At 38.0% G+C, this 72,089-nt stretch overlaps 3 protein-coding genes, 2 long non-coding RNA genes and 1 pseudogene across 6 annotated transcripts; 3 read left to right on the top strand and 3 right to left on the bottom strand.

Annotated features, from left to right (window-relative positions):
• Positions 1 to 13,341: 13,341 nt before the first annotated feature.
• Positions 13,342 to 16,010, bottom strand: LOC119986614. Its single transcript, XR_005465299.1, has 5 exons — positions 15,942 to 16,010; positions 15,574 to 15,636; positions 15,425 to 15,490; positions 14,046 to 14,138; positions 13,342 to 13,434 (listed from the first exon to the last, which is right to left on the bottom strand). It is a non-coding gene; the product is annotated as an uncharacterized LOC119986614 (long non-coding RNA).
• Positions 16,011 to 18,493: 2,483 nt separating this feature from the next.
• On the top strand, positions 18,494 to 23,046 carry LOC119987389. 2 transcript variants are annotated; one of them, XM_038832284.1, is made up of 5 exons: positions 18,494 to 18,929; positions 20,028 to 20,245; positions 21,001 to 21,526; positions 21,691 to 21,723; positions 22,228 to 23,046. In XM_038832284.1, exons 1-5 carry the CDS (start codon positions 18,857 to 18,859, stop codon positions 22,650 to 22,652), a joined length of 1,275 nt encoding a protein of 424 aa, XP_038688212.1. In that variant the 5' UTR covers positions 18,494 to 18,856; the 3' UTR covers positions 22,653 to 23,046. The 2 variants fall into 2 exon arrangements, with proteins under 2 accessions (XP_038688212.1, XP_038688211.1); XM_038832283.1 differs by having other exon boundaries at positions 20,028 to 20,350.
• Positions 23,047 to 26,122: 3,076 nt separating this feature from the next.
• On the top strand, positions 26,123 to 27,652 carry LOC119986388. The gene is made up of 5 exons (XR_005465265.1): positions 26,123 to 26,317; positions 26,395 to 26,420; positions 26,582 to 26,655; positions 26,752 to 26,817; positions 27,504 to 27,652. It is a non-coding gene; the product is annotated as an uncharacterized LOC119986388 (long non-coding RNA).
• A 13,355-nt stretch (positions 27,653 to 41,007) lies between these two features.
• On the bottom strand, positions 41,008 to 42,655 carry LOC119986886 (zinc finger BED domain-containing protein RICESLEEPER 2-like). Its single transcript, XM_038831577.1, has 3 exons — positions 42,501 to 42,655; positions 41,131 to 42,364; positions 41,008 to 41,046 (listed from the first exon to the last, which is right to left on the bottom strand). The coding sequence occupies exons 2-3, from the start codon at positions 42,349 to 42,351 to the stop codon at positions 41,008 to 41,010; spliced, it is 1,260 nt and encodes a 419-aa protein (XP_038687505.1). The 5' UTR covers positions 42,352 to 42,364; positions 42,501 to 42,655.
• Positions 42,656 to 51,239: 8,584 nt separating this feature from the next.
• LOC119986718 lies at positions 51,240 to 61,770 on the bottom strand (annotated as a pseudogene).
• On the top strand, positions 56,791 to 58,828 carry LOC119986717. Its single transcript, XM_038831389.1, has 2 exons — positions 56,791 to 57,920; positions 58,032 to 58,828. The coding sequence occupies exons 1-2, from the start codon at positions 57,703 to 57,705 to the stop codon at positions 58,645 to 58,647; spliced, it is 834 nt and encodes a 277-aa protein (XP_038687317.1). The 5' UTR covers positions 56,791 to 57,702; the 3' UTR covers positions 58,648 to 58,828.
• Positions 61,771 to 72,089: the final 10,319 nt, after the last annotated feature.

Raw genomic sequence — 72,089 nt, 5'->3', positions numbered from 1 at the left:
TGAATTGGAGGCTTGGAGCTGTGGTTATCTGATAGCTGATGTTGTCAAGGATAAGAGATTGGGAGTTGGAGGCTTGGAGTGACGAGTATAATGACTTCAGATGCTCGCAGCTCAGTGCCTCAGTGTCTTGACCACGACGAGGATGAACTATAGCCAGGCGGAAGGTGGGACCACTGGACAGTAGAGCCAGAGTGTCGATTCAGAGTCCGTCGTTGCTCTTGTGAACCGTGGGAGTAGTCTGTGGACACTAGGTTGATTTAGGTTTAGGTCTCTAAGTCTCTTTGTCTCTGTGTCTATGTGTGAGAGAGAGAGAGACGATTTGGAACTTTTAACTTTTAAGTACAATTATTAAAATGTAAAATAAGTAATTAGTAATAACTGTATTAGATTAATAGATTTAACAATAATAAAAATTAACAAGTTTTAAGTTTATTTCATAATAATAATTAAGAACTAATATAGTAATATTTGTTACTAACTTTTTTCTTTTCTTTTAAATAGTCGTTTGGCTGATATTATCGGCCAACCGACTTTAAGGTATTTTCAAAACCATCAACCAACCCATTTATAGATGGGTCGGATGATATTAATGTCCCGATTATGTGGGCCGGTTGATGGTTGATTATCGACCGGCTGATAATGAGTCGCTGACTAATAATGAGTCGGTTGGCCGATATTGGCCGATAATGGCCGGTAAAACCTACCCAGTCCTACCTGAGCATGATTTATCTTGGTTCACTTTTGTCCGCAAACAAGTTCCTGACTGGTTGAGTATTAATCCAAGTGACCTTTAATTAGTTGAAGATACTGAGAGCGTCATACCACTGTGAATCAATTTTTTTTATTCTCAAGAGATCTGCCTCATTGCGTTATTATTTCAGCGAATCTCCTCACAACAACAAGTGTGGAGCCAAGTACTACAATGCTACCAAGTATGCTCTACAATTTGGAGTTGTCCAGATGGTTCCCCTGCCTCCGTACCTTCCAAAAAAAAAAATTCTTCTCAGGCAGGGAGTGTGGTTAGCTAAGGTGTTGAGCAACATTTACTCTGTGTCTGCCTTCGCCCTATCCTCTCCCAAGATCTCTTCTTTTACCGAATGTCACGAAGCTATTTTAGATTTCACCTATAGGTGGACATAGTATATAAAACAACAATTTACACGAGACTTGGAGGAAGTACTAACTGTTGTGACTCCTGACCCTAGGGTGAATGGGTCTAATGGATCTAGTAAGCTCTTGAAATATGCCACTCGTTGATCATCTAGTGTAGATACTGATTGCTTCCTTTCTTTTGCAAGGTCTTGTTATGATTCCTCTAAAGACAATGATAGTCATGATGCTGAAGTTGACTTTGTTGTATCAGTGCAGACCCCTGCTACACTTAAAATTTTGATAAGAATGTAGCCATCAATCCTTTGGTTAAGAGAGCATGGGTTGGACAAAGCCACAGATTAGCAAAGAAAACTATGCCTTATAGTGGTCCACCCAAGATCTACACCATTCCTGATTCTCTTGAAAATGTAGCTTGTTTATTTTAAATGAATCAATATGCAGAGACTAGCCTCGAAAGTAATTCTCTAATTGTGGCTTTTGCAGATTGATTATGACTCCTCGTGATCTTAACAACCAAACAAGAAGATGAAAACTTTTCCTCTCCACCTCCACCCCTACCCAAAGTTGTCGATGTTCAGAGTTTCTTGGCAAAGCTGGCCAATAGGACTCCAGTTTCTGCTGTAACAACCTTAGATACATGCACCTCTAGTTCTTACACTCTGGTATGCCTTATTGAGGATCAAGTTAAAGCTATCAAGAAACTTCTGAAGACTCTTTGTGAAGAGGATCCCAAATTTTGGCTTCATCATAACATATACTCCAATTTGACGATAACCATTGAGAATGTGTTACAAGCCCATGATCTTTCTGAGACTACCCGTGAGAAACTCTAAAATTTCCAGCAAGGTCTTCCAATTATGGTTATGGGAGGCAAATTCCTCACTCTGCAACCATCAAAATTGGAACCTTTGTGCACTACAACTAGTTATCTCTGTCAGCATTGAATGGCATTCGTATCTCAATGGAATAAGGGATCCCGTAAGCGGCACGAAATGACTTCCTTTTTTCAACAGTCAAAAAGAAATTCTTGAACTTTCCCATAGCAGAAGGAAAAGCTTGAATAAGAACAAAAAACACAATGTAAGTAAAAATCAAACAGGACAAGGAAGCCTACCAAGGATGAAGATGTGGCACGTCCCCCAATAGAAAGAAAAAAGAGAAAAAAGGAGAGAGGAGCATCTTTTTCTATAACAAGTTTCTGACAATAAGGGTGCTTGTAAAGAAAATCAATTCAGACCTTCAATTTATAAGGAGAACATAAATCCTATAAGGAATAGAGTTTCAGTCTCAGTTATCAAGGGGAGGAGACTCAAGTTCAAATCTCTGTCCAACTAGAAGACCTAAATATTTAACCCTTTGTTTTTAAGAAAGGAAAAAGGCAAGGAAAATAATGGGGGCAATTGTGAATAAATAAAATAGGTTATGCCACATTAGCATGACAGACAACATTGGAAAGAGAAAGCTACGTACATGCTGCTACAGCTTCCAAAAAGTCGTGCTAAGAAAAATCTGAGAGAGGATAAGGATCAAGATATTTGATCATATCATGACGCTCTAGGGATGATAGTATCAACAGCCAAGGCAAGAAATTTTGTTATCTCATCGCCTATCAACCCCTACCACTATATATAGGAGACTGAGGTTGAGCCAAAGTATGCTATACATTTTTCTCTCATTCACTACTTTACTTTAATTTTCTTTGAGGAATACTGACTTGAGTATCAAAGTGTCCCTGAACCACGTAAAGGCGCCTTGTTCTTACAGGATTCATGGAGGCATGCCACTCTGTCAATAGCTGAAGTGTGGATCACCAAACTTTTGCATCCACATCCCTGATTTTCATTAACTACCTCCTGGATCTCAAGTTATTTGTTTTACTTGGGTATCGCATGGGCTAGCTTGTGTTGTCGATCAATACACTTTCTTTACCTGCCATTGTTCAAAACTGTGTAGACCAACTACAATACTACCCATAACCAGATTAATCTTCCATTTAATGACCAAATCAGAATTGGTAATAGCAACCATTGTGATTTGAGAATATCCTTCTAAGACTCTCTATAAACTCCTCTTTAATTGCCTCGACTGCACCTTACCCACCACTACAATACTAGAGTAATATTTCCTGACCATTAGGGTCTTATAGTGGTGTTATTATAGTGTTCTTTGAACATTAGGGTACTGAAATTTAAGTAATCCCTTTTAATAACACTCCCCTTTAGTAACACTCTCTGTGAATAAATAAAATGACACATGACATGTGGTACGGATAAAGAGAAATGTACATCCAGCTTCCAGGAAGCATCGTACTATGGAAGAGGTTGGGAAAGGACCTCTCTCACTCCAGGAATAATATCTCAAGCAAATGTTCACACTCAAAAGAGATAATCGACTGTGGGTGATGGCTGGGCTTTGATTGGGCAGATCTAGAGCTTCATTTCAGTAGTTGGTTCGTCAAAAACGGTGGCCGAATGACCAACTTTTGATATGGTCAGGGGTGGAGCCACGTGGGGACTAGGGGGCTAGGCCCCCTGGATTTTGGAAAAGAAATTAGCAATTATATTTAATTTTTGTACATTACATGTTGAACTTTACTAGTTGGTCTAGTGGTAACCCTTGTCGTCTTTTATATCATAGTGCTGGATTCGATTCTTAACTCTTGCATATCTTTCTTTTTTTCTTTTTAAACCCACTCTTCTCCTTTTACCAACATTTCTCTCTTTTTTTTTAAACCTACCAACATTTCTTTCTTTTTTTAAACTTATTATTCTCCTTTGACCCATATTTCTTTCCTTTTTTTAAACCTCCCAACATTTCTTTATTTTTTGAAATGCTACCATTTTATTGTAAGTGTGGTGGCTTAGACCCACTCTTCTACTTTTACCAGCATTTCTCCTTTTTTTTTAAGCCTATCAACATTTTTTTTCTTTTTTTAAACGCATTCTTCTCCTTTGACCCATATTTCTTTCTTTTTTTAAATCTCCCAACATTTCCTTCTTTTTTTAAATGCTACCGTCTTATTGTAAGTGTCGTGGCTCATATTCGAGTGCGACTTCAAGGGGATTGAGATCCGAGGACTGAGGAGCATATGAAGTCGTGGTCTTTGTAAGTACGTGGTCTCTTTCACTTTAATGTTGTTATATAATCAATGAGAAATTAGATAATTTTTTAGTAAATAACCCTAAAAGAAATTTCAAAACCCTAGCTAACTTTTCGCTCCCCCACGCAAATTCCTGGCTCCGCCCCTGGATATGGTGGAGTAAGGAAGAAGGAGGAAGAAGAAGAAGAAAGAAGGAAGAAGGATGGAAGATATTTTGGTAGATTCTGTCATTTTTTCTAAAGTTTTTTTCATGATGTTCTTGTTGGGATACAACTATAGAAAGCACCCGATACATTACAATAGGCAAAATCATTGTTTATGTTCTTAATGTTTCCCAAATTTATCGATTATGTCCTCTAAGTATAAAATTTGTTGATTATGCCATTGATGTTTCAAAAATGTTCCAAATCTATCCTGATTTTGAATTGTCCTGCTGTTTCTCAACGGAGAATGCTGATGTGGCGCCAGAGATACCCTATACAATTTACATGTCTTTTTTTTTAAGAAAAACCACATCATTATTTAAAAAAAAACTCATTCTCTTTTATTATGAAGTACAAAAAAAAATTGAACAATCGACGAAACCCATTCCCTTTTTGTCAAAAACCCTTCTCGTCGAAGAATGAAACTAGAAATCATTGGAGCTGCAATGATGTGCAACCGTTGATATTTGAAGCTGAATTCATTGATATCCGAAGATCATATACTTGGTAAAGTACTCCATCTTAATATGATAGTTTATCTTGCTCTTGGTTTGCGTCTCTGTTATAGTAGTGGCAATGAGTGGGTCTCCTCTTGAAGAAAACGTTATTAATGATGAGGCTAGCGAGTCTTCAGATGAGAGTGACATTGATTTTGATTTAGTCGATTCCCTGTTGAAGATGATGGTCTTGACGAAGTTGAAGCTGAGACCTTCATTGATGTTGGTGTTGAGGCAAATCTGTAATACCCCGTCCTAATGAAAAGGAAGGAAAAGTATAGAATAACAAAAAAAATAATTAATTAATGAGACTTAGTTATGAACAAAATAAAATGTGTGAGATGAAATTAAAATGTTACAAGGGCTTAAAAAGGAAGCTTGAAACAAGTTTGGGGTCAAAGTAGGAAAAAAAAGAATTTAAAAGATGAAAAATAAAAGGGATTTATTTACTGATTTAGTTATTTAAAAAAAATAATGGAAAAAAAAGAAAGAGAAGATTTGATTTAAAAAAAAAAAAAGTTAAAGTGGGTGAAGGTAGCAGACCTTCACCCGAGCATATTTAAAACAAAAGGGTAGTGGACCCTTTTGCACCTTCTCTCCACCACCTCTGGTCAGTCACTTTCGGTGATATTTTCGACAACTCTCCGGCGAAGCTCCGGCAGACAAGGGTCATTCTTAGGTGGACACACACATGCTTTGATTTTCTACAAGAAAAGAGTTGGATTGAGGTAAAGTTTTGGTTTTAGGGTTTGAGAGTTAAATGGGTTTTGGGGTTTTTGGCTCAATGAGAGTTTCTTTGTTCAATAACTTCAAATTTGGTTATAATTTTGTTATATTTCTAGGTTCAAGTGAGGTTTTTGAACCAATTCAAGAGAATACTTTGTTATCTTGATTTGGTGGAATTACCAAGCTTCAAGGTAAGGGTTCTTGACTCCAATTGTTTTAATTAAGGTTGTGTTAGGACGAAAAATAATATTGTGATATGATTTTAATTGTTTAACCTTAGAGAATTAAGGTAGAATATGAATTTAGTGGAAATAAGGATATTGTAGAGTATGGAATGTGGGATTTGAATGGGTGAATGAATATGGGAACTAAGTGGAGTTTATTTCATTAAATAGGTTAGTGAATTGGCGTGAAGTGTACATTGCTTGTTGGTGAGAGTTTCGAGTCCACTTTGACGTAGGGATTTCTCACCCTTTTATTTCAAAAGTTTTTCAAGCCACCGAATTGCTTAAATGGTAAGTTTTGGTTTCTGTCTCAATTTTCTCCGAGAGGAAACAAGCCTTGAAGGCTTACCATTGTTTCTTTACCTACTTGTCAATGACATATTATGTGATTTATTTTGGTGATTATATAACCTTGAAATGCTTGGTCATAAATCAGGCATTATGTAATCTTCATGCATCATAAATCGGGCATTATGTAACCCCTCCTACGCCAATTGTTCAGTTGTGAGTTTGACTACTTCTACACCTAGTGGCGAGGTGATTGCTCCGACACTCGTAGTAGAAGAGTTTATAGACGTGTTCCCAGAGGATTTGCCAGGTCTGCCTCCGCGAAGGGAATAGAGTTTGTCATTGATTTGCTTCCGGATACGAAGCCAATTTCGATTGCTCCGTATCGGATGGCTCCAATAGAGTTACAGAAGTTGAAGGTACAGTTAGAGGATCTAAAGAAGAAATTTATCAGACCAAGTGTTTCACCGTGGAGAGCATCGGTGTTATTTGTGAAGAAGAAAGATGGCACGTTATGTATGTGCATTGATTATCGATAGTTGAATCAGGTGACTGTAAAGAATAAGTATCCATTGTCGAGAATCAATGACTTGTTTGATCAGTTGAAAGGAGCATGACATTTTTTGAAGATTGATTTGCGATCGGGCTATCATCAGTTGAGGATTCGGGAGGAGAATGTTTCAAAAACAGCATTTAGAACTCGATATGGACATTATGAGTTCTTGGTGATGCCATTTGGGCTCACAAATGCCCCGACAACGTTCATGGACTTGATGCAGTGGGTTCTTCACCTATTTCTAGATCGTTTTGTGATCGTATTCATAGATGACATTTTGATTTATTCGCCTATCGTAGAGGAGCATGAGCAGCATTAAAGAATAGTATTACAGACTTTGAGAGAACATCGGTTATATGCAAAACTGAGCAAGTGTGAATTCTGGGTGACAGAGGTGAAGTTCTTGGGCCATGTGATTACTCAGGAGGGAGTGGCAGTTGATGCATCCAAAGTGGAGGCGATAATGACGTGGGAGCGGCCTAAGAATGTTACGGAGATACGGAGTTTCTTGGGGCTAGCTGGTTATTATAGGAGATTTTTTCAGGATTTCTCCCGTGTTGCTTCATCATTGACTCGCCTTACGCGAAAGGGAGTTCCGTTTGTGTGGTCAGAGGAGTGTGAGGTGGCGTTTCAAGAGTTGAAACGAAAACTCACATCTTCACCGGTGTTGATCGTTCCGGAGAGAGATGTTGGATATCAAGTGTATTGCGATGCGTCCAAAGTTGGACTAGGATGTGTATTGATGCAGCATGGAAGAGTTGTAGAGTATGGTTTGCGATTGTTGAAGACACATGAACATAATGACCCAGTGCATGACCTAGAGTTAGAGCGATAGTATTTGCATTGAAGCAGTGGAGATATTACTTGTATGGAGAGAGATTTGAGGTGTTCTCAGATCATAAGAGCCTCAAGTATCTCTTCACGCAAAAGGAGTTGAATCAAAGGCAATGAAGGTGGATGGAGTACTTGGAGGATTATGATTTCTCATTGAATTATCATCCAGGGAAGGCGAATATAGTTGCGGATGCCTTGAGTAGGAAGAACCGAGTTGCGAGGTTGGTGGTGCGAGAGTGAGAGATGTTGGAGACGGTTGACAATTTTGGGTTTGAGCTACAGGAGTAGGGTAGCCAGATGTACTTGGGAGCATTGTTACTCGTCCTGTATTGATCCAGAGAGTAATAGATGCTCAAATTGGAGATGCTACATTTGATACTTTTGAAGAGGAGAGTGGTTGGATTAGAGGTACGAATGGAGGAGTACGATGTGCAGGTAGATTGATAGTACCCGAGGATGAGGAGCTACGTGAGGAGATTTTGGAGAGGTTGATCATTCGAGATTTGCTATGCATCCGGGGGGTACCAAGATGTATAGAGATTTGTAAAGACAGTTTTGGTGGAGAGGTATGAAGGCCAATGTGGCAAGGTATATTGCGAAGTGCTTACCTGTCAGCAGGTAAAGGTGGAGCATCAGAAACCGGTAGGATTGTTACAGCCACTTTTAGTGGCAGAGTGAAAATGGGAATATATCATGATGGATTCTTTGACAGCATTGCCGAGATCTCCTCGTGGGCATGATGCAATATGGGTGATTGTGGATAGATTGAAGAAATCGACACATTTTCTTCCGGTTAGCAAGATAGACACGTTGGAGTCTTTGAGCTGATTATACATTCAGGAGATTGTGAGGTTGCATGGAGTGCCACTTTCTATAGTATCGGATAGGGATCCGCGATTTACTAGTAGGTTTCGGGAGAGCTTGCAGGAGGCATTGGTAACAAAACTATGTTTCTCTGCTGTGTTTCATCCGGAGAGTGATGGTCAGAGTGAGAGGACTATTCAGATATTGGAGGACATGCTTCGGACATACGTTATGGATTTCAGGGGTAGTTGGGAGGATCATATGCCTTTGGTGGAGTTTGTATACAACAACTCTTACCAAAGTAGCATTGAAATGGCGTCGTATGAAGCTTTGTATGGGAGACCTTGTAGATCACCATTGTGTTGGGCGGAGGTTGGAGAAACAGCATTATCAGGTCCGGATTCGGTGGAAGAGACACAAGAGAAGGTGGAGGGAATACGAAAACGTTTACTTACGGCTCAAAGTAGGCAAAAGTCCTATGCCGACCGAAGAAGAAGACCATTGGAGTTTGTGGTGGGTGATAAGGTATTCTTGAAGGTGAGTCCGCGTAGGGGAATTCAGAGATTTAGCAAGCAAGGGAAGCTAGCTCCGCGGTATATTGGATCGTTTGAAATTTTAGAGCGAATTGGACCGGTGGCATATCGTTAGTTCTTCCACCACGATTGTCCAAGGTTCATAACGTGTTTCATGTGTCGGTGTTGAGGAAATATGAACAGGATCCATCACATGTGTTGGATTGGTCCGCTTTAGAGGTGGAAGAAGATGGGACGTATATTCTACAACCGTTGCGAATCTTGGATAGACGGGAAAAGGTTACGAGATCGAGTGTAATTCCGTTAGTAAAGGTGCTATAGTTGCATCATGGAATGGAGGAAGTGACGTGGTAGTTTGAGTCCAAGATGCTGGAAAGGTATCCCGATTTATTCATATCCACGGGTACGTACGTAAATTTCGAGGGTGAAATTTTTATAAGGGGGGAAGGATGTAATACCCAGTCCTAATGAAAAGGAAGGAAAAGTACAGAATAACAAAAAAAAATTAATTAATGAGACTTAGTTATGAACAAAATAAAGTGTGTGAGATGAAATTAAAATGTTATAAGAGCTTAAAAAGGAAGCTTGAAACAAGTTTGGGGTCAAAGTAGGAAAAAAAAGAATTTAAAAAATGAAAAATAAAAGGGATTTATTTATTAGTTATTTAAAAAAATAATGGAAAAAAAAGAAAGAGAAGATTTGATTTTAAAAAAAAAAAAGAGTTAAAGTGGGTGAAGGTCGCAGACCTTCACCCGAGCATATTTAAAACAAAAGGGTAGTGGACCCTTTTCCACCTTCTCTCCACCACCTCTGGTCAGTCACTTCCGGTGATATTTTCGGCAACTCTCCGGCGAAGCTTCTGCTGTCAAGGGTCATTCTTAGGTGGACACACACATGCTTTTATTTTCTACAAGAAAAGAGTTGGATTGAGGTAAAGTTTTGGTTTTAGGGTTTGAGAGTTAAATGGGTTTTGGGGTTTTTGGCTCAATGAGAGTTTCTTTGTTCAATAACTTCAAATTTGGTTCTAATTTTGTTATATTTCTAGGTTCAAGTGAGGTTTTTGAACCAATTCAAGAGAATCCTTTGTTATCTTGATTTAGGGGAATTACCAAGCTTCAAGGTAAGGGTTCTTGACTCCAATTGTTTTAATTAAGGTTGTGTTAGGATGAAAAATAATATTGTGATATGATTTTAATTGTTTAACCTTAGAGAATTAAGGTAGAATATGAATTTAGTGGAAATGAGGATATTGTGTAGTATGGAATGTGGGATTTGAATGGGTGGATGAATATGGGAACTAAGTGGAGTTTATCTCATTAAATAGGTTAGTGAATTGGCGTGGAGTGTACATTGCTTGTTGGTGAGAGTTTCGAGTCCACTTCGAGGTAGGGATTTCTCACCCTTTTATTTCGAAATATTTTCAAGCCACCGAATTGTTTAAATGGTAAGTTTTGGTTTCCGTCTCAATTTTCTCCGAGAGGAAACAAGCCTTGAGGGCTTACCATTGTTTCGTTACCTACTTGTTAATGACATATTATGTGATTTATTTTGGTGATTATATAACCTTGAAATGCTTGGTCATAAATCAGGCATTATGTAATCTTCATGCATTATGATGAATGGATGTTGTAATTATATTTGTTGCGTGAATGACATGAATTGTAAGAATTACATTAGATGCATGGTGTGTCCCGAGGATGGACCCGGGGCTCACGTTAGGTGTTGGATGATTTGGGTACGTGCGTGGATGATGGCTAGGAGCCTTGTGATGGTCCTAGGCCAGAGGATTCCCGTAGAGGAATTTGTCACTGCACGCTGTCTAGTATGTGATGCTAGGCCAGGCGTGGCAGGCTGAGATATCACTGTGGGGCCAGCAGTGAGTGGTTCCGATCACATGTGTGCCAACCTTCTCTCTAGTGGTTTGAGATTGACGGATATGTGATTGTGGTATTGATTGGATGCTAGAGAGAGAGGTAGTGCGATGGATTCTTGTCGGCTTATCACCGTAAAGCGGGAATCTGATCTGTCGGCTGGGTGTCATTGGAGGCAGATATGGAGGTTCGGTTAGGTTGATTGGGTGTATTTGTTTGCATTGCATTTTGTTGCATTGATTAAACATTGTTTCTTCTCCAACCTTATTATTCTTTACTTGTGCTCTTGTGTTTTGTCCCTATTGAGCCTTCTGCTCACCCTACCTATTTTTCTCCCCACAGGTGAGACAGGATCTAGTGCATAGGCTACGGATTAGTAGGAGGATGCGTGACGGAGGTGGCCTGGACTTTTGTGTTTATTGACACGTGTGTGTGGATATATATATGTATGGTGTGATGTTGACATGTTTTAGTTGTTTAAGTACGTTGATGTACTATGGTTATGGCTGGATTGATGTGTGGTTTTGTTTTGTTGGCCGGGAGTTGTGGCCTGTGACTACTGTGTGTTTGATTTTGATGGTATTAGAAGTGTTTTTCTTTGTGTGTGATCTGTTTACAGGTTGGTTGCCCCAATTTATGTGGAGATGCTGTCGAAATTTTTGGAAAATTTTATGTTGGTTTGGGATGTAACACGTGAGAGGCACGTGGTTGTGTTTGGTATGTGGTTTTTGTGTATTTGTCATTGACCGGACCTCTATTTTGAGGTCCTAATACCATCTAATTAGGGGGTTCTAGTATCTTAAGTAATGTATTTGTGTTTAAATAAGTTAGTTTTACTCTTATGATTGCCTTTCATTGGTTTTGCAAAAAATATGATTAAACCGACAAAGTTGGAAGCTCTTGGGACTGAAGAAAAGTGCATAGAGATGAAGAATTGTCCGGACACCTTCATTGGATGTTCGGATAGTTGAATCCAAGGGCAAAAAGGTCAAAGAATCATGAAGCTACAGCCAAAAATGAAAATTTGCACAAACTATCCAAACACCTTATAATCTGTCTGGACAGTTGGAACCAGAAGGTTTAATCGTCCACAAAGATTTCAACCGTTGGGACAGTTGCCCGATTTCTGCATTTCAAGAATAGTTAATTGAGCTGGTTTTTTGGGTATTTCTCAAACTAGTTTTGAACCCGCGCTTCGCGCGGCATGTAATCCTATGTTTATTAAACCTTCACCTTGGAATAATGCATTGTCAAATCAAGGCTATTGCATTACACGTTTTAAATTAACAAATGATCTGGATAGTAGACGGTGAATTTGCCATATTTGGTCATAAGTTGAGTCTAACTTTCATATTATCGCGCACTTAGTCGTGTTAACGAAACCAAGCATGATCTTTATGTTGTCACAAATGTGGTATGAACATAAAAATTCCAATAGATCGAATAATGACGAAATAAATATAATTATAAAATAAAGCATCACCGAACGCATTTTGTAGGAAATTCTTGGCAACTAAGTTCCCGATCACCACTGCAAAGATATCCAATATGTAAACATTGTCTACTCCACATTCACATAATTTAAAACATCTTCCAACACAGCAATTCCATACATGGAAGAAATACATGAGCAAATCATTTGCCACCCCCTTTAGCACAATTGTAATTTTGTGTTCCAGTGCAACTAAAAGAAGAATGAGTGAAACACCAGTAAACTTAACAGACATATTGAGGAGACACGAACAAATTATAGTATGTCAAATACTAAAGGCTTACATATACAAAGCAAAGTCATATTTTGAGAACCCAAATTTTTTTTTTAAAAAGCAAATGAAATATGGTTGAGAAGTAGTGAACTGCATCCAAGATAATAAATGAAAATTTTAGAGATGCATGTAACAGCCTCCAGCTTGAGAAAAAGAGCCATTGATATAATGTCACGCTTATGGAGATTAATTTTTGTTGATTTTGGTGCAATAGTGTTGAGTCATTGCCTGTGAATGCAGTGTAGTTGTATCAAACATCAAACAAATTTGGAACATTTTAATCTTACATAAAAGAAACCATTAGTTCAAATTTATGGTACACCCAACTAAACCATCAATGATAAATCAGCCACAGTCTAAGACACTGGGTGTATTCCATCAACAAAACCATCAATGATATGAAGCCTTTAAAGGCTCCTCTGAATCATAACATAAAAGGATTTTCCAAGAGGTTTTACCTCTGGGTATCTGTAATATGTTAGTTTGGGAATAGTGACAAAGTACCAGACCCAAGTTCCCTTGAGGTAACCACATGCACTTTAACTATTGTACTAAATTCATTTTATTTGCACTGTTTTTGTCAGACCCCTCAAGCCATTTAAATATAATGCAAAATCTTAACTACGTACAGAATAATTTGGCTGTAAAATATAGTTACTAATTGAATAAGCTAATTAGAATATGTCAAAGAAGTCATATGACCGTAGAGAATGGGATTTGATAAAGTATTGAACAGCAAATAGTGAGAGCCAATAGCACAAATGTCACCTTAGAATTTTGCCTGTGCTAGAAAGAGCCCTTATGCCCGCCTGCAATGTTTCAACTTAGCTTTTGCAGAAGAATAGTGCAGGAATCTTAGAAGCATGTCTTTCTCTATACTTTACAAAACCATATCCAACACTCTGGTCATATTTTTGATCTGCTTGGGGTTAAAAGTACAGTAAGAGACACATAAATAAAACAAACATGAATTTTAAGACTCACCCCTCAGAAAAATAAATTATAGAAGAAAGAGACGGTGATAAAATCACTGTAGAAAATACCAGAGAAGTTGCAAATAAACATAATAAAAGGGGAAAAGGGGTATGTTGTGATCGGTAGAAATTAGCATCTTCCAATACGTCAGCTAAGATGCAAGAAAGCTTGGAAACAAACATAACCTAACAACCTTAATGTAAAATACCCCACTTTCAATTAATTGGCAAACTAAATCTTCAACTCAATCATCAAAACAGCAAATGTAAATCTCCCAAATTGAGCAAGTGCCAAACCTTTACTTGATGATAACATCAAGTACATTGACAATCAAAATAAAAGAGCAAATCAAGACTCAGTTTTACAAAGTTTAATGGTGTTTAGAAACACAACAAAGAAAAGAGAAAACAAAAAGGACAACACAACATAATACCAACAACAAAGGTAAAAAGAAAGTTATATAGACCTTGGGTGATCTAAGGTTCAACCCCATCCCAAGCTCACCCACAATTTTTTTTAACAATATAAAGATGTGTTTAAGAGGTAATTCTGTACCGAATAGAGCTCCTGCAACACGAACACTTCATGTTGTAGAGATCAGCTCTGATCGCCCACCTGTCATCCTGTCACCTTCTTCTCCACATTCACCTAAAATTCACACATTTCAAGTGTGTTAATTAATTTAAATCTAATAGTCTTTTCCTTGCAGTATTTTTTTTTTACAACATTGAGTCTATTTTGCCTCACCAAATTGCTTCATAAATTCTTAAGTAGCATTCTTATTCTGTTCATCAGCTCATGTCTCTTCCATGACCTTTTTTCACTTGTCTGGTTTCCAAATTTGTGGTCCATGTGTTTCCAACAAATATAATCTCAAATTTCTATAAAAAGGCACCTATATTTCACTGGTCCTTAGCTTGGATTCTAAATGACCCACGTTGGTACCATCTATCAATTTGTCATTTACAAAGCAAAAACATGATATGGGATTAGCCTCAATGAATTTAGGTTTCATTCCACTAAAACTCAAATCGCAAACAGATCGTAAAAGTAAAATATAGACAAATAGACGGAATAAAATTAAGAGGGAAAAGGGAATAAAGCAGAGAGAAAGCTCTTTGATCTGCAAAAAATATTCAACACCAGAATCTTCCATCATGTTTTCCCCAATCACAACAATAAACTCAGCAACTACATTCAATGTGTTCAATTGAGTCCAAGAAGGCGCTTGAATTGAACGAAGATTAGAATACAGAGAGGATCATGCTTGACACTGATAAATCATTGAACCAAATAGAACTCAATAATTTAAAAGAGTCCTGCATAGAAAGATATCTATGCATTGGAAAATCAAAGAAAATAGCCCCTCAAATAAATTTGTTTAACCAAAAAACAGAAAATGACCAACACTTTTCAAAGAGTAGTAATAAAGGATATTAAAAAAAGAGAAGTTTACAAAACATCTGGAACTAATTCAGGAAAAACTACAAATGCGTATTGGTGGGGCTAAATAAAATCACTATATGAGCAAAGGCATATGCAATGATTTTATCACGCTTCACGCACGTAAGAATTTCGTTGACCATAGATGTGATGAAATGATGAAAGTATAGTTGCAAATTTTTCGTGAAATTCTGTTTTTTCATATGATTTATTGATTCACCCAATCAGAATATGATGATATGTGCAACCCAATTATATGACAATATGTGTAACCCAAGCCACTGAAACAATCATCCTAATGATGGAGAAGGGCATAAATATTGAATCAAAGACTAACATGATTTAATCAAGCAAAAAAATAAATTTCAAGCGCAATTAAACAACAAAAAGTTCATAATAGCTAAAACCATTTAAGATGTCAACCATAGTCATCATACCAGTAAAAATTTGAATATGAATATAGCATAGGAAAGCATGGAGTCTGAACTTACCCTGAGATTCCCAACACAGATCTTGCTAGGTACCAGGCACCATCAAAAAGCCCAAGAAGTCCCTGCCTGGTGAATTCATGCACAAAAATTATTACCAGAGGAAAAATTGCAAAATAATGCTCCGCACATATTAAAGTTCAGGCCATTACTGCTTCCCTTTGAGGGTACACATCCTCTAATAGCTTGACACATTCTTCCAACTGAAGCAGCTCCTACATAGTTAGCAAAAATATAATAAGCTACTAACACTATAAACCACCAAGCAGATAGAAATCAGTGCATCAAATTAATCCCCAGACCTCAGTAATGGTATCATTGCTTTAACCACATAATTAAAGTATGTCATCAATATCAACTGTTTTATACACTCAGAAAACTAAGATTGGAGCATAAATTTTCACAGCTAAGCTTGTAAATACAGTTTCAAAGTTTTTAAAAATATCCAGATTTTTGTCTGAAGAACCAAATCCTAGACCAAGCCAAACATCCACAGCAAATCGAAGACCACGCGAGATACCTGATGCGAATCGGCTAGCAAAACCCGTAGCTTTGAAACAAAAGGGCCCGTTGCAAAATCAAGCTGCTTTATAAAGGATGGAAGTAAAACAAAGAGGTAAGAGGAAAACGAAAATCAGGAAAATTCGCATTTTAAAATACAACCTCCTGTGGGAATTTGATCGCAAGATGTGAGAATGAGAGAGAAGAGAAACTGAGAGAAGAAATCTAAGGTTCTGTGAACCCAGAGGAAATACACGTAGCTACCGCGTAGAAGAGAAAATTAATGGGCTAATTTTTGGCTTTCCCAGTTCTCCAAGAACAACTGCCGTGAATCGTGAGAGATGCATGAACGGGACATACAAAGAGGCGTGCAAGAGAACATACGATGAATGAGGTGAATATGAGAGAGAAGGCACTGGAGGAGCGCGAGAGATGAGAACGGAAGAGGCAAATCAAAGCAATTAAAGTCCGCAATTACTTTCATTTAATTAAAAGCAAAGCAAATTTCATTTAATCAAAAACAATTTCCAAGTGGCAACAGTATGTTGCTCATAGAAGCTGACGTGGACAGCTCCAAAAACACTTCAGGACTCCGTAATTATATATGTATAGATGTAACGAATGGGAGAAAGCTTTGTAAGGGTAAATAGGTATTTGTACTTGTAAAAAGAGGGGAAAACCCTAAGATTTGGGTTTTCCTTCTCATTCATTCATTCACTCTTAAACATCTAGACACCATAGTTTTTCTCTTTCTTTCTCTCTCTAGGGTTTTGCTTAGTTCTTGTGATCTTGATTGTAAACATTGGTTTTCCTCTATAAAATTGATGTTTATTCTCATTATAATGAGTGGCTAAGTCCCCTTTCTAGTTTCTAGTCCCAAACGGTGGGTGCAAGGTTTCGATTACTAAAGGTATGTTCAAAGGGTCGTAGCTTCGATCCCTCTCTTTTAATTTCGTGATAGTTGTGTGATTGGATATATGAGAATGACATATTTGATTGTATTCTTGGATTGTCTAGTCTAGGGATTGCATCTAATGTGTTCGATTGTGAATTGTTAACCCATTGCATGATTTCCTTAATTAATCGAGTATTTCATTGCATAGCTATTAATTATGTGTATTGATGATGAAGTTTTGGGTTAATTTAGGAATGTACATGGGAGAGATATGGTCAATTGATCTTTGAGTGTGAAACTAAGGTGTTAGCCAAGTCGAGCCTCAAGGGGGAACATTAATCCATAATATTAGGTTCTTATCCCTTTGCGTTCATTGTAGATTAAGAGACCCGAGGGCCTACATGTATGAATTGAAGTCTTATATCCCAATTCTCTTTGCATATGCATGATTAATAGTATCACACAATGCATTGTGTATGGTTGTGTGTGTTTGCAATGATACCTTGAGTATGAGAACCGAGTAGCCACCGGGACGGATTAGAGACTAGATGTTTTTAATTAATTTTTTTAAATCCAATTCTCATTTACTTTGATTACAAAATCGCTCATGCTACCGAGTCATTCGACCATTTTTATTACTTGTCTTTACTTTGATATTCATTGCATTTAGTAGTGTTAGCTAATCATTTGCATATCATTCACCACCAAATTTGCATTGCTTCCTCGTGGATCGATATTGGACTTACCGGTTTATTACTTGCCGATACCCTACACTTGGGGTAAGTACACACACACTTTGGTGTCGGTCAAGTTTTTGCCAATACTGGTTTATTGCTTCCTCCACGGATCGGGGCGTGACAAGATCCATTCATGAATGATGATTTAAGTGATCAATATGGAGATGAGGAGTCATATGATCCCATCATTGAGTCAGTTAGGGGATTGAGTGATGGTGAAGTACATGAAGATGATTTGCACAGTTTACATAGTGAAATTGAGAGTGATGTTAATGATATTGCGGGAGCAAATACTTTTTCTGTATACATTCCTCTTAAAGACATGGGGAATTACAACTGGGAAATTGACATCCTTTTTACAACCTGGTTCACAGATTGATACCCAGATAATTAAAGGAATTGAAGTAGAAAGATAGCCTACAGAGATTGATGCTAGAAAATCAAAAGACTTGACATGGCAACATTGATGGGCATAAAATCAAACCTGGTTCGTGTACCGCAGTTCAGAGAAGAGCCCTAATTGCCGTCAATCAAGTTGCACAGAAGAGGGAGGAACTCAATCGTTGCCCTAATATCATGATGTTGCTATTCTTTTTTAACGTGTAATTGTTTTAAAAAAATAATGACGTGTTTTCCTTTAAAAAAAATGACATGTAAACTGTGTAATGTATTTTCGATGCCGCATAAGCATTCTCCATTGAGAAACGGTCGGACAATTCAAAATCGGGACAGATTTATAATATTTTTGAAACATCAATGACATAATCAATAAATTTTATATTTGAAAGACAGAATCAATAAATTTAGGAAACATCAGGGACATAACCAATGATTTCGATTACAATATTAATTATTAAGGGATTACAATATTAATTATTAGGGGCCTTGTCCTGTTCCATCGTAATAAATAAAGTAAATAAATAAAGTAAACAAACAAAGACAGGCAGGGAAGGGAGAAAAACCCTAGAGTTTGGGGATTCTCCAACCAACACACAGCTCCGAGCCACCACTACCGTTTCTATGTCAAACGCTTCTCAGAGGACCAATAGCCGATCGAATCAATGACTAGGGCGAGAGAAGATACATGTTGATCTCTGTCAAAGTGAATAAGCTTGCTAAAATCCTCCTCTCGGCTTTGGATCCGTATGTCTTCCGCCAGCGGCACCCGATCAAGTAAAGAAAGTCCGAGCTCCAATATTAAGTTTAGCCGATTTTAATCATGTTGGGATGAAATGGGAGTCTCAATTCGGAGTGTTCAGGTTCTGATTAAGGGGAAGGGAAAATGAAGGGCAAATAGAGAAAATGAAGGGTGAATCGAAGAGTATGCGAAAGAGAGGAAGATGCTTGGCTTGGTTCAGCGTTTTAGAGAAAGAAGGTGATGGGTTGGGTCTAATTTGTCTTTTGATTAGGATTGAGCTAGCTCTTGTAATTTTTGGGTTTGGTTGCTTAATAATGGATTCTGATAGCCATTTTGTTTGATTTATATGTTTGCTAGAATGGGATTCATTGCTTGATTATTGGGTTCTAATTTGTCAATTTATTGTACTTCATTGTCAATCTTGCTATGTTTAATTACTTGAGTAATGTATTTAATTTCTGAATTATTTGGAGTTTCTATTGCTTTTGTTTTGCTTGGGCTTAGTTATCATTATTGGTCTCTGGGTATATATTTCATGTGTTTCGAAATGATTGAAGCATGGGCACACCTAATATTTCACGCATGCTACCATGGCTCATCATGAATTGCATTTGAATAATTATGTTCTGATATATATTTGTGCTTGTTATGGCTTGTTTCAGTGATAATTCGCTTTTCTTTTCTTCCACATTAAATTGGTATGCTCAATGTGGCCGAGTAAAAACATTTTTTTGATTTCGTTCAATTGCAAGTTAGCAACTGATGAGATGATTGAGGTTGATGTCATACATCTACTTGCCATTTTCTTTGTAATAAATTTAATCCGCATGGTCAGATTACACGATGCAGTGGTCAATACTTGTTGCTAATTTATTGCTTTGGATAAAGTCATCACTTAGCGTAGCTTAAGAAAAAACCTTTATGATGGTATGCCATAAATGGATTGTGTTGATAATTCTCCGTGGTGAGGACTCCCACTTTTTCTTCCTCGTGATCCCAGTTTCGACCATACTATTGATTCAAAAGAAGAAGCAGACTACAAAGAACTGCTTCATTATAGTTGTCAGGTTTGGGTGGGCAACGCCTCTGCCCTTTTAATATGATTTTACCTTTTTGGACAAAAAACATTGTCAGGTATGGGGCTTAGTTCCCAAGTTATGTCACCACTTGTGACGTCGCTGACTCTTCTGGTCTTTCTTGTTCAAGATTTTGGTTTTTGCATATAGTTAAAACTACCTGTGTAATACTTACTTTCCAGAGGAAATTTTCTTTCTGAGCCTATGTATTCCTTTTTCTAGCATGAAGTCACTTATATTCTTTTTGATGTTATTTCAGGAGTATATGGTCTGAAAACAGATATTCAGGATATCACAGAGCCAATAGATGATTTATCTCTAAACACACTCCTTGATGGAAGCTGCACGTATCCCAGATTAGGAAAAGACAAGGGGAAGAAAGCAGCAATACACACTGATAATATTATGCATTCTATTGGAAGAGCTTGCTCGATTCTTCAACTCTCAGGGTCGCACCAGTCCCAAGATTTTGCTGAGGTTGATAGCTTTTCTAATAAGAAAAATTCCCCATTCCTATCGAGCTCTGTAACAAATGGTGCTAATGTTGATTCTTGCATGGCAGATGTATCTTTGACTGACAAGGTTAGTAGTCGTGACACACGAACTGAGATAGGTAAAGACTTTAGAGAATGTCCAGAGTCCGTGTAAAATTGTGCATGGTTTGATCAATTTGCTTGATTTTATATAAATGAATGGAAAATGGAAAATGTAAATTACAACTAATTTCTCTTATGGATTCATTTAGCTGACTCCAAATTATGGGGGATTATAGTTTTGACGATGATGGTAACTAATTTATTAAGATAATAAATTTGGCTTTGATGATTATGATGATCATACTTACTAAAATAAGAAAAATGGCTACAATGATGATGATGATTATAATAGGAAATTTAATGCTCTTTAGAATTGTTGGAGATTGCCCATTCTCTAGGTTTGACAATATGATGGGCCCTTTTGAAAGATATGCTTGATCAGATGGAAATCTTAACATATACCTGAATGAGATCTTGACACCAAAATAAATTGTCTGTGGGATCATATTTGAGCAGGTATTTTGCCTGACTAAAATGGATTAATAGGCAGTAGTGGTGCACCTTTATTTTTGGCACTGAGGATTCCTCTAAAGTGCATCTCTCTGGACTTGTTTTATTCATGAACAATATTTTTCCCTGGTAAATCAATTCAATTCTAATGATGACTAATGATATGCTTTGCTGTGCTTTTCAAAGGTCGAGGACCGTTGTAACTTAGCTGAAGCTTCTATTAAGCTGCTTGATATTCCATTATGTAAACCTAAAGATGTTTTGAAACGTCTGGTGCTTCCTCCACCCAAGGATTTGGAGTCTTTGCTTCTGGATGCAACTAAGCCTGCTGTATCTTCTAGAAACACTCCAGATATGCGTTCACGCAAGCAAATGTCTCGTAGAGCTAGCTTGCCGCCATTTCCTTGGTCACATACTTTTAATGGTCATTGTAGAATCAATTCTGATGCTGCTAAATTATTAACAAGTAAGAGTACGTGCCAAGGAAGATGGGTAAGGATACAGAATTCTGCTAATTCTCTCAAGACTGGCACCAGTTGCCTTGCAAAGTTGGATTCATTAGTTTATGATGAAACTCTAGTTCCTTCAGAAGAGCAGAGGTTAGGTGTTAAAGAAAATAGCATGTCTCGATCTGTATCTCTGAGACTTTCTTGGGCCAAAATGGGATCATCATCACCTGCCACCTGTTCTAGATCTTCCTGTGCTTCTCGAGGTAGAAATTTTGTCGAACTTTTATTTTTGGAAAAATCAACTTATCTAATTTGTTTCCTGTATTGTTGGTGATGGAGGTGTTTTGGTGCTTGAATCTTTCTGATAGATTCACGGGTTTTTCAATATATCGCATTTAACAAGAGATTTATGATCTCAAATTTGCAGATTCTGGAGGTGAACTGAAGTATCAAGCAAATGGTAAGCTTTGCAGTTACTGGTACCTCTTATTTCAATTTAATTTGAATGACAGCCATCTGCTTTTTTATTTTTTATGTGTTATTTTGCAATGGCTCCATGCCCAAGACTCAGATGTTTGTAGAGGGGTGTCTTTCTCGCTTTTTTTTTTAAAAATTTTTTCCCGCTTGTGCTTTATGTGTTATGATGTGGGGATTGTTGGCTTAAGGATTCTGGATAAACAGGCTTGCCAAGCAAAGCCTTTGATTCTGTGGTCAAGTGGCATCTTTCATGCAGAAGGTCTTGGTTTCAGATCCAATGCATTTGATTTTGGTGTTCTAGCATCTTCTGCCGTTGAGCAAAGACCTTGGGTATGACTAAGATATAAAATTTAAAACAGAGCTTAGGGATTTTAGAATATTTGACTTATATTATGTCTTCTTATATCAGTGTTTCTTTGTGTTTTTTATTTTAGAATATTTCACTTATTTGTCTTCTTATATCAGTGTTTCTTTTTGTTTTTGACAGTTGAGCACTGTCCAGCTGTATTGGCTGCAGCTGAAACCTTGTATGAAATGGCAGCTAACACCTTGAGGCGAAACCAAGAAGGAATAGTTAGATGGATAAAGAAGCCTTCACAGAAGGTCGTGAAAGGTTGCAAGTCAAAATTGAGTGAGAAGGCTGAAGAAATATTTTCAGCAAGGATTGCGGTAATGAAATCTGATGATTTAGCTTCCTCAAAAAATGGTGCGGTTCAGATGATGCCTTCAAAAAGGACTAAGCTTGTGCACTCTGCAGTTGAGAATAAAAGTGAAATTGGATCGACCAAATATGCTAGAAAAAGACCAGCAAACTGGTTGACTCTCAGATCCAATAGATCATCACCCAACAAGTCAGTTAGGCATTTGATTGCAGAAACAAGCCATCCTGGTGCTGTCATTGTGAAGCAATGATGTGTGTTTCAATCAGCAGCAAAGATTTTGGACAAGGTCTGCAACAGTCGAAAGAAGTTTCGTAATATTTATGCAAATGAACAGGAAGGAGGAAGCAACAAGCACGAGTTATCAATGATGCTCGACACAAAGTCAAGAAAAACACACTAACATTTGTTGTTACTTGTTGATGTCACTGATGGCTTACCAACAAATGGTTGGTTTGTAAATATCTTGTTGTAGGGAAAGCAACGATGTTGTCAGTGAAAGTTTATGCTGTAAGGAGATTCATCTGGAAATGGAAAAACAGCATTTCCTTCTTGTAACTTTGAAGACAGTTACAGATTACAGCAGGAATTCTTCGCCTTGTGTAGAGTATTTTCAGAAGGCAATACAAATTTCAATTTGTTCCAACTGTGTCGATTCTTTTCGCTTCTTGGCTTACTCTCAAACTTGTTCTTACTGTGTTTGTTTCCTTTTTTTAACTTGAAATTGTTGAACTTGCCATGATCTCTGATTGAGGGACGAGTGAACAAAATGAGATGGGGTTTGCAAGTTTTGGTTTTTATCCTTCAAAGATAACAAAACAAAGATCTGCATCAGCTACTCAGCTTTGTAATCAATTCTATCGTTCATTTGTGGTGGTTTTTAGAAACCAAGGAATAGGTCTAGTAAAATATCATGCTCCGTGTAAGACTGGCAGTGTTTTAGTCTGCTTATGTACACATGTATATCTGTGCATACATGGGGAAAATCCTCTTCAAAGAAAATAAAAAGTCAGTTCAGATGCCTTCCATATGAACATGGATAAGACACATCATCTCTGTAGGTTTATATTTTATACTCTTTTTGTTTTTTAATTTACGAATGTCTATGAACAAGTTAGTAAGACACATTCTCTCGTTTCTTTTTCTTACGCCAATTACCATTAAAGGGCACAATTAAAAAAAAAAAGTTCCAATAAAGATAACTTAAAAATTTTTATTAATAGAGACACAATTCATTAAATTATTTATGTGACTTTTTTTATTTTATAAAATTTTAATGAATAGTGTTTTCATTTTAAAAAAAAAGTTCCAATAAAGATAACTTAAAAATTTTTATTAATGAAGACACAATTCATTAAATTATTTATGTGACTTTTTTTATTTTATAAAATTTTAATCAATAGTCTTTTCATTTTAGTTCTCCCACATTTTCTCAATGCATGACATCATCAATTTTGACTTTTTTTCTTTTATTAAATAAAACTTCAAAATGATTTATTTCTAAAAATACATGATGGATTTTGAAAAAAATTATATATTCTAAATCAACATGAAAATTTCTTTCAAATAAGATTCATCATCAATATATTCTAGGGTTGTCAATCGGTCGGTGTGGTCGGTTATTTGGTATATTCTTCCCTAGATCGAAAGTTCGGTTTTTTCATTAGTGAAAACCAATGACCGATCAGTTTTTGTAACAATGAAGTTATAACCGACCATTCCACTTTGGTCGGTTTTTCAGTTAATACCTCAATTTAGAAAGAAATTTAGAATAAGTAGATTCATAAAAAAATTTGCAATCAATACTTGAATAAGACTATTGAAATCGCAACATTCTATTCAATATCTCATTCCCGTATTAATATCAAATAATTAATGGTACAAATTGTAGAGTTATATATTTAATTATATATATATATAATATTAATATATACTTATTATCTAAATATATTAATATAAATCTCAAAGTTCGTGTCTATTAAGTCATAAGTAGTAAAGTAAATACTAATGACTAATCATTATATACTATATATTGTATATATATATTAAAAACTAATGACTAATCATTATATACTATAATATTTATTATGACGGCCAATCAGTTTTAACCGATCAGTTTTATAAAAATATTCAAAACCGACCAATTATTTCTGCTTTTTATTTAAAAAACCAATCGATCAGTTTTCGAAAAAGAAAAATAGTTAAACCGACCAAACGGTCGGCTTGGTTTGTCGGGTTTTTTTGACAACCCCTAATATATTCTGAGATGAAAAATCTTGCATATAAATTTATCTACAATGTATATATATATGTGATAATGTCAAATCAGTACCTATTAGTGTAATTTTCGACATCTAGGTCCAAAAAAAAATACATGGACATAGAAGTACCCATAGAATGATCATTTACCTTTCTACTTCCTATCCTTCTATCTTCCACAAACATTTTTCTTCTATTTCTTCTTCTTTTCTTCTTCGTCTCTTTCTTCTTCTTCTTCTTCTTCTTTCTCTCTTCCTTCTCATCTCTCTCTAGATATATTTTTCACAATTTAAAGCTTAAAAAGCTATAGATGTGTTGTTTCTATTATTCCTTACTTTCATTTAGGGATATATATATATATATATGTTGGGTACAAGATTTTCGTTTAGAATTTTCTTGAGTTTATAAGTATGGGATCTGAAAAAATCCGTCAAGTTCTACTAAATCATTCAAATATGTTTAACAAAATCCTATAAAATACTATTTATACTAGCTGTCCCAAATTGCAAATCTACGATTGTTGTCTGGACAGCACCTTGGAATGTCCGGACAACAAACACTCTGTCTTAATTTTAGACTCAACCTGTCCGGACAGCACCTAAGCTTGTTCGGACAGGAAGCACTCTACTAAGATCTTTCAATTACATAGAATGAACGTTGTTCGGACAACATCTAGGCCTATCTGGATAGTGTATATCAGTTAGTGAGCTGTAGGTGCAGAATATGAGTCAAAATACCACATTTATAAACCATATGGTCAAAGGTGGATCAGTTTTGTATCCAGCCCTCAATAAAATTTTGCAAAACACATTGTATATACCGGACAAAATGTATCAGACCCCCACTAAAATGTGACAGACCCTTAATAAAAAATGTAGAAGTCCTCAATAAAAAATGTATTAGGGCCCATAAAAAATGTACCAGGCCAACAAAAATTAAAAATATAGCAGGCCCCGAAAGAAAATGTACCAGGAGAAGAATTTGTGAAAGAGTATATTGTATTACATTCATTCGTATTGTGATGCTATACAATTTATATTACAAGGCAATCAATTAATCAAAGGAAACTTAATCAACCAAATCAATCAAGCAACCTAATTAAAAGAAACTCAATCAAAGGGAATAATTTAGACAACTAGACCTAAATATACTCTGAATTCCAACACTCCGCTTTAGGTGATGCGAAGAGATTGACGAGATCCAGATTGACAAGAGATGACTGAAGTAAAGAAGGGCCCCTATAGACTTAGTAAATGTAATACCCCGACTCGGAAATATCTAAGGTTGACTAAATTCTAAAATATATATATATATATATAAAATAAATAAATAAAATTGTAAAAGAAATGGTTAGCTCAAGCATAAGGACAAAACTGTAATTCTGAAAATTTAGAGGACAAATTAGTCATTTATAAAAAACAAAAAAAAACAAAAGGGGGGAGAGAATCGGCCCCTCCCCTCACCTTCTCCTTTTCTTTCTTCTTTTCTTCTGCCTTCTTTCTTTTTTTTGGTTGCTCTCACTCCTTTCCACCCTCCACAAACCAGCAGCTTCCACCTTCCACCAAACACTTTTTCGGCCAGTTCTAGTCGCCGGCCAGCCACCATTTCCGGCTAACATTCATTCAAGCCTTTAGTTCACCCATTTGGCTCTAAATCAAGGTATTTAAGTCAAACTTTTTCTACTTTCCTTAGCTGTTGGAAATTAGGTTTTGACACATCAAAATCTTGTTATTTAGGTGAAATTGAAGGAGTCTACACTTGGGTAAGATCTCTACAACCTTGTATTTGAATTTTGAGGTTAGATTTGGGGAAGATTAATCTTAGGGTTTTATGGGTTTTGTGGATTTGGGGAAAAATCGTTAAATTAGATGAAATTAGTGATTTAATAGGTTGATTTAGACTTGTTTATGATTGCATTTCTAGATTCTATTGTTGATTGGAGTAGCAAGCTTGAGTAGGTGAAGTTCAAGAACTTGGAAAGTTTCGGGTAAGAGAAGGTAATGGTTTCTTGATTTATTGGGTTAATTTGTGTTAGATATGTGAAATTAAAGTCGTTTATATATTGATTGGAGGATGGGCTTACCGAATAATAGGTTGATTGAGGCCGGAGAATTCAAGGTTGAGTATTGGTTTACATAGCTAACTTTTGGGAGTGCAAGGTAGGCAAATTCCACCCTTTGCTATTCTCTTTGAATATGCCTTCCTATTGAGAACATTTATCCTTGCCCATTGTTCATTATGATGCGTTCTCGCCTTAATTGTGCCTAAGAGAGAACAATCCCACTTTGTGTTTTCTTTGTTGTATGATTTGAGTTATATTGCATACCCTACTTGTTCAATCTTCCATTGAGCATGAATTATTGTTGAACATGCATCATGTAGTATATATATATATATATATATATATATATAGGTTGTATGTATACCCTATTGCATAACCATGTTAGACATGCATTGTAATTGCATAGTCGATGTCGGGTATGGACCCGTATATCTCCTAGTTGTGTTAAATGTGAAATGTGGAATGCCGTTGGGCCGTTCAGGGTTCCTATAAGTACAGGAATGCCGGTGGGCCGAGTCAGGAATCCATATGGGCTCGAAACACCATATGATGATGCCATTGGTCGGTTCAAGGTCCCGATATGTATAGGGATGCCGGTGGACCAAGTTAGGATCTCGTATGGTGTTATTATTTACTTGTGTTTGGTGTACATGATGTTAGCTATCATATTGTTGCATTTGTGTCTTTCTTTAATATTTCAACTTTATGTTATTCACTTACTCTTTATTATTCCCTACTGGGCCTTTCAATCACCCTTTTCTTTCTCCTATTCCTTCCTCGCAGGTGACTCTAGTTCCGCTATCAGGGTCACGGATCAGGAGGAGGGTGCGTGACATGGATGGACCCCTGGAGAGTGATAGGACTAGATAGTGCTAAACTTTGATTATGTTATTACTATTTTGTCGTATCTATATTTCTTAGTTGAGAAATTATGTGATATCCCTATTCGATGGTGGGATGGACGGTAGGGAGGGTACTCCGTGTGATTGGGACTCCCGAACCGGGTTTGTCGACTTTGTGTCCTGACGATTTCTTATGTTTGCTGGATTGCTATTTGCGCTGGATGTTGATTATATATGTTGTTGTGTGGAGAAATTATGTGTGACTGTTAGGTGGCCTGAGGCCTTGCTTAAATTTGAGAATTGATTGATTGTATGATTTGTTAGGTGGCCTGAGGCCCTGCTTAGAATCAAGAATTTAACTGTGATATGAATTGTTAGATGGCCGGAGGCCCTGCCTAGGTTGTGAAAATATTTGTGATTTTGCTGCTTGTTTACTCCAGGTTAGCATCCTCCGTATTATGGGGAGGTGTTGTCGAAATTTTTGGTGACTTAATGATTGAATTAATTAGGAGATTGATTAAGAGGATACCAAAAGTAACGCATTCCGGATCGGGGCATTACATTTTGGTATCGGAGCCAGGTTACGAAATATAGGATCTGTGTATGGGTCCAGGGAAGTTTGTATAGTATGTTAGTGAGTCTCCAGGCCATGTCACGACCTCCACTGATTCGGTATGTATTCTTTCTCCAGAGAGGCCGAGTTAAGGGCCGAGGTGGTAGGATGACACGTACTACTAGACGTACTTCCAGTACACAGGAGTCGGTACCTGATTCTGATATAGGGACACGGGAGGAAGGGATCGTACAGGACGAGCCAAATACAGGGAGTGACCAACATGCAAGGACCACGGTTGTTCGACCAGGGCAGATGCGGGAGACCCCAAGTGTGCAGGTGACCCTTCCTACTATTGAGGAGTCACCAACATCAATGAGAGATATTGTGGAGATAGTGAGGTCACTAGCTCAGGTGGTACAGACTCAGATGGGTAGGGCACCAGTGGACCGCAGTGAAGGGCAGATTTCAGGAGCTGATATTGAGGATAGAGCTTTGTCGAAGCCTGGACGAGAGTTATATGATATGGAGCAGCTGCATAAGACAAATCCCCCGGAGTTTTCTGGAGAGGGGGAGGGTTTTGAGGTTGGGGGGTGGTTGCGCTAGATGAGCAGGCGATTGGAGACCTTGGCTATACCGGACAATAGGAGGATGATATTGATCTCATATTATTTGAGGGGGACAGCTTTTGAGTGATGGGATTCCTTGGATCAGAGGAAGAATGATTTGACTTAGGTGTCCTTTGAGTTACTATTAATACAACGGTTCGTGCCACGGTCTTTCTAGGTGGATAAGGCCAAACAGTATCTTGATTTGGTGCAAACACCCGAGATGACAGTGTCACAGTATACCAAGAAGTATGAGGAGTTGTACAAGTATGGGAAGAACTATGCTCCAGATGATGAAAGCAAAGCTGAGAAATACTGAGATGGTCTACTTCCGAGCATTGGTAGGATGGTGATTGCTTCTAGGGTGAGGACTTATGATGAGACAATGGATATGGCACTAGAGTTAGAGCGAGAAGAGCGCAACTCCCGCCAGTATTGGGATGTGCAGAAAGGTCGCAAAGCTTCAACAATTAGTGGTAGTGGAGGAGGTAGCCAGAAAAAATTGAGGACTGAGTTTCAGGGCTTGAGGGGCCAGAAAGGTTGATCAAGGCAAAGGTTCGGGGCCAAGAGATGGCAAGATTATGTGTTTCAAGTGCACCATCATGGGAGTCAAGTGTTATGGGTGTGGTATGGTCGGTCATAGAAAGCATGAGTGTCCAAGGGGTGGCAGAGCTTCAGAGCAGTCATAGGTACCGAGTTTACCACCACTAGCTCTTCCTTCTACTATTCCGTCAGGAGGGAGGGGGCGAGGTGGGGCTAAGCAGCAGACAACATTGACTCATGGGAGAGCATTTGCATTAGGACACCATAAGGCATTTGAGCATTCTAACTTCATTGGAGGTACCTTTCTCATTTCAAATTGTTGGGCAAAGGTGTTATTTGATTCAGGAGCTACGACATCATTCATTTCTACATCCCTTGCACATGCATTGAGTTTGAAAATCTCTCCAATGAGATGAATGTTTACGGTAGACACTCCTTTTGGGCATTTCACCTCATTGGAGGGTGTAGTTCTTGATTGTGTGTGCCGGTTTGGTAGTATAGCCCTAAAGGCTAATTTGTATGTCTTAGACTTCAAGGATTTTGATGTAATCCTTGGAGTAGATTGGTTAACAAAGCATCATGCGTTGATGGACTTTTGGGAGAGGAAGGTCACTCTTAATGTACCGGAAGGAGGGGTGATACAGTTACACGGGTCGAAGGGCGTCCCATGTCCTCGCTTCATGGACAACCCTTCATATCAAAATTGTAGGATCATGAGTTTCATTACATCGGCACCTAGGGGTGATGTAGCTACTCCGACACATATGGTAGAGGAGAACATTGATGTATTTTTGGATGAGTTACCTGGATTACCACCGAAGAGGGAGATTGACTTTACCATTGAGTTGCATCCGAATGTTAAGCCAATTTTGATTCCACCATATCGGACGGCTCCGACAGAATTAAAGGAATTGATGACTCAGTTGGAAAAGTTACAAGACTTGGTGTTTATTAGACCGAGTGTGTCCCCGTGGGGAGCACCGGTATTGTTTGTAAAGAAGAAAGATGGCTCGTTGAGGATGTGTACAGACTATCGATAATTAAACAAGGTTACGGTAAAGAGCAAGTATTGGTTGCCACGGATAAATGATTTGTTTGATCAGTTGAGAGGTGCTAGGCATTTCTCTAAGATTGACTTACGTTCGGGGTACCACCAATTGAGGATTAGGAATGAGGATATTTCAAAGACGGCATTTCGACACGATATGGGCACTATGAGATTTTAGTGATGCCATTTGGGTTGACAAATGCTCCGGCGGTGTCTATGGATTTGATGCAAAGGGTCCTTCGCCCATTCTTAGATAGATTTGTGGTTGTGTTTATTGATGATATTTTGATTTATTCTCCGATGGTAGAGGAGCATGAGGAACACTTGAGGTTAGTGTTGCAAATATTGAGGGAGAATCAATTATATGCTAAGTTGAGTAAATGTGAGTTTTGGGCTACGGAGGTGAAATTCTTAGGCCATGTAATTAAGTAAGAGGGCATTGCGGTAGATAACTCGAAGGTTGAATCCATGTTGAATTGGGAGAGACCTAAGAATGTTTCAGAGATTAAGAGTTTTTTGGGATTAGCGGGGTATTATAGGAGGTTTATCCAAGACTTTTCGCGTGTTGCCGCGCCTATGATGCAACTCAAGCGGAAAGGTACACCATTTGTGTGGTCGGATGAGTGTGAGAAAGATTTTAAGGATTTGAAGGGTAGGTTGACATCTCCACAAGTATTAGTGGTTCCGGAGAGGAGTGTAGGATACAAAGTGTATTGTGATGCTTCCGGAGTGGGGTTGGGTTGTGTGTTGATGCAAAGAGATAGAATAGTGGAGTATGGTTCTAGTTGTTGATGATACATGAGAAAAACTATCCGGTTCATGATTTGGAGTTGGCGGCAATTGTATTTGCCTTGAAGCAATGGAGGTATTATCTTTATGGAGAGAAATTTGATGTCTTTTCGGATCATAAGAGTCTTAAGTATCTATTCACCCAAAGAGAGTTGAATTTGCGACAAAGGAGGTGGATGGAGTATTTAGAGGACTATGACTTTAGTTTACAATATCACCCGGGTAAGGCAAATGTGATTGCGGATGCATTGAGTAGAAAGCATAGAGTTGCTAGTTTATTTATACATGAGTAGGGAATTGTAGAGACAATAAGTCAATTTGGTTTGGAGTTGCAAAGTGTAGAGGAAAAGGTGTATTTAGGTAGTATCACTTCTAGACCAATGTTGATTCAAAAGGTGATGGATGCACAAAATGGGGACCCAATTTTTGATACATTTGAGGAGGACTCCGGATGGGTTCGGGGTGATGATGGAGGTGTGAGGTTTGCGAGGAGATTGATAGTACCCGATGACAAGGAGCTACAAGAGGAGATCTTGAAAGAAGCACACCATTCTCAATTTGCTATGCACCCTGGAGGCACGAAGATGTACCGAGACTTGAGAAGAAACTTTTGGTGGAGAGGCATGAAGGCCGATGTAGCTAGATTTGTGGCAAGATGCTTGACATGCCAACAAGTGAAGGCGGAACACCAAAGGCCGGCGGGCTTACTACAATCCCTACCGGTGGCACAATGAAAATGGGAGATGATCACTATGAACTTTGTGACAGCATTGCCGATGACACCTAAGCGAAATGATAGCGTTTGGGTGATAGTTGATAGATTGATCAAATCAGCTCACTTCCTACCAGTGAACAAGATGGACACCTTAGAGTCATTGAGCACACATTGTACGTGCAGGAGATAGTGCGACTCCACGGAGTGCCACTATCCATTGTGTCGGTCAAGACCCGTGATTCACTGGTAGATTTTGGGCTAGTTTGCAGGAGGCCTTAGGGACACAGCTGAATTTCACTATTCCATATCACCCGTAGAGTGATGGACAGAGTGAGAGGACTATCCACATTTTAGAGGATATGTTACGGGCTTGTGTGGTAGATTTTGGGTGATTTAATAGGTTGATTTAGATTTGTTTATGATTGCATTTCTAGATTCTATTGTTGATTGGAGTAGCAAGCTTGAGTAGGTGAAGTTCAAGAACTTGGAAAGTTTCGGGTAAGAGAAGGTAATGATTTCTTGATTTATTGGGTTAATTTGTGTTAGATATGTGAAATTAAAGTTGTTTATATATTGATTGGAGGATGGACTTACCGAAAAATAGGTTGATTGAGGCCAGAGAATTCAAGGTTGAGTATTGGTTTACATTGCTAATTTTTGGGAGTGCGAGGTAGGGAAATTCCACCCTTTGCTATTCTCTTTGAATATGCCTTCCTATTGAGAACATTTATCCTTCCCCATTGTTCATTATGATGCGTTCTCGCCTTAATTGTGCCTAAGGGAGAACAACCCCACTTTGTGTTTTCTTCGTTGTATGATTTGAGTTATATTGCATACCCTACTTGTTCAATCTTCCATTGAGCATGAATTATTCTTGAACGTGCATCATGTAGTATATATATATATATATATATAGGTTGTATGTATACCCTATTGCATAACCATGTTAGACATGCATTATAATTGCATAGTCGATGTCGGGTATGGACCCATATATCTCCTAGTTGTGTTAAATGTGAAATGTGGAATGTCGTTGGGCCGTTCAGGGTTCCTATGAGTACAGGAATGCTGGTGGGTCGAGTCAGGATTCCATATGGGTTCGAAACACCATATGATGATGTCGTTGGGCTGTTCAGTGTCTCGATATGTATAGGGATGCCGGTGGGCCAAGTTAGGATCTCGTATGGTGTGATTATTTACTTTTGTTTGGTGTACATGATGTTAGCTATCATATTGTTGCATTTGTGCCTTTCTTTAATATTTCAGCTTTATGTTATTCACTTACTCTTTACTATTCCCTACTGGGTCTTTCGCTCACCCTTTTCTTTCTCCTATTCCTTCCTCGCAGGTGAGTCTAGTTCCGGTACCAAGGTCGCTGATCAGAAGGAGGGTGCGTGACATGGATGGACCCCTGGAGAGTGATAGGACTAGATAGTTCTAAACTTTGATTATGTTATTACTATTTTGTCGTATCTATATTTCTTAGTTGAGACATTGTGTGATATCCTTATTCGATGGTGGGATGGACGGTAGGGAGGGTACTCTGTGTGATCGGGACTCCCGAACCGGGTTTGTAGACTTTGTGTCCTGACGATTTCTTATGTTTGTTGGATTGCTATTTGCGCTGGATGTTGATTATATATGTTGTTGTGTGGAGAAATTATGTGTGACTGTTAGATGGTCTGAGGCTTTGCTTAGATTTGAGAATTCATTGATTGTATGATTTGTTAGGTGGCCTAAGGCCCTGCTTAGAATCGAGAATTTAACTATGATATGAATTGTTAGATGGCCGGAGGCCCTGCCTAGGTTGTGAATATATTTCTGATTTTGCTGCGTGTTTACTCCAGGTTGGCATCCTCCGTATTATGGGGTGGTGCTGTCGAAATTTTTGGTGACTTAATGATTGATTTAATTAGGAGATTGATTAAGAGGATACCAAAAGTAACGCATTCCTAATCGGGGCATTATAGTAAACATGTCCATAGTCTGAGTCGATGAAAGAACAAAGCTAAGAGTGATAATGCTGGACCGAACTTTTTTCCACATGAAATGGATGTCAACTTCTATATACTTAGTTCTTTCGTGAAGAACTAAGTCAAACAATAGCATGATGGCAGACTTGTTATCACAATATAAAAAGGATGAGTCTGTCACAAAAATATCAGACTAAGTGAGGAGAGAACAGAGCCATATGAGTTTGCTTATACCATGAGCCATGGCAAGATATTTAGCCTTGGTTGAGGACTGAGAAACATCTAGTTGCTTCTTACTTTTCCACGATATAAGATGATCACCCCGGAAAGTAGAACGATTGTCACTCATGGAGCCAGCATAATCAGCATTAGTATAGCATGAGAGACTAGACGGTGTACCTGACAGCTCCCCAGAACCATAGAATAACCCAAGTCTAGGACATGACTGACAACACTAACAGCAAATAAGATATTCGGTCTCGTGTTTGTTAGGTAAATAAGGCGCCCCACAAGATACTGATAAATAGAAGAATCTGGTAAACAATCTCTTGAGTTTGCTGACAAGTTGAGATTAGGAACCATATGAGTAGAGGCAAGTTTACAACCAAGCATACCAGTTTCCTAAAAAAGATCAAGGACATATTTTTGTTGAGATAGAGATATACCATGGCGAGAACGAGCAATCTCAATACCAAGAAAATATTGGAGAGGACCTAAATCCTTAATGTCAAAGGATTTTTGGAGATCCTCTTTTATCTGAACCACACTTGGGGAGTCATCGCCAGTAATAAGGATGTCATCAACATAAACTAAGATAATATTGCATTGGCCCTAAGACTCACGACGAATAAAATATGTATGGTTTGAGTGCCGCCGAACAAACCTCATAGCGAGCACAAGATCACTAAAGGCAATAGAGAGATTACTTATCCGGGGAGATTACTTAAGGCCATAGAGAGATTTTTGGAGATCAAAAACTTTGCCCAAATACTCAGCGTGGCCATAAGACCCGATGGGGGTCCATATAGATAGTCTCAGAAAGGTCCCCAATGAGGAATGTATTTTTGACATCGAGTTTATGCAAAGGCCAAGAGTATGTAGCAACAAGAGAAATGAGAAGTCGAGTTGTAATAAGTTTAGCAACTGGAGAAAAGTAGCTCCAAACTCTTTTCCTGGAATCTGGGTGAAGCCCTTGGCCATAAGACATGCCTTATAACAATCAACAATACCATCAACCAAATACTTGATACTGAAACCCACTTACGACCAATGGTCTTCTCACCAGAAGGTAGATCAACAAGGTCCCAAGAATGATTATGTTGTAGGGCATCCATCTCCATTTGCATGGCAGAGATCCACTTTGGATTCTGGAGGACGGATTGGGCATCCATCAAATCGAAGTCTAGCTGGCCAAGAAAAGTCTTATAAGAATCTAAAAAGTAATGGTAAGACAAATACTTAGTAATAGGACTATCAGTACTTCTCATAAAACCAAAACATGAAGGGGGAGATAATCACATGTAGGATAACGAGGAGTAGAAGTATGAGAAAGAGAGGTACCTAATTCAGGAGAAGACGACAACGGAGGGACATGAGCAGACGATCGTCGAGCGTAGAACTGATCATAGGGAACAAGTGGTGGGGCACCACTAGAAGAGGTCAGGTGGATTGGAAGGAGAGGAAGACTCAGGGATAAGGAACAATTATGAAGGCAAGGAATGATTTGGCAGAGTTAGAGAAGGTTCCGAGGCTGGTCCTGACATGGGAGGATTACCTGTGAAAAAAAGGAACACTTTGTAAGAAAGTAACATCCAATGATGATAAACTGATGAGTGGGGGATCATAACACTGGTAACCTTTTGACATAATGAATACCCAACAAAAACATGGTGAATGGCCTTATCATCCAGTTACGTGTTGGAGCGACTCCAATTTTGAATAAAGCAAGTGCACCCAAATACACTAGGAAGGAGAGAAAAAGGTTAGTACATGGCTGAAGGACATGAAGGGGTGTCGGGCCCTTGAGTACCTGACTTGTAGTACAGTTGATATGGTATGTGGCAGTAAGAACAACTAAGTGTGAGAAGTTTTTAGGGAAATTCATACCTCAAAGAAGACTACAAAAGAGAGGCCTAAGGTTGCTTGAGAGGCAAGATATGAGAGACATATCTTGATGAAGCTCAAATATCCGAGAACCACACTGGGCATGAGCATACATTTTATTCAGCGTAGTCTACAACCATAAATAGTGTCATTATACATGACCATATGGTAAATCTGATCTTCCATAGAATTGAACATCCATTTGAGAATGATGCAGTTGTTAGCCTCCCACTCATCAAAAGTAGGATCAGAGGCAGTCGATCTAGGCCTATTTTAAAGTAGTCACTTCGACTTCCATTTCCCATCGAGATAAAGTTGAAGGGACTTAGCCCAAACATGAATTTTTTTTACCTTTTAGAAGAACACTAGTGACCTATTGAATGGGATGTAATTGGTTGAAAGATAGATCAGGACAAAATGGAGGAGGGGGTGTCACCTCATTTTCCTTATCTGAGACTACCATTCAGAAAGATCACAATTGTATAAGAAAGAAAAAATAAGACTTCAAAGACTATACCGGTATGCTCAAACTCTCCACCAAGTTGAGAAACCAAGTATCAATAGAGACACGAGCAGACTATCCAGATGAAGTGCGAAGACATTGACTAAGGTAGACAGAGACTCGTTGAACAAAGCTTGTTCAGATGCAGCACAAAGAGATATTGATAGAGACATGGTCGATACAGACGTGCTGAAGAGAACGCGCAAAGCAGAGACACGCTCGAGACACCAAGGAAAAAGGGAAACCATCTACCATAAAAGGGAAACCGACGAGGGTTTTTGACGAACTATTCACCTAACTAGAGATCAAACACCACCGAAAGGTATTCGCTAAGATACCAAGAAGAATTTATAAAAGAGTATATTGTTATTATATTCATTCGTATTGTGATGCTATACAATTAGTATTACAAGGCAATCCTCAATGAAAAGAAACTAAATAAACCAAATCAATCAAAGAATCTAATTCAAGAAAACTCAATCAAAGGGAATAATTTAGTCAACTAGACCTAAATATACTCCTAATTACAACACCAGGCCCCTTGCAACCTCTCTTTTTTGTGTCTCTCCCTCTTAGCTCTGTGTCTTTCTCTATCTAGGATTTTCTCCATATTAATATTTTGATTCCGATTCTTGCCTATTAAGCAAGCTCTTATGATAACAATTGCAATAAATAAAGATGTAGTATTTTATTGTTTGAAATTATTAATAGCAATTATCTTCGTATCATATAAATAATCCCAAATATGTTTTCATAGGTACTACCCCTATACCCCACTACTTAATTATGCCCTTAGTGAGTTTGAATCCTAAATCCACCACTAAACTCGATTGGCTCTCACTATACACAATTGGATCTCATCTAACCGATGTGAGATACTTTGTATTTCTAACACTAGTTGAGCATAGCAAAACTTTGCTCGTATACTGGCATATAATAGTAAAACTCTGGGATCGTAATATATTAATTTTTTAATAACTAAAAGTGTTAAAAGATGCACTATTGCGTTTTCTTTGCCTTTTTCCCCTTTCCCTTTTATTTTTTCATGTTTTTTACTATAAAGGTTACTAGGATTTTGCCCATGCGTTGCAACGGAACTGTTTATGAGAGGTTATAAAAAATTATCAATAGCAAATCCTTGAATTGTCTTAAAGTATAATCACAAAAAATAAATATGATCGTGGAAATTCAACCTCGATCAATTTCGAGGGGTGGCCTTGGGCCTGGGCGACCTGGGCCCTCAATTTTTAAAACTTTTTAGTTAGGATAACTTATTTTAAAACCAACCTCAGCCTATTCTAAAGCTCATGAATATTACTTATAAAGTCCATAAAGAAAAGGAATTGAGAGTTAAAACCATAGTTTTTAAACCCGACCCGCGCATAAAACCTTTAAGACTGAAGGTTCAAGAGTTTCGAGGTTCAACCGTTATGATAGAGGTTCAATCGCAGGTTTTTAAAATAATAAAATAATAAATATTTAGCTATATAGTATATAATAATTAGTAATTTAGTATATACTATATATACTGAATCGCACATATTTTTTAAAATAATTCAATTTATTTATAAATAATAATAATAGTATAGTAAACAACTGATTATTTATTTTAAGATCAACTTTTTCCTTTAGTCAATATAGAAGATAATATATATATATATATAGATAGATAGATGGGACAGGTGATGATATGGTACTAGACAGTTGTTTGTTGAGAAATCAAAATTAAAAGTGGGCCTACCATTAATGTCACTCACGTATAGAGACGAAGGTGCAAGCACTTGAAAAGAATGAAACTGCCACCGTCCCACATCGAAAAGAAGAAAACATTGACATGATAAGTTGTTTTATAAAATAAGCAAAGGGAAAGAGCTTCGTTATTAATGTAATTTTCGAATCAGCGGGTTGAAAGAAAGTTGTCCAGTTCATGGTTTTACGGGTTGATTTAACGGTTGACGTCGGTTTGATGTTTAAATGGTCTATTTTAAGCAACAACTCGTATAAGCTTTTGGTTCATGGGTTTTACGGTTCAACCGATGGTTAGTCCAGATTTAAAAACTATTGTTAAAACAAATAAATAAAAGTGAGAGGCCCAACTCAATTAGAAAGTAAGAAATTAAGAAAGAAAAAAATCAAAAGCTATTCTCCATCGTATCTCATCCTTCTCCTCTCCCACCTTCTCTGATCTCTACAGGCTGCAACGACTCTGTCCTCTAAATCTAAATCTCTTATATATGCTTTCTCTTTATCTCTTCTTGTGTTTGTTGACTTCGTTTTGCTGTTTCGGGAATTGACGAGAGAAGGCTTAAGGGTTGCAGGTATTGTTTCAATTTTCTAGGGTTTTTTTTTGTTTGCTTATCTTCTTTTCTCAATTTTTATAATAGCTAATCTTTTACAGATTATTATTAAAATCTAAATATTACTTGAATACTTGGTGTTGGTGTATTGGTGAGTGGTGCCGTGTTGCAACTTGCAGAAGATCAGCTTCAAGGCACTGTCTTCTGCTTGACCTTGATCAAGTTCCTGCACTTTAATCACTTTCAGAATACAAGAAAGTTTCCAGCTTGTAGCTCACACATGCAATTCTTGAATAGAAAGTCACAATAACACAAAACAAGTAGAATCTTTGTATTCTCACAGAGAAAGAACAACTTCTTTAGTCACACGTACAAGTTCTTACCTACAAAGAGATAAAGCCAAGGTTAAGACAACAACTTAGTTCTTAGACTAGACTAGCTTACCTGGCAGCAACATTACACATAAACAAAGATAAGTAAAAAACAAGTCTTAGTTGAACATTGACAAGTTCAACATAAGTAAAATAAGAAACATGGCTGACTTAAGTCCCAAAAACCAACACCTAATGCTTGCAAAAAACCAAGGTAAACTATTTCTTCAATTTTGTCAACTTATGGAAATCCATGAGCAGTGCTAATAAAAAGAGAGACAACAATACAGACATTGCCAACCCAAAAAAGAAAAGGAAATACCTCTTGTCATAGGAAAGTGATGAGGAGAGAGATTAGAGTTAAGAAATATGACCGATTTTTCAATGAAATCATAATGATCCGTTCACAGCTAATAACAACACAATTTCAAGGGCAAACCCCAAGATTAAGAAAGTCCCTTGAACCGTGTATTGAAGGAATGCTTGTATAGATTTGGACTGCAGAGACATGGGGGACATCATTATGTGTATTAGGGGACATCCTCCCTCCATATGGTAAGCATAAAATTAAATAATCTTCACCAACTGCACACATGACAAAGCAGTTAATGGTTTCCAAGCTCAAAAGCTCATCTGTAAATACGTTGTAACTTCAATAGGTACCGAATGCCCCCAGCTCCGCCACCCTATCCAAACCATCCACCTGCACCACCAGGCACCAGTTATGCTGCAATTAGAGTAAGAAATGACCTTAGAAATTGTTGGAAAAACAATGAACACTAGATGATTAGCCCGAGGCGTGCAAGCACTGTCCTCAAGAATAATTTCGGCATAACCAGCTATTCCCCAGGATTCAACGAGTTTTTCCTACTTTTGCAGTGTAACAGGAATCAGTAGAATTCTAACTTTGTTTAGACCAAACTAAAGTAAGATGTAAAGAGAATGCTAAAGAGAAAGTCTAAAAAAGCGTATAGCTTCTTGTCTCATATATGAAAAATATCAAACATATCTCTTATATATTGAGTAAAAGGGAGGTTTTAATATTGTTATTAAATCAATTTAATAAGAACATAAATGACACTTTTAAAACAAATGTAACCATTGAGACATTCAATAACCATGAAGAACTATTTGAATATTGGTTGTAACATCTCTTTTTGAAACTCCCTGTTAGAATATATTAGTAGTGGGCCCAGCCCATTTGATGTAATACCATTAGGGTTTGTCTCTGATGCTATAAATAAACAACTCTCACGGTTGTGAAAGTAAGACCTTCTATTCACAATTACAACATGGTATCGGAGCCTTAGGGTTTTCTTTATCTTGTGCCACCGCCACTATTCACGTCACTAAACTTTGGTTTTCCAGCAGTTTTCTCCCAATTATTTTGAGGCAGTTTTTTGGGGCTATTTTTAGAGGGTTTCCTAGTTTTTCCAGGCAGTAGTATGGCCTTCTTCCGGCCATGATTTGATTAGGCTTTGTAAATCACATGTCTGATTTTTCTTGTGGCTCTGTAGAGCATTGGTATTTCAGGTATCTCTGAAAGAAGTCTGGTGGCTGTTCTATAATACCAGTGAGGAGGTATGGCAGGTTCTGATAGGGGTGTAAACGGGCCGGGCCGAGCCGGGCTTTGCCATGCTCAGGCCCTGCCCGTTACTTTTATGAGAAGCCCGAGCTCGGCCCTAGCCCGTTAGGGCCTGTAAAACATCAACTCGAGCCCGACCCTATGAAAAGCTCGCGGGCCCGAGCTCAGCTCGCGGGCTGCCCTTTGATAAACTTATTCAAATATAAAATCAAGTTTAAACATAATCATTAATAGTTTTACAAACCAGAGTTCACCAAATTAATCATTCATACATGATACATTCATAAAAATAAAAATAAAAAGTCCAAAAAAACACCAATTGACCATCAAATGCAAAATGAAACTTTTCATTCCTCCATCAAATAGGCAACACAACCTCTTGAGGCATGTCTTCAGTCTACAAAGACAAAACAAAAACAATATTAATTTTGATATTTGTAGCCAAACTAAACACTTAGAGAATTTGACAAACATTACGAACCATATCCCAATCTTCAAAACTTGGCAGATATTTGTATTGGGGTTCCCTTTCTTTGAAAAGAGGGAATGCATCCTTGAATTTCAATGCAATAGATAACATCTCAAATGTGGAGTTCCAACGTGTGGGACAATCCAAAATCAGCTTTCTATAAGGCAACTGCAATTGTTTAACAATCTCACTAAACTTGAGAAGCCGAGAATCAGATTGTTTCACAAATTTAACACTCTCCCTAACATTATGGATGATATCTTCTACAACCCTAAGGCCATCTTGCACAAGAAGATTTAATATATGTGCACAACAACGAACATGGAACAACCGACCTCCAAGCAACAACTTCTGAGTTCTAGATAATGTAGTTTTCAAAGTTCTAATAGCAACATCATTATAAGAAGCATTATCAACCGACCTCCACTCATTCATGCATTTAAACAGAGCATCAGCAATATCAACACCTCCACGTGGAGGAGGCACATTCACAAAACTAAGAACCCGCTTCTGTAATTTCCAATCGACATCAACAAAATGCCCAGTAACCACCATATACTCTATTTGTTGATTTGATCTCCAAAGATCAGTAGTCAAGCTAATTTTGTTCACATTCTTCAACGTTGCCTTCAACTTAATTTTCATCATCTCATACACAGCCATACAATCATTTTTAGCAGTAGCACGACTAATGCCCTGAAAATGTGGGGTGCTAGTTTTCATCATTAAATTAAAACCCTCTTGCCCCACAATTGTGAAAGGATGCTCATGCATGAGAATAAAATGTGCAATTGATTCTCTCATTTTTCCTTGATCATATTGAAAATTAGAAACAATACCTACTTCCTTGTTCACTGGAGATGGAATCAAGTTCAGCATCTTCTGTGATTTCAAATTTACTTTCCTTCTTGTACATCCATCTAGATGCCTCTTGAAATGAGTGGTAGTGCCTCCACTAATAACCAGCCTTGCCTTGCAATGAATGCACTCTGCTCTCTTCACTCCATCTTTCCCCATTACATCCTTGAACCCCAACCAAACTGCAGATGTTTTTTTCCTTTTCTTCGTCTCAAACAGGCCACCTTCTGCAGTCTCTTGTTGATCATCATCAATAGCAATAGGATTACTCGGATTGCTCTGTGTAGCACCAGATATTGAAATTGCAGTAGGAGAGCTTGAAACAGATTGTTGATGGGAAGACCCCAATGTTGGCATGTTCTCTAGATTTGTCATGTTCTCAGTTCTCCTATCCTATGAAGAAGAATAAGTCACTTTAATTGCAGTATAATGAAGAAGAAAATGTAATCAGACCTAAGACTGAAGAAACATAACCGAGAATGAATAAAAGGATTAAAAATAGAGAATGAAGAAACAGAACTCACTTTAACCCAACGCGGTGGAGGCGTGGAACACTGGAGCTGTGACTGTGAAAGGCGCGGCGAAGGCTGGAGACTGGAGAGAAGAAAAGACAACTCAAATGAACAAACCCTAATACCCTATACAGTTTCGCCTTTTCGGCCTTCGCGTGATGATTGACGAGTGACGACAACTCAAATGAATAAGTAAAATTAATATTTGATAATAATATAAGTAAAGTGAAGTGTGAAGATAAGATAATATAAGTAAAGTGGAGAAGGTATGCCCCTTTTGCGCATAAACAAAAGATAAGATAATATAAAGTAAAGTCAAGATAAGTCATAACAAATAACCAATAAGTGATAACAATTAACAAATAACCAATAAAGAAAATTACAATGATGACCGATGTTGGTGTGTATATATATATATATATATAATATAAAAGCCCTAGGGCTTACGGATCGAGCTTTACCATGCTCAAGCCCGGCCCTTTTATAGAAAGAGCCTTAAAATGGGGCCCTAGCCCGGCTCTTTTATTTTGCGAGCCGGGCTTGAGCGGGCTTTTATCGGGCCGCTCTCAAATAGCTCGCGGGCAGCCCTGTTCGCTTACACCCCTAGGTTCTGAGTCTAAGACGGTGATTTCTGATATTGTTTCCTCATCTACCAAGTTTACTAAACACGTTTGGATGGCAAGAATTTTCAACATTGGCGAAAACTTGTTTTATTCGCTATTCGCGGACTTGACAAAGAGGATCATCTCACTAAAGATCCTCCAGAGTCTATTGCAGCTCTAATAGATAAGAAGAATTGGGCCCGCGATGATGCTCGTCTCTATACTCAGATAATTAATTCTATGGAACTACAGGTTCAGACTATAGTGTTTCATTGTAACACAGTTAAAGAACTCTGGGATTATTTATCTGTGTTGTATTCTGGCCGTGATGATATGCACCACCTCTATGATGTATCACTTGCATTTTTTCGCCTGACCAGAAGGATCAGACAGTGGCAGATTACTTTGCTGCATTTAAACGGGTGTTTGAGGAGTGGAATATGCTCCTCCCTATTAGTACTGATGTGGAGTAGATGCGCCAACAACGAGAACAATTAGCTATTCTTTCTTTTATGAGTGGTCACCGTCCGAAATTTGAGTCCGCTCGTTCTCAGATCCTTGCAAGCAAAGAGACCTCCTTGATTGAGGCATATGCTAGAACTAATCGTTCTGTTCGTCCAAGTCCTCATACGGGAACTGTATGAGATAATTCAGCGCTTGCAACCTCAGGAGGAGGTCGTGGCTCAAGTGGTCGAGAGTTTGGCCGTGGCAGTGGTCGTGGTAATGGCAGGGGCCGACACCTGAGGGCCGAGTTATCTGTTTTTATTGCAATGGTGTTGGTCATACTAAAGAAAAATGCTGGAAATTGCATGGGAGGCCACCAGCTGCGGGGTCGACTAATATTATGACCAGTGAGAGTGCATCTATCCATTCTGTCAATGAGGGACGTGTGAGTCTCTCAGCTGAAGAGTATTCTCGTCTACTAGCTAATCAGGGAATGTCTTCTGCCACTGTTACACAATCTGAGTCTTCCGCTGCATATTTGACTGCTTCTTCGATAGCTTGGATAATTGACTCAGGAGCATCTGACCATATGACTGGAGCTACTGGTATGCTTTCTGATTATTCATCGACTTCTAGCCACCCAGTTGTAAGGGTTGCTGATGGGTCGTATATCCCTGTGTGTGGTATTGGAAAAGCGTCTCCAACTTCTATTATCAGTTTATCATCAATTTTACATTTACCAGCTTTGCCTTATAATTTATTGTCGGTTAGTGCACTTACAAGGAACTTGAAATGTTCTGTGACGTTGTATGACTCATTTTGTGAATTTCAGGATCTTTCGAAGAAGCGGATGATTGGTAGGGGGCGTGCCACTCCAGGAGGGCTCTATGTGTAATACCCCGAACTTCTTTTCTTTTAGAAATTAGGTAGGACCAACACGTGTTGAGTATGTATTTATATATATAATCATTAGAAATTAATACCAAGTGATTTGGGGGGTGTACGAGTGGTTTTAAAACTGAAATTTTTTACTACAGAGGTAATCGTTCTGACAGTTTTTAAAAGCCGTCCGGACAGTTATAGAAGAAACTGAAACAGAGTGATTTTTAGGCATAGGTGTCCGGACACCTCCCTAAATCTGCACCCCGAGATTTGTTTAAAACACCTATTTTCGTGATTTTTTTCAAAATACCCGACCTAAACAAACCCTAAACCTCATTTTCTCTCAAATTTCCTCCCTCCCATCAATCTAAGATCATCAACCAAGGTAAGATTACCCTCTTTCAAGTTATTTCAAGTTGGATTCCTAACTTCTCTCTCTAGTTTACATATTCTTAAATTCCTCTCTTTATTCTAATCTTTCAAGGTTTGAACCCAAACTCAAATCCATGAGTTCCTACATCATTTGAGGCCTAAAGGAAGCTTGAATCCCTTCCTTCTACTTGTTTTTACAACCTTGGTAAGTTTCTTAAACCTAAAAGCTAGTATTTAGAGATTGGGTGATTTGGGATTCTAGGGTTTTATGGGTTTTGTAGATTTGGGGGAAAATCTTTAAATTTGATGAAATTAGTGATCTAATAGGTTGATTGAGACTTGTTTATGGTTGTATTGCTAGATTCTATTGTTGATTGGAGTAGCAAGCTTGAGTAGGTGAAGTTCAAGAACTTGGGAAGTTTTGGGTACGAGAAGGTAATGAGTTACTGATTTATTGGATTAATTTGTGCTAGATATGTGAAATTGAAGTTGTTTGTATATTGATTGGAGGATGGGTTTACCGAATAATAGGTTGGTTGAGGCCGGGAAAAGTCAAGGTTGAGTATTGATTTACATAGCTAATTTTTGGAGTGCGAGGTAAGGAAATTCCACCTTTGTTATTCTCTTGAATATGTTATCCTATTACGAATGTTTCTCTTTCCCAATGTTCATTAAAATTGGTTCTCACCTTAATTGCACCTAAGGGAGAACAACCCCACTTTGTGATATCCCTATTGTATGATTTGAATTATATTGCATACCCTATTTGTTCAATCTTCCATTGAGCATGAATTACTCTTGAACATGCATCTTGTAGTAGTATATATATATATATATATATAATTAGGTTGTATGTATACCCTATTGCATAACCATGTTGGACATGCATTGTAATTGCATGGAAGATGTCATGTATGGACCCGTATATCTCCTACTTGTGATTGATGTGAAATGTGGAATGCCGTTGGGCCGTTCAGGGTTCCCATGACTACGGGAATGTCGGTGGGCCGGATCAGGATTTCATATGTGCTCGAAACACCATGCGATGATGCCGTTGGGCTGTTCAGGGTCCCGATATGTGTAGGGATGCCGGTGGGCCAAGTTAGGATCTCGTATGGTGTGGTTATCTACTTGTGTTTGGTGTACATGATGTTAGCTATCATATTGTTGCATTTGTGTCTTTCTTTAATATTTCAGCCTTATGTTATTCACTTACTCTTTATTATTCCCTACTGGGCCTTTCGCTCACCCTTTTCTTTCTCCTATTCCCTCCTCGCAGGTGAGTCTAGTTCCGGTACCAGGGTCGCGGATCAGGAGGAGCGAGCGTGACATGGATGGGACTCCTGGAGAGTGATAGGACTAGATAGTTCTAAACTTGATTTATGTTATTACTATTTTGGTCGTATCTATATTTCTTAGTTGAGACGTTGTGTGATATCCCTATTCTTGACTGGGGAATGGACGGTAGGGAGGGCACTCCGTGTGATCGGGACTCCCGAACCGGGTTTGTGGACTTTGTGTCCTGACGATTTATTTGTTTGCTGGATTGCTATTTGTGTTGGATGCTGATTATATATGTTGTTGTGTGGAGAAATTATGTGGGACTGTTAGGTGGCCTGAGGCCCTGCTTAGATGTGAGAATTTGATTGATTGTATGATTTGTTAGGTGACCTGAGACCCTGCTTAGAATTGAGAATTAAACTGTGATATGAATTGTTAGATGGCCGGAGGCCCTGCCTATGTTGTGATTATATTAGTGATTTTGCTGCGTGTTTACACCAAGTTGGCATCCTCCATATTATGGGGAGGTGCTGTCGAAATTTTCGGTGTTGTGATGATTGAATTTATTATGATTTGATTTAGATGGTACCAAAAGTAACGCATTTTGGGTCAGGGCGTTACACTATGTACTTAATCCAGATTCTTCCTTGTTGTCCTGTTCCGTTGTTCCCTCACTGCCTTTGCAAGTCCATTGCGGTCTGGGTCATCCTAATATGTCTAATCTAAAGCGTTTGTGTCCTTCACTTCAGTCTGTTTCTGATTTATTTTTCGAGCCGTGTCAGTTTGCTAAACACCATCGTGTGTCTTACTTACCTAGAGTCAATAAATGAGCTACTGGTCCATTTGATGTAGTCCATTCGGACATTTGGGGGCCTTGCCCAATTTTATCGAAATCTGGTTTTCATTATTTTGTTACTTTTGTTGATGATTTTTCTTGTGTCACATGGTTATTTCTTATGCGTGATCACTCTGAGATTTTCAAAATATTTTGTGACTATTTTGCTGAGATTCGTACTCAATTCTCTGTTCCTATTCGTGTATTACGAACTGACAATGCACGTGAATATTTCTCGTCCAAATTTCAATCATTCTTTGCTACCCATGGTCTTATTCATCAATCGTCATGTCCAGATACGCTACAGCAGAATGGTGTTGCTGAGCGAAAAAATAGACACTTAATGGAGGTTGCACGTGACTTATGTTTCATATGAGAGTGCCCAAAGTTTTTTGGGGTGATGCTGTTTTAACTGCAACTTATTTGATTAATCGCATGCCTTCTTCTATTCTTTAGGGAGAGATTCGATTTCAGGTATTGTCACCACATCTGGTTCTTCATTCTCTCCCCTTTCGGGTTTTTGGTTGTACTAGTTACGTTCGAGATATTCGTCCTCATGTGACAAAATTAGATCCAAAGAGTCTCCATTGTATTTTCCTAGGATATTCATGTACCCAATGTGGTTATCGGTGTTATTCAACTGAGTTGGGAAGGTATCTCGTGTCCGCTGATGTGTCCTTCAACGAGTCATCTCCTTTCTCTTTTGCTTCCCCATCCTCCAGTGTCTCTGAGTCTTCTATTAATGATATCTTGAAGTATGATCTTATTCTTGTGACCACTACTATTACTCCTTCTGCTCCATTTCAGACTTATCACCGTGGCCCTCGTCGTGTTTTTGGATCAAGTACCCCTACTGGTCCTGTGCCGCCACCTCTTATATTTGATGCATCGACGTCTGATCCTCCATCTGACGCTGATTTACCTATTGCCCTACACAAGGGACGAAGAAGTTGTGGTAAATACCCTCTCTCTGCACATATTTCCTATGCTGGTATTTCTTCATCTGTGCAGACATTTATATCTGCTTTAGACTCGATGTCTGTCCCTCGAAATCTTTCAGAGGCCCTATCTTCTTCTGGTTGGTGGCAGGCTATGCAAGAGGAGATGTTTGCCTTAGAACTTAATCAGACGTGGGATCTCGTTCCCTTAGCACCAAGGAAGAAGGCTATTGGTTGTAAATGGGTATATGTTGTTAAAATGAAACCCGATGGATCCGCGGATCGGTTGAAAGCTCGGTTAGTTGCGAAAGGGTATGCTCAAATTTATGGTATTGATTACATTGATACTTTTTCTCCGGCTACGAAATTAGCTTCTGTCTGGGTTTTAATTTCCCTTGCAGCTTCCTTGGATTGGCCGTTTTATCAACTAGATGTGAAGAATGCATTTCTGCATGGTGACTTGCAGGAGGAGGTGTATTTGGAGCAACCTCCTGGGTTTGTTGCTCAAGGGGAGTCTGGGAGTGTATGTAGGTTAAAGAAATCATTATATGGCATGAAGCAATCTCCTCGAGCGTGGTTTGGGAAGTTTAGTTCAGTGGTTTTAGAGTTTGGTCTTCGCCGATCCGTGAAGGATCATTCGGTATTTTATCGAAGATCTGGTGCATGGCATATTCTTCTGGTTGTATATGTTGATAATATTATAATTACTGACAGTGATAATGCAGGGATTGCCTCCTTGAAAGTTTTTCTTCAGAGTAGGTTTCAAACTAAAGATCTTGGTCCTCTTCGGTATTTTCTGGGGGTTGAAGTTGTGCGTGGTAAGCGTGGAATTTTCTTATCTCAACGTAAGTATGCACTTGATCTACTACGGGATTGTGGTATGAGTGACACAAAACCAAGTGATACCCCCTATGCTCCCGGCGGTGAAATTAATGCGTGATGAAGGTGAAATCTATTCGGATCCTGATCGTTATAGACGGTTGGTGGGTAAGTTGAATTACCTAGCGGTCACTTGACTAGATATTGCATTTTCTATGAGTGTTGTAAGTCAATTTCTATCTAGCCCTCGAGTACCTCATTGGGAGGCTGTGTCCCATATCTTGAGATATATTAAAGCTCATCCGAGTAGGGGTTTGGTTTATAGTAATCATGGATATAAGCAAGGTGAAAAATTATCCAATGATGGTTTTTCTGTTGAGGGGTTTGATGGATTTTCTATAGAGGGATTTTCGGATGCAGATTGGGCTGGATCTCCTTATGATAGGAAGTCCACTACAGTTTACTGTGTATTTGTTGGTGGAAATTTGGTGTCTTGGAAGAGTAAAAAGCAACATGTTGTTGCACGTTCTAGCGCTGAGTCAGAATATCGGGCGCTTGCTCATGTCACGAGTGATGTGACTTATTTACGGTAGTTTCTCGAGGAGGTGGGATTTTCAATTTCTGGACCTGCTAAATTATGATGCGATAGTCAGTCAGCTATGCATATTGCGGCTAATCCAGTGTTTCATGAACGTACGAAACACATCGAAGTTGACTGTCACTTTGTTAGAGAAAAACTCGAATCAGGTAATATCTTTCTGAAGCATGTAAGCACAAAGGATCAACTGGGTGATATCTTTACTAAGGCTTTAGCTGGGAGTCGAGTTGAGTACATTTGTAACAAGCTGGGCATGATAAATATATATGCTCTAGCTTGAGGGGGAGTGTTAGAATATATTAGTACTGGGCGCAGCCCACTTGATGTAATACCATTAGGGTTTGTCTCTGATGCTATAAATAAACAACTCTCACGGTTGTGAGAGTAAGATCTTCTATTCACAATTACAACACTCCCAATTCAATGGCCATAAAAACAACTTTTAAATATCTTTTTGAAATAATATTTACAACAGAAATTACCGTCAATTTGTAGCGGAGAAAATGTTAAAAAAAGAAAAAGAAAAAAAAGGTGAGCACTTCTTGGAAAAATCCTCAACCCTCATTGATGTTGCAGATGGCAGTTGTTTGATTTCCACTGGTGCATGTGTACTGATGTCCGCTTCAGCAGATTTCACCTTTGTTTGAAAAACCTGTAAAAGACATGAACATGCAAATAGAATATTAATATTATTCTACAGTTTCAATTATAAATGGAGTTCTGATGGGTAGGTCATCAGTTACAGACTTACAAGTTCATTGCTTGTCAAGAAACAAGAGAATTCCTATAAGGAAAAGTTCCAGCCAACAAAATCTGTCCCAAACTTTCCCATGGCTATTACTACTTGTCATCTCCATAACAAAATTCTCTTTCTAAAAAAAAAATTTTCACAAAAAAATTTCTACACCTTCCCAATTTTATGTGAACGATTAACTTACCTGCTGGGCTTTATCAGTTTTCTTATCTTCTGTTGCCTCTGCAGCATTGACATCTTTGTGCTCAACTTCTTTTAATTGTGCAAAGCCGGTAAATAGGAGAGGGAATGATGAGCTTTCATTCACGCCCCCACCTAACCAAAATCACACCCACAAAGAAACAACATAAACCACAACCAATACCCAGCAGGAACAACGAATTGCGGTCGCAATAGAAAGAAAGAATTTAGAAATCTAGATTGGAGTAGGATGGAAGCAAGTATCTGGGAGCTCAGCAGAACCTAATAGTTGGTCAACCAGGGTACTTATACATAGAAGCAAATTAGCTAACAGTTTCAGATAAAACCAGCTAAATAGCTCTCTTTTGGTTTGCTTTGCTGCCCCAGGAGTATTCAAAACCTTACTCTGCTTAGCCATCTTAGTGTTGGTATTTTTTCAGTTCTTCCTGCATCAAATACTGAAAAGAACGAAAATCTGTAGGTTGAATAGTGTGTTGGCTCAAGTTGAGCATTGGTCGTTGGCGTCATTATTACTTACTTGTTGGCGTTCTTGGTGGTTGTTATAAGTTGTTCTGACTTGGTGGAGTGTCGTGTAGTGGGTGAAAATGTTTACTTGGCTTGAAACTCGCCAAGGTGGAGATTTGTGGAATTAATTGGCTCGTCTCTACAATTTTTTGATGAACCGTCCGGACACCTCTTGTGCCATCCGGATGGTTTTACCAGTTTCGGAGTTAGAGAGCTAGAGTTTTTTGAGGTGTTCGGACAAGGTGGAGATTTGTGGAATTAATTGGCTCGTCTCTACAATTTTTTGATGAACCGTCCGGACACCTCTTGTGCCATTCGGATGGTTTGGCCAGTTATGGAGTCAGGGAATTGGAGTTTTTTGAGGTGTCCGGACAGCTCCCTGAGCCATTTGGACATCGGACGGGATGCTGCAGATTTTTGACGGCTTATATAAATATATAATTTGCAGGATTTTGACCCAACTTGTTTTAACATTGTCTAGAGAGAAAACAAAAAAACACAGAGAGAGCACTTACAAAAGGGAAACACTTGAGAGAGAGTGGAGAGATCCAAGAGAGTGGCTTTTGGGATTCCGATTGCCTTGTGCGTAAGCAGGTTTCTTGTCTTTGTTGTTTTCTCCACTGGTTTTCTTGTTGGGAGAGCTCATAGGAACGAGATAGCACATAGGGTAGGCTTGTACTACTTGTATTGGGCAGTCTCTCTTGCACGTGTAACTGGGACTACTATGCTCGAAGTTAAGTATCTTCCATAGACTACATATTATTCTTGTATTGGAATTGATTTAATGAAACTAATCAACTAATAAAGTTTCTATTTATCAATATATTATTCTCTTTAGCAGCATATATATATATATATTCACCGAGAATAAAACTATGCAAGTTTGCCCTTTGAACATCTAATAAAGACCTAAACTCGGGCAATTAAGCTTGCGCGCATAGAAGTTTTCCACTAGACCACAGGGCAAGTGGGCCAAAGACCAACACGTGTCCACAAGGATGTCCCCCAAGTAGTTATATATTCTTCTCCTACACATATATATCTAACTACACTGAGAAGTGAGAATCAAGCATTCAAACCATCTGTACATATAATGACGTGGCTGGTTTAAGTCGGTTAATCACATATAAATACTTGTATTAGCCATGTAACAAAGGCAGTATGAAATGATACGAAATGAAGATGTTTCTTCACAATTGTTCTCTCTGTGTATTCTTGTTCTTCTCTGTAAATTCTTATACTTCCTTACATAACCTCCATTCCTAGGTCAGCGTTTGAAAGGAGTGCATCCTGAAGAGATTGGAAGATTCACTTACTTATTAGCTGTGCTTAATACGAACAATATAACGCATACGGATCTGATCAACGTTGTAGACTATGTACTCATTTTGCCAGCAATCAACCTGAAAGGAACGTTGAGAGTCAGTTATATTGTTAATGAGGTTAACCCAAGAATACCAGTCAGAGTTAGCGCTTGAGGACTATCTGCCCAGCTTATAGAACACTAAAAAATGACCACTAACCTTGTCTCCCTGCATTCTACAGCCTGAACAATCTTATGTAGGAATATATAAGTAGTCCTATACACTGCAGTTTCTTTGAGCAGTTGCAACTAGCATCAAGCATCTTAACTTGTTATGTGTCATCAAAGCATGCAAATGTGAGCATGAAATAAAGATTTGCATACTTCTGGAAATCTAATTTACCACTATTGGAAGGGAACCTTTTCCAGTGGAGTTGGTCTAGAGTTGATTTGAGAAGCAACAAATGTTCAATGGTAATCTAAGACACTTCCAGCATTCAAATCTCATTTCTCCCTCAGTCCTGCGCTGAATTTCTTTCATTCTATGGCACTGTCATTCTTCGTTTAGAATTAACAGATGGCAATTTGTTTAGGTTTTAATGCATTTACAAGCAACCCCAGAAGTGTCTAAAGCAGGCCTCAGTTGCAAGTTATACCCTTTAACTTCCCCATAGTTCTCTAACACCTATCCTCCAAATTGTATCACCAGTTTCCTCTGAGAAATATTGGATGTTTAAAACTTGAGGTTTCGAGAAATTAATCCCTCAAAAAATCAGATAAAAGCTTTTATGAAATATACCTTTGGTTCCCTCGTCTCAACTGCCTTTCCTAGTGGAACAACAACACCATCTTCAAGAATCAGAGCTTCAGATGGGTCGGGTACAATTCTACCAACTCCTTTCGTGCTGCAATAAAAATATGATTCAATTTAAAATTTTAAAATAGCATCTCTCATACGAATGTAAAGTTCCTCGTTTTTAGTCCATGTACAAGAGTTCAAGAGTGGGCAAGGACTGATGATGGAGGAGAGGGAAAGGTTGGTAAATGAAGAGCTGTTCTACCTCCTTCCTTTGCTACAAAATCATGTTTCTCAATGTATCTGTTATCCACAGATTTGCTAGTGCATGATATTTATTAAAAATGTTATTTATTTTTCCCTTAATCAGTCTTTGACCTTGTACAGAGTGTTAAAAACTTTAGTTGGTGGGTGTGTGTGTATCATACAAATGTTCACACTGTCAAATGTTCTACATCATAAATTACTTCAAACTGCACTTTCCAACTCAATGTCGTACTGAAAAAACACAAGCTGGAGAAAATTGTCGAAGAAGATAGAAAGTCACCTGAGCTTGCCCTTTGGCAACTTGTCAGCGTAGCAGTCGCAGGTTAGAAGCTCATTCATGTCTCCCAGTGCAACCTGGAGAGAGAAGAAGAAAATATGCTCAAGGACATTGTTTTTAGGTTCCTATTTAAAACTCTCTTTGGAAGAAGAAAACCAGGACGAAACTGACGGAGAAAACAAACCTCGGATAAAACCAACACAGATTCAGGGGATAAGTTAAAAACATAAGGCCAACTTTGGGAGAACATATCAGCAAAGTAAACTCCCTTCCCAAAACTACAGCCTGAAACTGGTGCTTCTGGAGGAGCAATGCGTAAGCCTGTTCAGTCATTGCACCCAGGAAGCAGTCGGAGAAATTAGTTCTCTTCCAAGTTCATTTGAAAACATTCTTTCATACTATAGATAAAGGAGGAGCTTATTTTCAGTGCATCAGGAGACTACTAAATGATGTCATCACTAAATTGCATCATGAAGAGCATAACCAAATTGCATGAATTACATTAGCAATCCAGTTGTCCTGGAAAGTGGAACTGGTGTGTTTTTTTACTATTAGTAAGCGTCTTTGAGTAAGATATTAAGAGTCAGATGCAAAGTGGACAGAAATAATAATATAAACTGCATTTCGGATAACCTTTCGATAAAATTCCAGTCCAATTTGTCAGTCGAGACCCATGCCACAACAGCATTCTATTATTTGTGCTGTTGAACTGTATAAAGAGTCAATATGTATACCAGACAGAAGATGTTGTTAAAAAAGCAATGACAGAATGAGATTCTCAAGCCAATAATTATTAATCAGTGTGAATTGTCACCTTTTTGAATTGCTCATTTTCACCTTCCCTAGAAACCCTAAACATTTGAACAATCTCAATGTTATAACGTAAATCTCTTCCAGTGTTATGTATGTATCTTTCAATCTGCAAGAACAGAAACTTTGTTGCAATTTTCTTCAATAGGAAGTACATCACCTAACAAAAAATTATGCAATCTAAACATTTTCATAGAGTTACCATAGGGAATTCCTCAGAATCAACTTCAAGTGGTATCAGCTCACAGCAGAGGCAATGGTAATGAGAGTACAATGTATCTTCCTAAAAGGTCGAGTCAGAAAAGAGTATCAGATAACTGTTAGCAGCACAAGGAGGGCAGATTATAAAGAGAATAAGACGACACTCACTAACATCCATATATATACTACATAAGGGCAGATTCAAAAGGTTCAAATGAAAAATCTAACAAAAAATGTTGTTAACCATCAAGTACAAATTGTTACTCAGTTAAGAAGATAGTGACTAGGGCTATGATTAACAAGTTAAGTAATTAAAGAACATATAGTAAACAGGGCTTACTATAGAGTCAAAATGCATAAAACATATTCAGGTTTCAGGTCAAATCTTGAATGAATTTTCATGTCATTCGAAGATTTACCAACTAATATCTACTATTTGAAGTTCCAATCAGAAGTTAAATTTGTAAAACAACAATGCAACCAATTGCGAAGCGAAATAACATCCAAGGATTCTGAGTCTGAGTTCAGTGAGATAAAATTTTGTTCAAATATAGGAACTGGATGAGTCATGGGAACATAACATTAGAGAAGAAACAAAAAATTTTCTCAAGAAGACCCTGAAAGAATTTACAAATGAACCCAATGAAACGAAATCATAAGCAATCAAATGACATTATGAGAAACCTTCATCTCTTTAGTCTTATTGTCAGCATCCTGTTTATGTAAATTCTCAAATTAATGTGAAGTCTTTTCAGTATTTCGATCTATCTATTCCTCTTTAAAAAAATGAAATAAAAAAGATGTTTTTTATTGGATATTTCTTAGCCCATCATTCTCCTCATGATCATGACCATTAGGGGAATTTTCAATCTTCTGATTCAAAATGATATATCTAATTCAACCTAAAATGTCAGTGTGTCACGGACTCACAAATTGTCAATGCTGATCAGCTGCAATCAGAAGGATATACCTGCTTGTAGATACTATCCTCCAACAATGATGTAGCCACTTCAATTTGACCGAGAGCCTCTAACTGAAATTACATGCAACCTAGAAAGCATGGATACGTCTATCATGTTGCAGTATATGTATCCGACACATATAGGATATGGATACGTCAAAATACGATAAAAATACGTCTGTAAGACGTATTTTTTTATTCACAATTTAAAAAAAAAAATAAAATTCAGATAAGCACACGATACCTGGTGGAGACGTCTTTAGCGACGTTTCAGAGCATGCGACATCATTTGGAGCCTTAACCTTTAGGTTTTAAAGACTTCCTTCGACATCGACTACCTTCGCCAACGTCTGCGACTTCGACCTGGACTTCCTGCTGCGCCTGCTACTTCCTACTGCGACTGCTCCTTCCTGCTGCGCCTCCGACTTCGATTTCCTGCTGCGCCTCTGACTTCGACTTCCTGCTGCGCCTCCGACTTCGATTTCCTGCTGCGCCTCCTACTTCGACTTCCTGCTGCGCCTCCGACTTCGACTTCCTGCTACTACTGCGACTTCGACATCCTCTGGTAAGTCCTTGATTTGAGTCATTTGTTGCGACTTCGATTTGCTTCAGTTGATGTCTTGATGATTTCGACTTCGATTTACTTGTGTTTGCTTCGATTTGAGTCTCTTCCTTCTTTCGACTTCAATTTGCTTCTGTTGTTGATTTGGATTTGCTTCTGTTGTTTACTTAGATTTGCTTCTGTAGCTCAATCTTGCTTGTCTTTGCTAAATTTGTTGATTTGAGTCTCTTGTATTTGCTGATTTGAGAAATTTGCTTCTTTCGACTTCAATTTGCTGCTGCGGTTGATTTCTATTTGCTTCTGTTGTTGACTTTAGATTTGCTTTTGTAGCTCAATCTTGCTTGTCTTTGCTAAATTTGCTGATTTGAGTCTCTTGCTGCTTGTCTTTGATGATTTGTCTTATATTGCTGCCTGGTTAGGCTATGTTAGGTGCTGGCTCTCTCAACACCAGTGGTTCAGCTACTGATTCAGCTTCTACTCCATCTATCTCGAGTGATGGTGTTGAGGATTCGGGCAAACCTCTATGGAGATATGTGAAAAGACAAGAAAAGGATGGTGATGGTGGTGGTGGAGGAAATGTCTCATGGCACTGTAATTTTTGCCACATGCAAAAAACTACTTCTTACACTAGGGTGAGAGCACATTTGTTGAAAGTGCCTAGGTTAGGGATTTCCGGTTGTAAAAATGTTACTAGCAAAGATATTGCGGAGATGCAAAGATTGGAGGAGGAAGCTAAGAACAGAGAAATGGCAAGTGCACCAAAGAAAGTACCACTACCACCTTCTTCTATGTTTTTGGGTGGAATGTATGCAACTGGTTTTGAATCAAAGAAAAGAAAGGAGGCTGGAAGTTCTAATCCGCCTTCTCCTCTTGGGAAGTCTTTTAATTTGCAAGCTGGAAATCAATTACATGCTCTGATTGCAAGATTTTTCTATGCATCAGGCTTGCCATTTCACTTGGCAAGGAGTCCATACTATGTGAGTATGTTCTTATTTGCATGTAGCCATAATTTGGCAGGTTATTTGCCTCCAGGGTATAATTTGTTGAGAACAACTTTGCTCCAACAAGAAAAGGCAAATGTGGAGCGATTGTTGCAGCCAATCAAAAGCACATGGCGAGAGAAAGGAGTAAGCATTGTGAGTGATGGATGGAGTGACTCACAAAGAAGGCCTTTGATCAATTTTATGGCGGTGTCTGAAAGTGGGCCTATGTTTCTGAAGGCAGGTGATTGTTCTGGTGAGACCAAAGACAAATTCTTTATCTTTAACTTGATGAAAGAAGTGATTGAAGAAGTTGGTCCTCAGAATGTGGTTCAAGTGATTACAGATAATGCAAAGAATTGTGCAGGTGCAGGACTTCTTGTTGAAGGATTGTATCCTAACATTGTTTGGACACCATGTGTGGTTCACACACTCAATCTTGCTTTGCAGAATATTTGTGCGGCGAAGAATTTGGAAAACAATCAAGTAGTATATGATGAGTGTTCTTGGATTACAATTGTTTTAGGTGATGTTACTATCATCAAGAATTTTATCATGAACCATTCCATGAGGTTAGCCATTTTCAATGAGTTTGTGCCTTTGAAGTTGCTATCGATTGCTACTACTCGATTTGCTTCTGTACTTGTGATGTTGAAGCGATTCATGCTTATAATGAGAAGTCTAATGAGTATGGTGATTAGTGAGCAGTGGAATTCTTATCGAGAGGATGATGCGGGGAAGGCTAAATTGTGAAGGAGAAGGTGTTAGATGATGTTTGGTGGGACTCCATCGATTATATACTCAAATTCACAGCTCCTATATATGATATGCTTAGGGCTTGTGATACGGACAAGCCTTGTCTTCACTTAGTCTATGACATGTGGGATTCTATGATTGAAAAAGTGAGACTTGCAATATATAGGAAAGAAGGAAAGCGAGTTGAGGCGTCTTCAAAGTTTTACGATGTGGTGCATGGAATTCTAGTTAGTCGTTGGAACAAGAACAATACTCCCCTACATTGCTTAGCTCATTCACTCAATCCAAGGTAACAATCAATATTTTATCTTTCAAATCCTAATCTTTAAACTTGATTTTTTTTCCTCTGTAACTTTTAAAATCTAAATGTTTGCTCCTATTTTTTTTCCTCCTATTTAAGGTATTATAGTGATAAATGGCTTAATGAAGATCCTACTCGGGTTCCTCCACACAAAGATGTTGAAGTTGCTAGGGAGAGAATGAAATGCTTGAAGAAGTATTTCTCTAACTCCGAAGAGAGGATGATGGTAACAATGGAGTTTGTAAACTTTTCTAGCATGTCGGGAGATTTTGCAGATTCTGATTCTATTCACCATCGTAATGATATGGATCCTAAGAGTTGGTGGGTTACATTTGGTGCAAGTGCACCTTTGTTGCAAAATCTAGCTTTGAAGATACTTGTGCAATCTTCGTCTTCATCATGTGCTGAGAGGAATTGGAGCACTTACTCGTTTGTGCATTCAGTGAGGAGAAATCAGATGGCACCAAAACGTGTTGAAGACTTGGTTTTCATTCACAGCAACCTTCGTCTCTTATCAAGAAGACAACCAGATTATGGTAAAGGAGAGAGCAAGATGTGGGACATTGCAGGTGACAAGTTTGGCACATTTGAGGATGTTGGGGAACTAGAGGTTGCACAGCTCTCTCTTGATGAGCCGGACTTAGAGTGTGTAGTCTTTGCTGATGATTGTGATGAGGGTATATTGGGTGAAAGTCATGAAACAATGGAAGTTTGAGCAACTAAAAAAAAACAAACGTAACTGCCTGAGGCTTGAGAGTGTTAATTTGTCATTGTAATTGCATTTCTTTTGTTACATGGAAGTTTGAGCAATTAAAAAAAATCAAACGTATCCTAAACGTTTCCGTATCCTATTTTTTTGAAAAATGGCGTATCCCCGTATCCGTATCGTATCGTATCCGTATTCCGTATCTGTATCGGTGCTTCTTAGCATGCAACTAAGGTCATCACAAATCTGCCAATGTTACACTTGAAACTTGAAAGGAGATGAAAGCTTACTCTCTGTAATTCATAACTCTATCAAAGAATGCTGTTGGTGCCAAGGAAGGTAGAGCCACATATTTTACATTCTTCACTTACTATTATTTTAGGGGGGGAGTGGCAGAGATGGTAGCTATATAGTAAGCTCTATATAGCAATATAGTAAACTTGTGCGATCGATAATAACTGAAATGACAATTACAAAAGAAAAAGAAAGCTCTTTCTAGATTACTTACGTAAGTTCAAAAGTAATTCAAGTTTCAAAGGAGGAAAAGAATCACTAGTATGGTATAACAGCAGAAGGGTTACCATTTCCAGCTTGGATTTCAGTGTGTAAGGGTTGTCAATAATGAATTCACCTGCAATTTTAATTGCTCCACATCACTAAATGGCAATGTGTTCTGATATCATTCATTACTGTTGTTTTTCTTTTCCGAGGTCAGTAAAGTGGTGCACTTCCAATCTTATTTAGCAGTAAAGTACAGTAAAATAATGAGAGAGGGAGAGAAGAAGCTCTTACACATTTTTCTAAAACCAAAATCGTGAGGAATTATTGTGTAAAATTCCCTGCAAGTTTACAAAATCACCTAATATTCAGAAAAAGGCATCCCCTTATAGCAAAGTGTACAAAAAGCTCTTAAGATAGCTTCATTTCGAGAGAATGAACATTATCTGTAAGCGTAAGAAACAAGGTCCTTACCCACTTAATTACTCAAGTTTTCCCTTATCAGGTTGATCAATGAAATCAGCAATCCTCCTCAGGACATCATACCCCTATATATCTTGAAATTGTAGATATTAGAAATGTAGGAAACAATATGTACGATGTTGCAAGGAATCTGCTCTTTGCATATAAGTCACTATCACCAAATACAAACATTACTCATACCAAATTGATAAACCTGAGTGTGTGAAGTCAAATCATCTACCTTAATTATTGTAGATTTGCTCAGCTTACCAAGTGGCAACTTCTTGGCATTGTACCCTGCATTTTGACATAATGAGCAGAGAAAATTGATGATAAAAGTAAAACTACCCACCTTCTAGCATAAATTCATCATATAAATCCTTATATCAACTACATTTCACATTCTGTTATTTTAAAATTGCACAACTTAAGGATTTGTTGTGATTGAATAATGCAATCACACAATCCAATGGGTCTAATGAGAACACAAATCCAACTTCAATGATAGCACATATCAAACATCAATTCATGAAAACCTTTAACAAAGAAAAGTCACAGACCTAATCCCATCATTTGCTGCTCCATCATGCCAATATTGGCAATAAGAGAGATAAAATCCGCAATTCTTGGATCAAGTTTTGTTGACTGAAGCTGAATTTCCATTATGCTGTTGGGCTCTTTCTGATCCTGATAATAGTGATTCAATTCAAATATTGGGAGGTAACCATTCTACTGATAATTGGGCTTCTAAAATATTTCTCAGGCATTGATTGTTACTTACCTCCAACCCTTTATCCACGTCATAGTCCATTTCCAGCCAAGTATAGCACTTTGGGTGACAAACGAACTCTTTTCCGTTGGGCCATTGGTTCCTTGTCTTTGCAAAAAACTTTTCTTTGAACTCCTTAATATCGTCATCCTTAGATATGTAGGGTCCTTGTAACTTGTCTTGACCTTTTATTCCCACCCTACCCCACCTATTGTATATCGTGAATTTGGTGCCATCATTAGATTCTGCAGTCATTTTCAAAATATCATGAGAAATCACTAAAGCAAAATAAGAGCAATCAATCAAATAGACATAAGATCACATATGTGAAGCTCATTGAACCCAAAACCACAATGGCTCGTCCAAGTAAGTGTCAGCAGAATCACAAGTCATCAACTATAGCATATTCAAGGCATAATTTTTGCTAAATTGTAGGATTACAATGGAAATGATTACAAACCAGTGCTTGAATTGCATAAAACTTGTTATTATTGTCCCCTCTATTTGTCTGGTTGAGCGTGGCATCATAAATATCACCCTGCTGCATGAAAAGAAAAGAACAAAGTTTTGAATAAAAAACACTATTTGATTTCCAAAAAATCCTTTGCATAATTGATTCTCATGAAAAAGACTAAATACAATGGTACCTAAGCAATGAAACATAAGCAATACGTTCTTACATGCTTTAAAACATGATACTCTGCCTCTATGTGAACAGGCAAATACTGATCCAATGCTGCTGTGCCCTTATCTGATTTAGAAACTAGCGTATTCTCGACTGCGTCATTTTCTTCAGTTTCTTCTTTATCTGGCAGCAGCGTTCAATCAACAAATTATCAATTCAATGTTGAAAGAGAAAGAACTTTTTCGCCATCTATGAGAGTCATATAATTTGAATGACGTACCTTCAAATTCATCCTTCAAACCTTTCTGCAGCACATAACCTGCTGGACGAAATGCCTAGAGGAGCAGCTGAATCACGTAGATCCTCCACGGCCTTGATTTTCTGACGCCTATTTGAATCGTCCAATTTGGAGTCTCTCTGCCTCTTCTCACCAGCGGAATCATCATTATCATCCTTCAATGGCTTGTTTTCCTCTTTAAGAGCTGATTCGAGTCTTTGAACCTGCAATAACATTCTCATTAATCGGAATTTTTTGAAAGATAGCTTATAAAAAAGAGATTAGAAAGACGAAGAGTACTAAATTGGGCTTGGTTCCAGCGGCGGAAAGACCACATTTAGAGAGTTCGCGTCGAAGTTCCTCAACTCTGAGCTTGTTAGCCATTTGAGCACTAGTGAGGGACAACAGTGAGAAAGCTCGAGCGGGGGTGTGTTCTGGACTTGTAATGGAGGTGACGGTGGGTTTAAGTAGGCGAACATTTTTGAGTTCCTCGATGGCTTCTAAGCGAAGCTAATCAGAGCAAATAAAAAAATTGTCCGAGTCCTGTAGACAGAGACGACGGTTCGTTACTTTTCCCGGGTGAAGTCGTTATTTGGTGCAGATGGGTGCTTGTCCAATCATATAATGCCACGTGTACAACTGCATGTATGTTTTGACTAGGGGAGTAGCCAATCAGGATGCATCTGATAAATCCACGGTGCTTCCACCAGAGGATAAGCATTCGGCTTGCGCAGGACGAGAAGAAAGATGCTGTCAGTGCCATGCTTGACTTGGACCAGACATAGTTTGGATGTTTGGATTCTATAAGATAAAGCCCACCAGTTCAAGTGTAAGAAATAGAATTGGGTGCATGGGCTTAGACTTTTCCATATGGGTCTAAGGTAAAAAAACCCAATTTAGCAAAGGGTAGCTTTAGTCACACCCTGATTTTTTCTAAAGACATCCTGTCAATTGATTTTTATAAGGTGAGGTATGGGTATCCCCGAATCTCCTTAAGGTGATAGTTCCTGCCTATCGAGTGCTTTGTAGATTATGAGCTTCACCTCCCAAGATACAACACCTTAACGTGAACTCGATAGCACTACGTGGAACGGGTCTCTGTCAAATTGTCATGAACCGACAACAGTCAAGAACGAAAACGGATGAAAAACAAAATTTGAGAGAGTATTTTCAGTGTATTTTGGAAGTCGTCCACCAAGGGGTATTATAGCAGAGTAAATCCCAAAGTCTGAAAAGAATTAGAACTCTTTTACGAGCACAAGTTTGACACGAAATTGAATTCCATCTCTCCATAAGAGATAAGAGATAAGGATTTAATCTGACAATAAACTCTCTCGTGAAGAGATAAGAATTTAATCATATAAGAAAATTCATCTCATTAATGTTTAATCACCCAACCAATTGTAATTGAATTAAGAATCTAGTCAAACTTTGACCAAAAAAATATAATAATATTTTTTATTATCACATATCCGGACTCGTGCCTGAGCCCGGCTCACTTGATTGGATGGATGGTGGCAGCACGAGCGTGTGTAGTTGTTTGACCCAATGGTTCATGGTGTGGAGAGTCTCTACACCACAAAATCTTGGTTGCTCTTGGGCCCAAATGAGAAGTTCAATACTAGCATTCCTAGTGCTAAGTTTCCAATGTGGTATTTTTGTACCACAAAACACAAACACACACACGTCTTTGGGAGCCATTCACACATGGTAATTTCCAACAATCCCCCACATGAATGGATCAACAAAGCATTTTTTTAACTCAGGAAGTTTGAGTGTGCCTGAGAAGAAACAATGCATAAAGATAGGTAGCTTTCACTTTGAACCTTCTCTAGTGAAAGTCTATCAGACCTACATAACTAGTTGATGGACTAAAGTCTTGAATCGCCAGTTGTTTGTGTAAGCCCAGTCAATAAACCTCATACCTCTCTTTAGATCAAGATAGGTTCTCGATTGTGTTCATTCTTTCAGCCCTGAACTCCTTGGGTTTCATGCGTGCTTTAAGTCTATCCTTAAAGACTTTCATAGGGACAGCCAACCCTTCACGCATATAGGTGATCTCCTATTTTTAATATCCTACAATACCCTACTTGAATATTCAAGATATAGAAATCATTAAACGCATAGCGTACCTTAAAAAATGTTGTAGGATTCACTTGTGTATCTAAGGAGTGGGAAGAGATTAACTCCAGATTGCTTACTTCTGAGTATCTCAAAATTTACGTTATCCTATTGAACCTAGTCCATGAGATCTCCATTCGCTAGGTTATGTTTCCATCAAGAGAACTCTTTTATTCAAAGAAGGCTTTTAGCCCCATTCCCCTCAAAGCACAGTTGACTTGGCCTCTCATTAGCCCTTTTATAAACGAATCTGCTATGTTTTCTTCGGACTTCACAAAGTCTATGAAAATTATTTCATTAGAGAGCAACTACCTAACGATATTATGTCTATGATGAATATGCCTAGACTTACCACCATAAATCACGTTTTGTGCCCTTGCAAGTGCCGCTTGATTATCACAATGTATGCAAATCGCAGACACAGGTTTGGGCCACAATGGACCGTCCTCTAAGAAGTGACAAAGCCACTCGACTTCTTCACTAACTTTATCTAGGGCGTTGAACTCAGATTCCATCGTCGAGCATGCTAACAATGTTTGCTTGAATATTTCCATGACACTACAGCACCTCCTAAAGGATCCAGCATCTTTATCAGTTAGTTTACGGAGCTAGCTTATCACGTTTGAGCTCCTTGTGTAAACTATAAATATTACAATCAATGAATAAACAAGTGTGGCCTTTAATTCTATCTTCTCTATCACTCTCTCACATTCTCCTTATGGTATCGGAGCTTTTAAGCCACCATCATGACCACAATCAACAACACCACTCAAAATCCGGTTGTTACTAACACTAATGAAGCCAACACCACCCTCATATCTATAAATACTACAGCCTAAGCACCACTCAAACTAACCACCAGCAATTGCATCTCCTGAAAACTACAATTTCAAACCCTATTTGTTGGCTATGATCTCCTAGGATACATAGATGGCTCAAAACCATGCCCACCTGCCAATGTTACCCAAGGCACTATGACAGTTTCAAATCCTGCACATACAATATGGGTTCGACAAGATTAGTTAATATTCAATGCAATTGTTGGATCACTCTCTGCCAGCATTATTCGATTTATTGCCCAAGCAAAAACCTCTTAGGAAACATAGAAAATTCTGAAAGACATGTATGCCAAGCCCTCCCTTGGGCTCATCAAGTAGGTTAAAAGCCAAATTAAAAACCTGACCAAAGGTACTCAACTTGTTACCTACTTTCTTCAAACAATCAAAGCTTGTGCTAATTAGCTAGATATTCTTGGAGCACCAATGGACGATGAAAATCTCACGGAAAAAGTTCTTGATGGCCTTGAAGATGAATAGAAGGAATTGGTGTGTGCCATTCAAGCTCATGACACTACCATCACCTTTGATGAATTACATGAGAAACTTTTGAACTTTGAAGCAACTCTTGCTAAAGCAAAATCTGAACATGGTCACATTCTAGCATCAGCCAATCCTGCCAATCAAACCAATTATGGCTGGAGTCCTTCAAATAACCTGGGTAACAATAGTAATACCTGACGTCCTTCCCCACACTTTGGTAACAATAAACCTGGCTCGAATCCATTGCCCAACTCTTCCAATGCAAGGCCTAATTCCAGTCGCAATAATCGACCACCTCCACATCCCTACCTTGGGCATTGTCAAATTTGTGGGATTCAGGGACATTCAGCCAAGAAATGTCCATCTTTTTGGCTTGTTCCTATACAGCCATTTGCCACTGCAAGAGCTGCACCATGGCAACCTATTGATGATGGCACGAGTCTTCCCATCAGACGAAGGATGGGGTGTATGAGTGGCCCACAACTCCCTCAACAAATTCACCTTTGCTAGCATTTTCCAGCATCAAGACTATCTCTTCTGCGTGGCATCATAGACTAGGACATCCAACATTTCCTATTTTACAACATATTGTTTCTCGTTTTCATTTAGATTTATCATCCTCTATGTCGTCTAATTTTTTATGCAATGCTTGTCACTGTAATAAAAGCCACAAACTCCCTTTTTCCACTTCCTCTCTTGTTTCTTCCAAACCTCTTGAAATAATTTTTTCCAATGTGTGGACTTCACCAGTTTTATCACATGATAGCTTTAAATATTATGTCATCATTGTCGATCACTTTACCAAATATACATGGGTTTATCCTCTTAAGCACAAATCTGAGATCAAAGATGTTTTCATGAGATTTAAAACTATTGTTGAAAAACACTTTGTCCTTCAAATTCTCACACTTTATTAAGACAATGGTGGGGAATATATGGCTCTAGCCAATTTCCTTGCTACCAATGGCATCTCTCATCTCACTACTCTACCACACACTCACCGAACACAATGACTACTTTGAAAGGGGACACAGACACATTAGACACATTGTTAAAATAGGTCTCTTGCTTCTATCTCATGCCTCTATGCCTTTACCTTTTTGGCCTCAATTCTTTGCTACTATTGTCTACCTTATTAACCGTATGCCTACACCAACACTCAATCCATCCTCACCGTTCGAAATTTTTTTTGGCACACATCCAAACTATTCCAAATTGAGAATTTTTGGTTGCTTGGCTTCGGCCTTGTTCTACTCACAAATTTGATGCTCGCTCTAAACCATGTGTTTTCCTCGGTTACTCTTTTACTCAGAGTGCCTACCTATGCTTTCATCCATCCACTGTAAAAACTTATGTCTCTAGGCATGTCAAGTTCGTTGAGTTTGTATTTCCATTTCACACACTATCAACTCAATCCCCCCGTCCCCAATATGATATTGTCAACACTTGGATTTCTCCTCCTTCTGTTTCATTATCTTTACCAATTAGTTTAGGGAGCTAGCTTATCACGTTTGAGCTCTTTGTGTAAACTATAAATATTACAATCAATGAATGAACAAGCGTGGCCTTTAATTCTATCTTCTCTATCACTCTATCACTCTCTCACATTCTCCATAGATAGCACGCCCCCACCAATCGACCTAGTGCCAACAACACCCATCAAACATACAATAAATTCCATTTAAACTAATACATAGTAGTCAAATAAAACTACTACATAATGCAGCAAACAAATTGGCATGGCAGCCAAGACATCACACTTGGAGAAGCAGCAGCATAATCGACACCATAGCACAACTGAACATCCTTTTACTACAAGCTCAAAATCCAAGCTTCTCTGAGCTCGTTCAACATCTCCATGAACTGAGCCTCTAAATCATTATCTTTATTAGTGTTTGGAGGACTCACGGTCAAAGCATGATCTAGAAATCATGTAGTTGTTCCAGTGTTAAAAAATATGCCAAGGTTCATATAATTTTCACACCCTCTTTTCTTGAATTGGCTAGCAATTGAATGTGCCTACAATTTGAAAGTAGACACACAAGGTTTCACAATGCAATTTGAATGTAATATTCAATTGACACCAGTTTCATAATATAATATTCAGTTAACAGTAGTTTGATAATGCAATCTGAATGTTTTTATAAAGTTTCTGAACGTATAATAGACATACTTCTTTAGCAGCAAACACACATATACCTATGTACGCATACTATTAGAAATTGAATTATTAATAGACATACTAAAGCATACACACATATACCATAACAAACATACTAAAGCATGAAATTATTGCCTTCATATAAGTGTCCCACACTTCTTCATCAGCAATCACAGTATTAGTAACACATCCTAGCCAAATCTGATATAATTGAGAAGATAAAAAAAAAGCGTGGTGCTTCATCCTCAATTGATGAAATTTTGCCATAATTTGTTTCATTTGATAATTCCTTGAAATCTTGGTATTCATCGACACCAATATTGAGCTCCTTATGGAATACCCCATTCTTCATGTTCCCTTGACTTACTTGTTCAACCATAATATCTACAAATAACTTCTCCATTACAGGCTCCACAAAGAATTTCTATCGACAATCTATTGCAGAGTATTCATATCAATTAAGTGTTGTAAATATAATTAAAATATCACTCAATATCATGACATAACTACAAGCAGATTACACAAACAGTGAAAGATGCATGCACAACACAAATGAATAGACAATTCTATCTGCTAAATATCTTAACTAATATAACATGCAAAATGGAGAGGTATTTGCTATTACAGTCATGGTATGTTTTGCACAATCAAAACAACACAAGAATTCATTTCCCTAGCTAATACATAATGCCTGAATCTCCCCAGTGAAGACTCAACAAAATACATGTATAGATGAGAATTTGAACTCAAACAACAAAATCTATAACAATTATATTAACTTAACATAATTGCCTCATGAATGAAACATGTTAATAGCATAATTTGAACCAAAATGTAGAATGGAAAGGCTACCATAGACCAAGCTAAATTTTATCATTAAACTGACTAACCAAACAAAATCCACACACAATGCATATCGGAATCCACTGAAACTCAAACTAGCACGCGAGATAGAAAATCATTTGGGGAAACAAACTCAGAGGCCTCACAAGTCACACTCCCTTGCAAAACTATCATTAGAAAATCAAATCATGTCATCGATCTTCATTATTGTTCTCTAGACCTCTACACAAACATAGATGACTGATTTCGCTACTTTATTAACATAGAGAGATAAACAAAGAGAGTGAGAGAGAGACTTTGATGTGTTGATATAAGCGGATGGTCAACGAGCAGGAGAGAGTTCAAGAAATTGCATACTTGGATATGCCAATGGGAGAGGTAAAAGAGATGAGTGTGCTGCGGCTAGGGTTGTTGAGAGGTATGCGAGGTTACGGAAAACTGTTTCGCATCAACTTCAAAAATAGTTTCACGTGTTTTAATGAAAATTGACTGAAAATGACTTATGTATGTTTTCGTTTTTTAGTTTTTAAAAACAAGATATTAGAAACTCTTTTATAAATTTTTTTAATGGAAATTACCACCAAATGAATTTTAACCTCATTTATAATTTGCAAAAACTAAAAATGATTTTTAAAACTGTTACCAAACACGCTCTAAATCTCCCAACTCTTTTCAGTCCAAGTTCTCCCAAGTCTAGGTGACATTGCCACATAGTCATGCTGACATGAATTAGATGTTGGCATGACTCATTTTTTGAAAATCAAATTTCATTCTTCTCTCCCTCTTTTCTTTTGTTTAAAATTTGAAAATCAAACACTTCCTCTTTTATCTCCAACTTTCCTTTCCTCTCCCATTTTCATGATTGTATCATCTCTCATTTAACCACAAATAAACAAATCATTTATATTCATGAATTACACTGAAAATGAATGTTAGTTTTTTTCCGAAAAGGAATGCGATTACATTTTTTTGCCGAAAAAATTATGCAATTACATTATTTTTTGCATACAAACATGCAATTATATTGGTTTTATTTACATATAAACATGCGATTCCATTGTTTTTTAGCCAAATAGACCTACAACAATTTAATTTTCAAAATTGACAAATATAAGTTGCAGAAAAATAGTACACAAATCAGTCAAGAATAATAAGATAGATACATTGTTTCAAAAGCATATTCATTCAAATGATTTTAAACACAGTGTTACACTGTTTTCAATACAGCGTAAATTCCAAATATGCAAAAAAGGAGAAAAAATTACAGTGTTGCTGGAGGTGGCTGCATGCCCAGATCAACAAAGTACAATATTTTTAAAACAATGTAATTTGCTCAGGTCACTAGAATCAGATAGCTACCTGGCCGAAAAATGAATGGGTAAGGTGCGTTTAAATGCATGGAGTCTAAATATGAGGTCGGTTTCCGAATATGTCACCGGAGGTGGTGAGATTGACCCAATTTGTGTCGCTGAAACCTCTCCTTTGGGTGCTTCGTTTGAAGGGTCGAAAAAAGATCATGGTAGTCGGGTGCTTTCGTTCGGTGGGTCAACAACTCCGATCGATTGTCGGATGGGAGAGCTACAATGGTGGTGGTTCTTTAGGCATGAGAGTGGGAGGGAGAAAAGGAGATAGGAGAGAGAAAGGGGGAAAGAGGAGAGAGAGTGTGTGTGTACGCTTATATAGAGACAAGATGATGATATGGCATGCTTATGTGGAATGACATATAGGATTGAAAGGAGTTGGGACCAAAATCTTTGGGACATTTAGCACTAGTGTAAAATGATTAGATCAAGATGCACCACGTGAAAACAGTAAAGCGGGTAAGGGAAATGCATAAAAACACAAAAGAAAAAAATAAAATAGAAAGATAAGAATATCTCTTGCTCTCTTGTTGATTTGTAATACACTTGATAGAGGGAATCAAAAGGTTTTTGCATTGTAGAAATTGCAAATCCAGTTCTTGTAATTGAAGTAACGAACTAATGACCTGATGATCCTGCCTTGTTCATTGAGAAAACAGCAAGTTATCATATTTTTACTATATGAGCAATGTAATCTGAAAGAAATTAAAAGACAAATGTAAAGCCAAATTTCAAATAGATATGAAAAACAAAAAATCTGGAAGGCGTAAATCAAAGTCCAAATTGAAGTCTAGAAAAAGATAGATTGAATGTTACAAGTTTCATGAAAAAAGTCACATCAGAAGAAATTATCTTTTCCTCCAACTAGATAAAAAGAGTAGGGCGAATGATAAGAGCAAGAGAGTCATAGATAAGGTCAGTGTAGTCGAGCAGAGTTATATTAATGACGGAATCACCATATCTTTTCTTGTTCTCTTGATTAGAGGTCTGACCACTTGCAAGATAACGATGCACCATCTGATTCTAAATACTCTTTATTTTTAGGCACATGACATCTAAGTAGTGCCATATCAACATGCATTGGTGGCCTTTGTATGATCAAAGGTGCAATTAAGATTTTATGCTAGTCCTAGACATTTTAATGTCATTCTTAGAATATCATTCATCTCATAGAATCTTTCACATCCATTTGCATATCTCCTCTTTAGATTTTACTACTTAAAAATTTCAAATAGGTGGTCTACATCTCACATGCTTGTAAGTTTGAAATCAAGCTTCATGCTAAAACATTTATTAGTATAAACATTTTTCATCATGTAAATACACTTTAATATATAATGTTTTTGCATGGAATGAAGGATAAGACATAGGAGAAGCGAAAGTAGTAGAACCCCTTTGATTGTAGTACTGCTTCTTACCCAAGCTTGCCCCACAAAACATTTGTTAGTCTAAACGTTTTTCATCTTGTAAATACGCTCTAATTTATAATGGTTTGAATGGAATGAAGGATAAGACATAGGAGAAGCAAAAGTAGTAGAGCCCTTTTGATTGCGGTAATGTTTCTAACCAAGTTTCCCCCACATCTTAGATGCCAACATTGGCACCACACCATACGGTAACTGGTGACCAACAAAGAAACCGATTATGTAACAGCCCGCCCCCTTAAGTCTAGTAACACTTTGTTCGCTTTGGGCCCAACTGACCCTCACGACTTTGTCTTCCTAGGAGGTCACCCATCCCAATATTGCTCTCGTAGAAGCACGTTTAGGCATAGAGTTTTTATAGGATTTAGCGCCACCATTGCAAGGAAAACCGATTGTTACTAGTTTGAGAGTTTGACCTATTATATTATGTATTTCCCTTCAAGCATTGTTGGATGTGAGATAGTGGACATGCCTTCTGTGCCACACGCTGTACCCCCCTCAGGAGCCGATGGGTTGGGTTGGGACTCTTGTGTTGGATATATGTATATGTGATTTTGGGCAAAGAGGGTGCTTCGTGTGATTGGGGCTCTTGTGCCTAATATTTGCGTTCTCAAGTATTTACAGGTGTTTCGGATATTCTGATGCTTGTAAATGCTCGAGAATGATGAGCTGCTGCTGGTTGATCATTGGAGGTGAGTTTGGAGGTTCGGTTGGAAGGACTAGGTGCATATGTTATAATTGACTTATTGCTGCATTTACTTTCTTGAAACTTCAACCTTTATTTATACTCTATTTATGTGCCTATTGGGCGTTCGGCTCATACCCTCTTTTCTTATCCTTTCAGGTGAGTCTGCTTCTGATGTAGGTCTTCCAGATCAGCATGAAGGGGCATGATCGTGGTGGCCTAGGCAGATGATTGACTTATGTTTTGGACTTTGGACGTCTTTTATTTGATTTGGATATATATTTATGTATTATGAGATTGTTCCTCTGGATTTATGTTGGATGACCAAGAGGGTGCTCCGGATTATTGGGAATCCTGTGTCGGGTAGTATGGAGGTGGCTGTGGGCCTTGAGGGCCTTGGATTGTTTTTGGATATTTGGATTATGTTTGGATATTATGCTATTTTTTGTATTTTTTGTTTACGTACAGGATGACATTCTCCAATTTATGGGGAGATGTTGTCCGATTTCTGCTTGATTTATTTTTATGAGTGGTATTGTTGTGTCATTTTCTCATTTTCCTCACGCTCCGAGAGTCCGGGCGTGACAGACTATACGATGCTCCAACTTCGCCAGACCCATTGCCACGATATCCAGAGTAGGCTGAAGCATAAGTGCTCCTTCCTCAAACTTTGGCAGTATATACAAAAATATCTCAACGAAGAGATTCACCCTTGCTTTTTGCCCTGAATTCAGATCTCCTTGTTGGTTGTTCTATCAAGCTTTCATCGAAACAGAATCACTTGGCCGAACTATAGCACTACCTTGTGCACCTTGAAAAGCTACTCCACCCTCCGCTAACATCCCAGCGGAGGATATAGGTACCACTGCTAGGTCGATTCAATATCAATATGTCAATATGCAAATT

Source organism: Tripterygium wilfordii, chromosome 20, assembly GCF_013401445.1.
Source record: "Tripterygium wilfordii isolate XIE 37 chromosome 20, ASM1340144v1, whole genome shotgun sequence".
Taxonomy (NCBI): Eukaryota; Viridiplantae; Streptophyta; class Magnoliopsida; order Celastrales; family Celastraceae; genus Tripterygium; species Tripterygium wilfordii.
The sequence above is the reverse complement of the archived record's forward strand: the minus strand, read 5'-3'. Positions and strand labels throughout refer to the sequence as shown.

Coding starts and splice junctions, on each gene's coding strand:
- LOC119987389 (XM_038832283.1), top strand. CDS start 18,857: ATGAAGGGTGAATCGAAGAGTATGCGAAAGAGAGGAAGATGCTTGGCT. Junction 20,351..21,000: donor ATGTATCTTTGACTGACAAG/GTTAGTAGTCGT, acceptor TGCTTTTCAAAG/GTCGAGGACCGTTGTAACTT. Junction 21,724..22,227: donor ACTGAAGTATCAAGCAAATG/GTAAGCTTTGCA, acceptor TGTTTTTGACAG/TTGAGCACTGTCCAGCTGTA.
- LOC119986886 (XM_038831577.1), bottom strand. CDS start 42,351: ATGACAAATCTAGAGAACATGCCAACATTGGGGTCTTCCCATCAACAA. Junction 41,047..41,130: donor GTTTTGAAGATTGGGATATG/GTTCGTAATGTT, acceptor TTGTCTTTGTAG/ACTGAAGACATGCCTCAAGA.
- LOC119986717 (XM_038831389.1), top strand. CDS start 57,703: ATGCTTAGGGCTTGTGATACGGACAAGCCTTGTCTTCACTTAGTCTAT. Junction 57,921..58,031: donor GCTCATTCACTCAATCCAAG/GTAACAATCAAT, acceptor CTCCTATTTAAG/GTATTATAGTGATAAATGGC.